Below are 72,089 nucleotides of genomic sequence, written 5' to 3' on the forward strand. Positions count from 1 at the left end.
TCCTCAAACTGCTTGCACTCCCTGGCTGGCATGGACAATCAGATGAAATCAGTTGCAGAAGAGATAAACACCCTACTTGGGTTTCAGAGGCCCATCCTTTCTAAGGATGTCTGGGGGAAAAATTTTGCAACCTCCATGACATGCAAAGTTAATTGGATATGCTTGAGAATTGGCAGGGGTTTGAGATGGATGTAATACAACCAAAAAAAATAAAATAAAACTCTCACTGCTCAATTTGGGCAATTCCAATCATATATATACTTGCGAAATTATAGTTTACCACTCAAAACTTTCACTCCATTTACAATGTCCCTCCAAACTATTAGTTTCCTCGATTGACACCAATTTGAAAGAATTGTATCAATGTGTCCCATGCCATCAAATTTGGGCATTAAATGAGACAGAAATTGGGTGTAATTACAAAATTACCCTCATGGGTTGCAATGAAAAACACCATTTCCTCTAATTGAAGTATGAACTTACGCATTTAGGGGGGGTATATTGATTACAATTCTCTAGAATAGGGGTGTCAATCAAGCAAATTGATTGTTTGGAGGGGACATTGTAAATAGGGTGGAAAAGTATAATTTACCCATAAAATACTTCCTCATTGAACCATCAAGGTTATTATTAGTTAATCATCTATGGAGTTAAGGAAAGAAAAGGCGAAGCAATCAGGCTTGAAGAATTAACTAGCACTTCCAAACAATTCAGATTTGAAAGTATTAATACAGATTTTAATCAGTAAAGTAAACCAGCCAGCAAATATATAGCATAGCAGTACCAACAAGAAGCATCTAATTAAAGTAGAAGTTCAAAACAAGGTTTAATCATTGAGTATAGGAAAAAAAGAAGAGGAACAGATTCAAAACAATGCTATCAGAAAATCTTTAACAACTGCTTAACAAAAAGGGATTAGAAAAAAAAATAATAATTTAAAAAAAAACTCATAAACCCTCCTCAATGGCAATGCTATCAGAATCAACCCTATAACCCAGGGGACAAAAAAAAATTTTCTTTCAACAAAACCCTAACAGGTTTCCAGACCAACTGGATGAACAAACAAATAAGTAGTAATAAATGAAAGAGCAAGCATTGCACAAGTGAAACATGCTTGAAATAAAAATAACAAGTATAACAACACGTGACATCTCATCAAACGATTTTGCCCAACACAATAAGCTCCTTCTACTCTAAAAATCCACGAATCCCACTAACCATCAATGACTCAATACATTCAAAGCAAAGTAAAAAAAACAAAACACCCATCAACATTACCTCAAAACAAACAGAAACATCACTCATCCACACATGATCTTGCCAAATGAAGCTATCAGGAAAAAAAATTAAAAGGTAAAAATAAAAACTATAAAAGGAAGGTTTTTTTTTTTAGAAAGTATTTTCAAAACAACTAGCATCACAAGCCAAAATTGGACATACTCAGAAATTGAAACATGAAAAACAATCAAAACCCACATAAAAAATAAAAATAAAAATAAACCCTCAAACCTAATAAATAAGAGGAGAGAGAGAGTGTACCTGCTCAGGAGAACTAGGAGAATTATCAGCCAAAAAGTTAGAAAGGTCAAGACCCTTGTCCTTGCTGAGCTTATAATGGTGATGTGGGTGGCGGCGCAGCCTAGAGTCAGCACCACCTCCACCACCATTACTAACACCTCGGTGCATTTTAGAGAGTGGAAAGTAGTGCTGAAACTCCCAAAGTGCTGCAGCAAGTTTTCTAGCAGAAGGAGAAGGAAGAGAGTGAGAGAAAGGAAAGTAATCCTTATTATTAATTATGGTATCATGGGCAGCAAGAGTTGAAGGAGGAAGAGGAGCCCAAAGTTTCCAAGAGTGCACTGGAGTACTTGGGCCCCCTCTTTTCCCTACCAATAATGCCCCTCTCCTCAACTTTTCTCCCAAATTTTCCTCCTTTTCTGCTTCCCCTTCCCCACTTTTCCCTTCTCTTTTCATTTTTTTTATTCTCTCTCTCTCTCTCTCTCTCTCTCTACACTTTAAAGGGTTCTTCTTCACTCTCTCTCATTCTTTTACCTTTTTTTTTTTTCTTTTTTTGGTTTTTTGGGATTTTTGATAGTTTGGTTGGTATGGATTTCGAGAGTGTGGTATTGGGTTCTTTTTTTTTTTTTGTTTCTTTGTTCCTTTTGCTCCAAGTTCAGGTTTTGATCACCATGGCTAAAGAGGTTTCATGATCAGAATTTTTGGTTGGATTACCTGTCGTGCATTTACTTAGGTAACCCGCCAAATACGTGGCTGTAATGTAGTGAAAAAAGGTTGAGACTTTCTTTTTTTTTTTTTTTTTTGGAGAATCGAAAAGGTTGAGACTTGAGAGAATGAGAATCACTGTATTTGGTATTTACTATTTACCCCTTGGAAAAAGGAAATAATCTTTGGTAAGCTGGAATTTTGTGTAACATTCAACATCTTCCATCACACTTTCACACACAAGCCTGGACCACATTCCCATCCTCACTCACGTGTGGGATAATTATTTACTACAATTCTTAACCCAAAATAATGAATCCTAATTGAAAATAATAATAATAATAATAATTTTGGACCACTTAGAAACACTTTTTTCACTTTGCTAAAAAAAAAAAAAAAAAAAACACTTTTTTCACCATTATTTTATGTAGTAAATTGTGACTATCTATTTATCATTTGTGTTTTACTAACATATACTCTTAGACATATGTTAGTAAAACATTTTTAAAAAATTTTATTGGGAATTGAAAAGCTGTCAAACATTTTTATAATTTTTTCAATTTTCAATAATAATAAAATTTGTAAAATGGATTGTTAATGTATGACCAAAGAACATATATTAGTTGGACCCCTTATTATTTTTATATAGACCTACTATTTTTTTACCACTCACAAAATGTCACATCAAAATTGTAACACAAAATGATATGATCCTAGATTTTTTTTTTTTTTTTTTTAAATCCTACTATCTTGGTGCAACATGTATTTCATGTGTCAATTTCATGCCCAATTTCACAACTTTTTGAAGTCTTCAATTATAAGTGGTAGAATAGAAAAATAACAATAATAATAATAATGTTAGGCTTATGTACAATAGATCACATCAATATATTGTAAATTTGGTGTAAGGTATGTCCTAAATTTATTTATTTCCGTCAATTTGCATGTGAATCAGTTGTCTGCTAAATTTGGTGGGTCTTGATTTCCAAACTTTGAATTTTGAGATGCAACAACTATATTATTTAAGGTTTCTTGTCATCTGAAATTATGACACTGAACAGGACAGAAGTTAAGTTATAGCTCAACCTACTTTACAGTGCCATTTAGTCATAAGATTAAAACCTTCATTGCACTAAAACAGAATTGTCACAACTGACCTACCCCTTATTCTAGTTTGAAAAATTCCAATTTCGGTGAATATGTTATGATTTATGAATATAGAATAGTCCTTGCTTTGCTAAGAGATTCCTTGAGTTCATGTGAATTTGACATGCAAGTTCATTACAAAGATTACCTTTACTCTTTTATAATGATTTTAATTTGATTTTTGTTCATGACCAATATCTAAACAGATCACAGAGACACAATTTCACGTTTATCACTATACTTCGAGTCCAACATTAAGTACCTTGCTCTAAATTGTCATTTTCACAATAATTTATGATTAAACCATGTTAAACTCTGTAATAGACATGATATATTTACTTTAGTCACTTCTTTTTAGACTATAAACAATAACAAACCTCGGTCTCCTGCCTTTCATACACCTCTTCTCGTCGAAGTTGAACATAGCCTATAGGCAGATAGTGCCACTTTTGGCGATTTGTGGAACGCATGGCATACCGACTAGTGTGAAAAGATTTGATCGAGACATTATGGTCAACATTGTGAAAGATTGCACTAAAAAAAAAGACCCATTGTCTGTTGTGCATCATCTAAAAGGCAGGTTAAGAAATAAGATGTATCTAATATTTAGTTGATTATTAATATTTTTATATGGGTTTTGATTATCACACCTATATTATTTCACATCTCTTTCTTCACAATTACTTTTAATGTGTTAAAATAAGGACATTTTCATATTAGTTGTAACTACTTGTAAATGTGTATGTAAAATAGTAGATATCAACGAGTGTGAAAGAATAATTAGCTTTTTTTTATATATTTAAAAAAATTAATTAAAATATGCATAAATATTTTAAAAAGAACATATATACTCACAATGCATTTATTGCGTAAATCAACATGATAAAACTTAAGTATAATTTCTAAGAAGTTGTACTTTAAATTCTCCAATTACATTTAATTGTGTCTATATTGATCAATGAATAACATTGTTTTTTTTTTTTTTTTTTTTTTTGGAGAAACAATGAATAACATTGTTGAGTTTAATTGTTAAAATATATAATATATATATATATATATAGTACCTACAGAAATGGAAAAACTTGGGTATAGACGTACATTATCATAATTGTTGTTATTTAAGTTCCTTACTTAAATTTTAACCACGTGGCTAATTAATTAATTCATCACAAATGGTATGAAACACTTTACTCCCTAAAATTTGGAGATATTTGGATTTTACACCTTAAAAATTTCAGAATTTAGGAGTATAAAATTCAAACACCCCCAAAGTTTAGAGAGTAAAATCCAAATTCGGAAATGTTAGGGTGTAAATTCCAAACATCCCCAAATTTCAAAGGGTAAAATCCAAATTGTGAAATTTCAGGATGTAAAATCTAAACTCTCCCAAAATTTAGGGGTGTAATTTGTAATTTACCCTAAAAGAATAAGATATCTAAGAGCAATCGCACCAATCCATGGAAAATAGAAAAAGTGATGAATTTTACACATTTTTGCTCAAAAACTACCCACATCAATGGGTTTATAACACTGTCCGTATGCAAAAATGCTACAATAATCATTTATATTTACACGGTTACTGTAGGTTTCTATTTGATTATTAAATCAATTTTTTCACTCTCCTCTCTCACCTTCATTCTCTCTCTTCCCTAATTCTCTTCAATCCCACCAAAAAAAGAAAAAAGAGGGAGGAAGAAAAAAAGAAGAGTCCTTCTAGTGCCACATAAAGTGGCACAGAAAAAGCCATAACTCGTCCATGTGGCGAGTTGTGGTTGGTGGAGGGGTGGTGGTGGGACACCCCTCCACCAACCACAACTCGCCACATGAGCAAGTTGTGGCTTTTTTGTGCCACTTTATGTGAAACAAGACTTTTCCGAAAAAGAAATCAACTCAAACAAATCTGAAAACTCATCACAAATCCAACGCAAAATCAACCCAAAATAAATCCAACAAAAAACCCATTAGAAAAACCAAATCAACCCAAAACCCACGCTGAAGCTGCTGTTGCTATTGCCATAGAAGCTTGGGTGGAGTACTCATCACTGCCATGAGAAAGAAGTGAAGATTCGGACCTTACCAATGCAAATTAGGTTTGTGATTGTTTGAGAATCGAGTTTGGACCGTTGCTTGTGGTGGTGCCACTAATCTTCATTGCCACTAGTGGTGGCAAAAGGCTTTGAGGCTCTCAACCTTGAACAAAGCTCAAGCAAGCTCTAGCTATGGAGGATCACGAGGGACAGAGAGTTTTAGAGATAGAGAGGAGATGGTTGAGAGAGAGAGAGAGTATTATTAGAAAAAATGAAAATAAATACAAGAGAAAAAACGTATGTGGTGGGTTGTGGGTAGGTAAAATAAAAAAATAGTAATAAAAAATAATTATTAAAAAAAAACAGAGTATATAATAGATAATTTGATATAAATATTTTTGTAATTTATTTGTGTAAAATATAAAAAGTAGATTTTTATATTAAAATAAGCAAAAAATTTTAGACAAATTGAAGCAAATACTCTACCACAATAATAATATTAATTACATGGCTTCAGTCAAAAAAATAATTGTAGGGACACGATTTTTAACGACCCAAGGATAACATTGGATTCGTATGTAATGGGCCCGAATAATATGATTTATAGAGAGTGGGTTTGAAAGGCGTGCCCTTGGTCGCCGGGCAGCAGTTTGGCCTGATTTTTATGAGAGCTCGCACAAAGGTGGGTTTGGCCTGAATAGCTAAGCCTTACATCGATGTTGTTTGAAAGGTTTGTCTCCTCGGAATTAGTCCGAGGAGCATCACATTCTCCCCATTCTTCTTTTTTGTAGGGTCTTTCGATCCCCCCCTCTTTTCCCAGCTCCCTTTCCCTTTTATACTAGTGTTTACTTCCCCCTTCTCCACCTACGTGTCAGTTTTTCCTTTTTTGGGGTAAGTACTCGTCCTATCAATCCATACGTCAGAGTGGTTGGGAGTGGTTGGGGAAAGTTGAATAGCAGGGTCTGGAGTGTGGGCTTGTCAGGTGCTGGGCTCCACATTACGGTGTGGGCAGCTTTCTCCCTTGTAAGGCTCTTGTACTGAGTTTGTCCTTTACTTCAGGCGTTTTGTGAGATGTTGAGCGTGAAATCGTCCTCGGCCACATCCTTGGGCCTTTAAGGGACTTTCATCATACGTCCTTGGTAGTAAGGCTCCTCGGCCTGGACTTTGGGCCCTTAATATAAGGTGGGCTGGGACCGCAGATTTTGGGCCCCACAATAATAATATATATATATATATTAATTAATTATTTATTTATTTATTTATTTATATAAAATTTGTCTAAATCTACCATGGTTCTTAAAAAAAATAAAAAAACACACACACACACAATGGTAGATTTAGTGTGCGTTTGACTCTAGCTTAAAAAGCTAGTTTATTTTACTATTTAACTTATTTATGTTACTATTCATAGTTCTACTGTACTTTTTAGTACTATTTATAAACTCGTTGTACTATTTCAACTAATTTTTACTTTTATCTACCGTACTTTTTGGATACTACTTATTTTGTTAAAACTAAAAACTTATTATTGAAAGTACTATAAATAAAGGTAAAAATTAGTTGAAATAGTACAGCGGACCCATGAATAGTACCAAAAAGTGCAGTGAGACCCATAAATAATAGCAAAAATAAACTAAATAATAAAATAATTTTAATTTTTCATTGGTATCCAAACACACACTTAGTACCCGTTTGGGTATATCTGAAACACAGTACGTCTACATTTTATGCTTTTTTTCATTGAAAAGCGCATTTCAGTGCTTTCTAGTGGGTCTCATGCACTGTTTGCAGGACTTACAAACCTCTTTTTTCAACATAACTTTCATTAAAAATGTGTCCCACGGCACTATTCACACATTTAAAATTTATTTTACTACAGTATTTTCAATTTTCAGTTTTTAATTTTTAACAAAATAAACTGCATCTAAACACATTAGGTCAAACTTTTTCTCTGCGAATTAAATGGGTATCATCGACATTCAGGCATTCACCACGTTGGGAATGTGGAGGTGGCAGATATAGAAATAAACTTGGAAACAGCAAGTTTGGAATTTTCTTTCACAGAAGAATTATAGGTACAGGTACAGCATTTGGTTTTAGCCTTTTAGGTAACTACTAGTACTAGGCCAGCCCTCTTGGCAGTTAACAGCTGGTGTTCTTCTTCCATAACTTTCCGTGCCGTGTTGGAGTTCTTCTGCCAATTACTGTAATAACTAGGCCCCTTCCACCTCAGTGTTGAATCGGGGACGGACTTAGAGGGGGGCCAAAGGGGCCCGGGCCCTCTGGGCCAAAGAAAAAAAAATAATTGGGCCCCCTTAGCCCAAAGAAAAAAAAAGAATTTTTTATAATGGTTATATTTTCTTTTATTTCTAACCTCACTTTTCCAAAAACTTAGACCCCTTCCCCCTTAATTAGCTTAGTCCAACTAGCAACTACCCAATTCAAAAATTTAACAAAAACAAAATTTTAAAATAAAAAATAAAAAAACTGCGTCAACCCAGTATTAGAATACTAGCATTAAGTGTTCTAAATACTAAATATTTAGTATTTAGAACACCAAATACCAAAAATACTACTGTACAAAACATTTCAAATACTATATTAAAGTAGCAAAAGTAAGTTTTGATTTATGAAAATAAATTTTTTTTTACAACTCTTAAGAAATAATATTATTTTGTGTTTTTTTTTTTTTTTTTTTTTTTTTTTTTTTTTTTTTTTTTTTTTTGTCTTTGTTGGTAGATGATTGCATCTTAATGTATTAAGAAACAATAATTTTGTGTATTGGTCTTGGTTGATGGTTTGTTAGTACTATATGAATACTTATTTGGTTTTTTTTTTCTTTTTCTTATACTTTGCCCCCACTAACTTGAAATCCTAGGTCCGCCCCTGACTTGAATATATAGACATCACACAAAAAAAAAAAAAAAAAAAAAAAATCCAAATACATGAAATTTTACAATTGCCTTCTATGAGGTTTTATATTTTGAAATTATTGCATGATATCTTCATTATCATCCTACAAGTTACATCTCTTTTAATATACATAGCCAAATATTTATTTATCCACTGATCTCCTATATGATTGATTTATTTCAATTTAAAAAAAATAATAATGGGATTCTTTTTATAAGGCTTAAGATAAATAAATTTATACCTTTATTGTTGAGCTTTTTCTTTATTATTGTTTAAGAGCATTCACATCAAAAGTACTAAAATAGCTAAAATGCTATTGTGGGGCCCAATAATTTATGGGTCAGGTCCACTTGCTCGTGGGAAGTCCCAAGGCCCAAGCCAAAGAAGACTACGGCCCAAGCTCAATAACATAAAGCCCAAATGACCCGGAGATGCTGCCGAGGACAGTTCAGTCCTCGGCAGACCCAAAATTCCACCGAGAAGAGGGGCAAAAGTGGTATAGGACCGGACTGGAAAGGAGACCTAAAATATCTCGGGAAAGCTGCCCTCATTACCCATCCCAGATAAGACTCTACATCCAGCAAAGCCGGATTCTTTGGCTTTATCAACCATCCCCAACAATTCTGGGATTAGACTGACGGGACAAATATCAGTCTTGTAAAAGTTGACCCTACACGTGGACGAAGGACAACAAACGTAGGCTAGTATAAAAGAGAAAGTAAGTAATCTGGATAGGGGGGCGGGGAACAATGGACAAAAACCAAGAACTCCCCTCCTACCTCGAGGGAAAAATCCCAGAGGCGAAAACCACTTAATGATGTATGCACACCACAGAAAGAAAAACCTTCGCCGGATAACCGGAGAAAGACCTGAATGATCCTCGGACTAAGTCCGAGGAGTCTAATCCCTATTTTCCTACATGGATTCTTCTAAAAACAGGACCGGACCATCGCCCCGTGATCAAAGGCAAGCCTTTCAAGCCCACTCTCTACAAATCATATTGTGAGGGATCTTTCATGTATGAGCCCAACATCACTATTGGGCCGTTAAAGAAATCGTGTCCCTACAATTGGTGCCGTCTGTGGGAAGGCTTGCGCGTTGGCACGAGTGGCGTTCGAGTCAACTCTCTAGCAAGCAGAGATTCGCGGGTTTTCCCCCATCTCTGGCGACATGCAGTTGTTATTCCGACATAAATTTGTGCCAGGGCTTACATCCTGTAGCGCCAACGGAAGGGGCAGCTCCAGGGGCTTCCGACCCCAAGTCAGCTCTCCCCGCCATGGTCAAGGGGCTGACCTGCGAAAAAGCAAATAAGTACAAAAAAGTACTCAAAAGTTTTGGACAGAACCAAGGCCTTGCATGGTCCTCGGACTCAAGCCTATGGGGAAACCAAGTACTCAAAAAGTTTTGGACAGAACCAAGGCCTTGCATGGTCCTCGGATTCAAGCCTATGGGGAAACCAAGTACTCAAAAAGTTTTGGACAGAATCAAGGCCTTGCATGGTCCTCGGACTCAATCCTATGGGGAAACCAAGTACAAAAAGTTTTGGACAGAACCAAGGCCTTGCATGGTCCTCGGATTCAAGCCTATGGGGAAACCAAGTACACCAAAAAGTTTTGGACAGAACCAAGGCCTTGCATGGTCCTCGGACTCAAGCCTATGGGGAAACCAAGTACTCCCAAAAGTTTTGGACAGAACCAAGGCCTTGCATGGTCCTCGGACCCAAGCCTCTGGGAAAACCAAGTACTCAAAAGAAAAACTATAAGTTTTGGGCAGAACCAAGGTCTTGCATGGTCCTCGGACTCAAGCCTATGGGGAAACCAAGTACTCAAAAGAAAAACTATAAGTTTTGGACAAAGCCAAGGCGTTGCGAAGTCCTCGGACTCAAGTCTATTGGGAAACCAACTACTCGGATAAGGAAGGTCCTCGGCTCAAATACTGTAAAAGGTTAAGGCAAGTAAGAGCGATAAGAAGATGACAAAACGCCCCGCTATTTGGTAGCCTAAGGGGGCTGTTCATTTTCGCGGGTGAAATGTCTTCGGATGACTACTTCCTACACTGCATAGAGCATCCAGTTCTAATCTCGGCATTGTTTCGGATAAATATTGTTATTCACAGGTACGCATTGCCATGTCAAATGATTCTATTAAAGTTATGGTGACATCTTTTTATTAGCAAGTATTTTGGCCTTAGTTGTTATTGATTCAAATGCTATATTATTATGCCGAGCAGTGCTTGTAAATTTGTAAAAACATAGAAACAAACATACGAAGTAAAATAACAACAATTTTTATTAATACGAAAAATTATTACAACGTACAAAGAGGGGCTTAAACAAGCCTATACAAAAGGTGAACTGCCGAAGCAGCGATAACATCCGCAATACAAATAAGTAAACAGTCAGGTGTCTTTTAAACTTGTCTTCAAAGTCTCTCCAATCTCTGCCTCAGTATTGCTCATGTTGAGAGAAGAACCTGCTTTAGAAAAAATAAAGGAGAAGGAAGAAGAATATGAAGGAGAAGGAAGAAGAGGATGGAGGAGATGAATGAGGAAGATGGAGGACATGAGTAAAAGAAGGAGGAGAAGAAGAGGGAAGAGATGAAAAGAAAGAGAAAGGAGCAAAAGAGGGAGAAGGAAAAGCACCAGGATGGACCTGGTGGTGGAAAGAAGAAGAAAGAGAGGTAAAGGGAGGCGCCAGTGAACGAAGAGAGGAAGAAGCAGGGGCACTTAGTCCCTGCCCCAGTCCTGACTCCTAACACACTGGTGCCGTGTTAGATATGCTCGTGAGAGAGCGGGTGGTACTGATGATGTGCTTCCTCGGCTCAGTCACGCCGAAAGTGTGACGTGACGAGTCCCTGCTTCGGATTTTGGCTAAAAGGAATGCGAGACAAATCTTGAGTCTCCGCCATCCTTGCCCTGACCGAGCCATTTCGAGCTTCGTTAGAACATGGTGTTTCTGGGAGGGGAATGGTTTTTTCATTGCTTATTACTACGGTGAGTGTATTTCAGGCTAAGACATAACCGGAGAGCAAAAGTAAACTCCGGAAGGAATCTAAGGATTTCAAATTTTGGGGGGATTAAAGAGATTCATCTGTGGGAGAAACAACTCTTGTTTCTTCTCTTTATATAGGGGACGAAGAGGAGAGTACTTAATGTGTGCAGATCTCCAAGGAGATCTGCAAACATGAATACGCCTGTTTCATTCCCCCACGCCATAAAAAACCGTTGAATCTGGGAGGTCTCGTAAAAGGAAGATATTAAAGACATGCTTCGGATAACCAAACGGCATAAACGCATCGTGCGTAAATTGAGGGAAACGTCTTGTAGACCGGCACATGCCCTGGGGAGGTGAAGAGTCGCCAGCGTCGGTCAAGGGCTGAATTAAATGAGCCATAATAAAGGCTCGGTATTACCAAAACCCCCATCTCCAACCATGAAGTCGGACAGCAGGGTTTTGAGGGGCTATTGTGGGGCCCAATAATTTATGGGTCAGGTCCACTTGCTCGTGGGAAGTCCTAAGGCCCAAGCCAAAGAAGACTACGGCCCAAGCTCAATAACATAAAGCCCAAATGGCCCGGAGATGCTGCCGAGGACAGTTCAGTCCTCGGCAGACCCAAAATTCCACCAAGAAGAGGGGCAAAAGCGGTATAGGACCGAACTGGAAAGGAGACCTAAGATATCTCGGGAAAGCTGCCCTCATTACCCATCCCAGATAAGACTCTACATCCAGCAAAGCCGGATTCTTCGTCTTTATCAACCATCCCCAACAATTCTGGGATTAGACTGACGGAACAAATATTAGTCTTGTAAAAGTTGACCCTACACGTGGACGAAGGACAACAAACGTAGGCTAGTATAAAAGAGAAAGTAAGTAATCTGGATAGGGGGGCGGGGAACAATGGACAAAAACCAAGGACTCCCCTCCTACCTCGAGGGAAAAATCCCAGAGGCGAAAACCACTTAATGATGTATGCACACCACAGAAAGAAAAACCTTCGCCGGATAACCGGAGAAAGACCTGAATGATCCTCGGACTAAGTCCGAGGAGTCCAATCCCTATTTTCCTACATGGATTCTTCAAAAAACAGGACCGGACCATCGCCCCGTGATCAAAGGCAAGCCTTTCAAGCCCACTCTCTACAAATCATATTGTGAGGGATCTTTCATGTATGAGCCCAACATCACTATTGGGCCGTTAAAGAAATCGTGTCCCTACAGCTATGTTATCACCCGAAACACTAAAAAACTCACTACATTAAATGTGCTAAACTTATAATTTTTTAACACTTAGCTACACTAAACTGCCAAATAACTGCCATTTTTGGCAATTTACTGTAACTAGATGGAAATTATAAAAAAAAAAAGAAAAAAAAAAAAAGAAGAAGAAGTTATTTGAGAGAGAGAGAGTTGGGTGGTAAAAGAAAGAATATTTAAATGAAGTAGTAAAAGAATAAAATATTTGATTTTAGGTGTATTATAAAGTGAGATATTAAAATAGATAAAGTAACTTTTTGAGTTGCTAAAAGCTAAAATTTAAGCATTTTTTGATGTGAATGCTCTTATTGGGCTTTTTTTTTTAAAAAAATATTTACAGTATAAAAATCCATGATATTATGAAGATGGTCATATTCAATCTTATTTCAACTGGGTTTTAAAAAAATTCAAAGTCAAGGGGTTCAAAATTTTATTTTAGAGATTCAAAAATTTTATAAAAAAATTATATGCTGTTATTGGGCTTTTTTTTTAGTTTAAAAAAGCAAAGATATTGTAAAGAATCATATTCAATCTTATTTCAAGTTTCAATGGGAGTTTAAAAAATATTCAGAGTCAAGGTGTTCAAATTTTTATTTTAATGAGTAAAACAAAATTAATTTTATATATAAGCCTTCAAGTGGAGCCACCCATGTGTGGCTTTAATGATGAGAGTAGTAGTGGAGGGAGGGCAAACATGGCGGCAAATGGATGGGGACAATGCAATAGAGGGTTAAGGACGTTTGCAAGGGCAATGGAGTGAGGGCCAATGTAACTCTCTCTCTCTCTCTCTCTCTCTCTCTCTCTCTCTCTCAAGCGGGAGAAAGCTACAGAAAAATAGAAAATTTGTGAATAAAACTTTAAAAAAAAAAGAAAAAAAATTATCATTTTAATAAAATGGTGGAAAAATAGAAAAGTAGTTGAAGGTGTGTTGGAAAAGTGGTTAAACAAGATAGAAAAGATCCATCTATTTTTTTTCATTTTTCTTTTTATCCTTCAAATTTGGGTGAAAATTTGAAAGGTCTGCTGGAAATACTTTTTAAGTATAGATAATTGCAAAGTTCTCCTTTGGTTTAAAGGGTAACAATTTCTCCCCCAAAATTATCATAATATACCCTTTATTCTCTTTGTTAATATTTTTCGTCTGTTTAACAAAAAAAAGTTGATCCACAATAATTTTTTTTAAATTTTTTTTTATACAAGATAGAAATTTTACTCTAGCCTAATCTAAATGTATATGTGTGTGAAACTCCCTCATAGAGACTTGAACCCCTGCATTTGCCTCATATACCCCACAAACACTTATATTTGTGGAATGATCATTATACCAAAGGTATGCGGTGGTAGACCTGTTAGTAATCATGGTAATTCCACTTCAGAGAAGCTAAAGGAAATTCCAAATAGCTGATTTGTATTTCAGTTCTCTGCATCATAGGCGCAAGGTTGAAGATGATTGAATTGGGGATGACCGTTGGTTTACATCCAGCTGCAACGCACCGTTTCACTAAAGTAATATAAGCTCAACGCACCGTTTTGTATATGTTTGTTATTTAAGCTTCAGCTGCTAGAAACGGTGTCGTCTAAAGCATGGAACAGATTTTAAATACAATGGCGCCAAACCTCTGTCAGTTAGAGTTCGTTAGCTCTCCTAAATTCACGGAGATTGATCCGGATGATCAGGATCAATTCTGTTACCCAATACCATAGGCAGATTACATTATATATATGTATGATTGTACTCTCAGTAATCAATCAAGAAAGAAAATTCATTTTCTCATTCTCTTCTCTCTCTCTCTCTCTCTCTCTCTTCTTCTTTCTTTTCTGTTACGCTTTTCTTTCTCTGAATATTTCTCTTCACACAAACAGATATAATCTCAGTTTAGATTACTCTTAATACTGAGATTGTACTTTACAATCCATTAAGAAAATCTTCATGGTATCAGAGCCTGAGATTCCTGTACAGAACTCAACAATGGCAGCCACAAATTCAACAGCTGCATCGTCTTCTTCCACAGGAGCAAGTTCATCAACATTTGCTGGTTCTTCAATAAATGTGATGAATCAACCACTTCTTCTGCTCTCGAATATGTCAAATATGATGACAGTTAAGTTGGATAATACCAACTATATCGTGTGGAAACATCAAATTACAATGATTCTAGAAACTTATTCTCTGTATGAAGTGCTTGAAGAGCCACAATTGGCTCCAGAGAAGTTTCTTAAGGATCTTAATGGAGTTTACACTGCATCTGTGAATCCAGAATTTACAATCTGGAGGTCTAAAGAGAAGGCTCTATTGACTTTCATCAGCTCCACTCTCTCACCTTCAATTTTGTCTCTCACTGTTGGTTGTACTTCTGCATTGGAAGTTTGGAAGGTTCTGGAAAATAGGTTCTCCTCAATCTCTAGGTCTCATGTGATGAACCTAAAGGGAGAGCTTCATAACCTCAAGAAGGGTGCTGATTCTGTGGATACTTTTCTGAGGAAAATCAAAGTTGTGAGGGATAAGCTACTGGCAGTTGGAGTTATTTTGGATGATGAGGAGTTACTTCATATAACACTCAAGGGATTACCAAAGGAATACAATGCTTTCAGGTCTGCAATAAGGACCAGGAGCACACCATTAAGCTTTGATGAATTGTCAACTATGCTCAATGGAGAGGAAGAAACACTGAATGAAGGGTTAGATACTAAAGATTCAATGTTTGCACTAGCTGCTACTGCTACTCCAAGGCCTGGTGGTAACTTCAATCAGTCAGGTGGCAATTTCAATCAGTTTGGTGGCAATTTCAATCAAAATAATAGAGGCAGAGGCAGAGGAAGTTATAACAATAGAGGTGGAAGAGGAGGAAGAAATGCAGGAAATCACTCACCTCACTATAATCAATTCACACCTTTTCAATCTCATCAGTCAAGCTCTTCTGCTCCAAGATCAGATAGGCCTATGTGCCAAATCTATCACAAACTTGGTCATACAGCTCTAGACTGTTATCACAGGATGGACTATGCCTATCAAGGCAAGCATCCCCCAACCAAACTTGCTGCTATGGCCACAGCATCTAATGCTTGTCTTGCACAAGAGCAGCCATGGCTTGCAGACAGTGCTGCAACTGATCATGTGACTGCCAATCTTAACCAACTCAGTTTTCCTCAGCCATATGGAGGTCAGGATCATCTCACAGTAGGTAATGGGCAGAACCTACCAATCACTCACATAGGTAAGTCTTTAATTCCTTCATCTTACTCCAATCTTCACCTACATAATGTTCTTAGAGTCCCTTCTATCTCCTCAAATCTTGCTTCTGTCCATAAAATCTGTCAAGATAACAATTGCTGGTGTTATTTTGACAAAAACATTCTGTCCATTCAGGCTTTGGCCACGGGGAAGGTCCTCTACCAAGGCAAGAGTGAAGATGGAGTTTACCCCATCTATCCTCATAGAGCTTCAAAACTTCATTTGTCTTCCAATCTCTGTAATCAAGGTTCCAAAGTTTGTAACTCTGTTTCTAAGTCTATTGCTTTCAATAAGTCACTGTGGCACATGAGACTTGGTCATCCACATGATCAAGTTCTCAAATATGTGTTTCCTGATGATAAGTCTGTCATTAATAAGTGTACAAATCTTGCTCAAACTTGTACTCATTGTTTGTATGGCAAAATGCACAATTTACCTTTTCCTAAGTCTCATTTTGTTGCCTTATCTCCTTTTGAACTTGTGCATTCTGATGTATGGGGTCCTGCCCCTGTCACTTCTGTCAATGGCTTCAGATATTATGTGATTTTTGTTGATCATTTTACACGATTCACATGGTTATATCCTCTTAAATACAAGTCTGAAGTGTTTTCCAAGTTTCTGCTATTCAAGGCTTTTGTTGAAACTCAATTCTCTACCAAAATAAAGACCTTCAGGTCTGATGGAGGTGGAGAATACACTTCCATTGAGTTTAAATCCTTTATGTCCCAACATGGCATCATCCACCAGCTATCTTGTCCATACACACCTCAACAGAATGGTCTTGTTGAAAGAAAACACAGGCACCTCATTGAAACCACAATCACTCTTCTATCTCAAGCTTCTATGTCTACTTCTTTTTGGTCTTATGCTCTACTTACTGCCACTTTCTTGATAAACTTACTTCCTACTTCTGTTCTTAACTTTGTGTCTCCCTGGTCTAAGTTGTACTCTACTTCCCCTAACCTAACACAGCTCAAGGTCTTTGGTTGTGCTTGCTATCCTCATCTTAGACCTTATTCCAGCCATAAACTTGATCACAGAACCAAGGAGTGCATTTTCATTGGTTATTCCATCCATTCTAAAGGATATTTGTGTCTTGATCCTTCCTCTAATCACATATATACTTCTAGGCATGTCCTATTTAATGAAGCAAAGTTTCCTTCATCTAAACCTACACCTGCCATTAGTCAATCTGCTTCCCCAGTTTCTGATATTTCAAATGCTCTCTGGTTGTCCAATCTTCTCTATCTCCATGCCTCTAATCAACCTTCACTCTTAGGTCCATATAATCCCCTTACAACTCCTACACCACATGCCCCCATTAGTTCTAATGCAACTGATGTTCTCCTTTCCCAATCATCTACTCCTATAGTCAACCCCAATTCTGACTCTATCATTTCCAATACCCTCACTTCTATTCCTCCATCCACTGATCCAGATATGCCTATCCCTGTCCCTTCCCCTAATCCATCTTCTCTCTCCCCTTTATCCACTGCTCCCACTGTTCCTGTCCCACATCCAATGCAGACAAGATCCAAAAGTGGCATTGTTAAGCCTAATCCTAAGCTTTGTTATAAAGCTGTGTTGGACTACACACATACTGAGCCTCCATCTTACAGAATTGCATCCAAGCATCAAGTTTGGTGTGAAGCTATGGATGCAGAATTTCAAGCCTTACAGAGGCAACAGACCTGGTCCTTGGTTCCTGCTCCCCCACATGCTAATCTGGTGGGTTGTAAGTGGGTGTTTAAGATCAAACTTCATAGTGATGGCTCCATTGCTCGGTACAAGGCAAGATTAGTTGCCAAAGGATTTCATCAACAAGCTGGTGTTGATTTCTCAGAGACCTTCAGTCCAGTGGTCAAACCAGCTACTGTGAGACTAGTTCTTGCCATTGCTGTCAGTTGTAATTGGCCATTAAAGCAGCTTGATGTCTCGAATGCTTTCCTCCATGGCCATCTCAAGGAAGATGTCTACATGCAGCAACCTCCAGGATACATTGATGCAGCTCATCCTACACATGTCTGCAAGTTGCACAAATCCCTTTATGGTCTTAAACAAGCACCAAGGGCTTGGTTTGAGAGGTTCACTTTTCACTTGGTTCATATGGGATTCCAGGCTTCCTTTGCTGACAGTTCATTGTTCATTTTTCAATCCAAGGATTCTATCATCTACCTCCTTCTTTATGTAGATGATATTATTCTCACAGGGAACAATTCCAGGCATGTTTCTTCCCTTGTTGCTGCCCTCAGTGCTGTCTTTGAGCTTAAGGATCTTGGGGATTTACACTATTTTTTGGGTGTCCAGATTTCTAGAACTTCAGGTGGTCTTCATCTTACACAGACCAAATATGCTTCTGACATTCTCCATCGTTTTCATATGGAGAATTCAAAACCTACAAAGACCCCTTGCTGCCCTTCTACAAGGTTACTTCCACATGATGGTGTTGCTCTCTCTGACCCCACTGAGTATAGAAGCCTGGTTGGAGCTCTTCAGTATCTGACTTTCACTCGCCCAGACCTTGCTTTCAGTGTGCACCAGCTATGTCAATTCATGTGCACACCTACTACTACTCATCTTGAGGCTGCTAAGAGGGTTCTCAGATACCTTCGTGGCACTCTGTATCATGGCATCTTCTTCTCCCCTGGACCTTTAACTCTCACAGCTTTCTCAGATGCAGACTGGGCTGGCGATCCTTATGATCGTCGTTCTACCACAGGCCTCCTGGTGTTTCTGGGTTCTTCTCCCATTTCTTGGTCATCCAAGAAACAGACCACTGTTGCTCGTTCTTCCACGGAGGCTGAGTATCGTGCCTTGGCTACTACTGCTGCAGAAATGTCTTGGCTGCGTATTCTCTTCAAAGAATTGAGAATTTTTCTCTCCCATGTTCCTGTCCTTTGGTGTGATAATGCTTCTGCCATTGCTCTCTCTGCCAATCCTGTTTTTCACTCACGCACCAAGCACATCGAAGTGGACTACCACTATGTTCGTGAGAAGGTGTTGCGTCGAGACTTGTGTGTGCGTTTTGTCTCTGGCAAGGACAACCTTGCTGACATTTTTACCAAACCATTACCGTCTCCTCCTTTTCTTCTTCAACGGCGCAAACTTCTGTTGGAAACTTCCCCCAAAAGTTTGAGGGGGGATGTTAGTAATCATGGTAATTCCACTTCAGAGAAGCTAAAGGAAATTCCAAATAGCTGATTTGTATTTCAGTTCTCTGCATCATAGGCGCAAGGTTGAAGATGATTGAATTGGGGATGACCGTTGGTTTACATCCAGCTGCAACGCACCGTTTCACTAAAGTAATATAAGCTCAACGCACCGTTTTGTATATGTTTGTTATTTAAGCTTCAGCTGCTAGAAACGGTGTCGTCTAAAGCATGGAACAGATTTTAAATACAATGGCGCCAAACCTCTGTCAGTTAGAGTTCGTTAGCTCTCCTAAATTCACGGAGATTGATCCGGATGATCAGGATCAATTCTGTTACCCAATACCATAGGCAGATTACATTATATATATGTATGATTGTACTCTCAGTAATCAATCAAGAAAGAAAATTCATTTTCTCATTCTCTTCTCTCTCTCTCTCTCTCTCTCTTCTTCTTTCTTTTCTGTTACGCTTTTCTTTCTCTGAATATTTCTCTTCACACAAACAGATATAATCTCAGTTTAGATTACTCTTAATACTGAGATTGTACTTTACAATCCATTAAGAAAATCTTCAAGACCCACAATAAATTAATCTTAATATCCTTGTTACATTGTTATAGTTAAGAGAATATTGCAACTATTGAATGCTTAATGCTGGAAAATTACAATCCATCATTTTATTGTTTCAATTTTATATTTTCTAGCTCTTATCTTTTCAACAATATAATTCCACTTCTTATATTGTTGGGGTTTTTTTTAATCATTATTCTTATTTAAATTGTACATTTTTCCGTAACACTATACCCAAAAAAAAAATTTGCCACAACACAATTCCATTATTTTTCATGTTGAAAAAAGCAATGATAGTGGAACTGTGCTGTGAAATTTTTTTACACAAATGGAAGCAGGAGTGGGGGCAATTATACGGGATGAGAAGGGATATAGTTGGTTTCTGCTTTGTGCTGAAAAATTAAGGCCCCTTCGGGTACTAGCGAGATAAAGGCTAAGGCCTTTGAAGTTGGTCTACAATTTGCTGGGGAGATGGGGATCCAAGAATTTGTCCTTGAGGGTGATTCTTTGATCATCTCCAGAGCTTTGTCTAACTAAGTTTCGACGCTTTCTTTTGTTGCTCTGGTTATCTGTGGTATAATGTTCTTTACGCATAAATTTCACCGAGTTGAAATATTTCATATAAGCAGGATGGTAATAGACGGTCTATTATAGACCTGCTCACTTGTTAGCTTAATATACTTTAGGCATTAACAATTTTTCTAATTGGGTTGAAGAAAATCCTTTTTTTATCTTGAAAAAGCTCTTCACATTGATGTAATTCCAGTTGTTTAAATTGAATGAAGTTCACAGTATTCCTCAACCCCCCCCCCCCCCCCCCCCCCCCAAAAAAAAAAGAAAGCGAAACTGTATTGTGACAATTTTTTATATTGTGTTATGGCAAAATGCACGGCTTAAACAAAAATAATAAAAAACCAATAATATAAAATAAATTGGTGGATTGTAACTTTCCACAATTATCTTTTTTTTTTTTGAAAACAACTTTCCACAATTATCTTAAGCCAATGATAAGGGCTAGAAAAAAAAATAATAACAAGATAAAGGAATGTAATTTGCCTTAATTAATTAAGTATTCAATAATTGCAATATCCCACTTAAAGCCTGATGGTGTCACAAATAATCCCGAGTCCATAATTCGTCCATATGTATCGTCCAACGACAGAAGCAACGACAAGCGTACCAGCGACCCTCGTCCATATATGGACGAGCTTAATATCTCTAAGATCTACTTGTCATTTATGAACGACAAGCCTTCCAAGATGATCTCGTCCGTCTTTCACTGAAGGTGGACGAGATCATCCTGGAGGTCTCGTCCATCCTTGCTATGGATGGACTAAAGGTGGACGAGCTCCTCATGAAGGTCTCGTCCATCCTTACTATGGATGGACGAGTTCATCGGCCCGTCCGACCTAAGTAACTTCCACAGCGGTTACTCTCAATTCTCCAGACTCCTCGACACTGGGAACGGTTACCAAATAGATAACCGTTCCACACACTATATAAGGCTTCTTCGATGAAGGAAAAAGGTATTCAGACACTTTCTTACTTTTAAGAGAATACTTCTTCGTTACAGAGAGTTCCAAGTAACTAACTTGATCATCGGAGGATTTTTGGCCGGTCATCACCGGTCCCCTCTGATTCTGTGTCTTTGATATTACAGGAGATAGCCCGAAGATCAACGTTTAAGTCTTATCAACCCACTGATAATCAAGGAATCATCAGTTGGCGCCGTCTGTGGGAACGATTGTTTTACAGTTTGTTTCTCCGTGACAAAGGGTTGATGGTTCGGACTAGATCAAGGGCTACTAGCCCAGGCCATCAGGGAAGCAGTAACCCGCTTCGCGATCGCCAGTCTGCGCCGGTCATGCAGTCATCTGCCCAACATGCACAATCTATGGCAGACGCTATGGCGGAGTTGACTCGCCAAAACCAAGAATTACGAATGGAGATTAATATGAGGAGGCAAACACAAGAAGAACGTGAAGGAAGACAAACAGATGGTCATGGTGGAAGAGAGAATACCGAAGTCGGAAGTCAGTTTAGAGGCACCACTTCGCGAACGGTACCATACTTGAAGGAAGAAATGGACCAAATGAAGAGAGTTATGGAGGAGATGAAAGAGAATATGAAAAGAGCGAATCCGATAGAAGACTTGGTTCACAGGACTGATTCTCCCTTTACGGCCTCCATCAACGGTCACCCACTACCATCAAAGTTCAAGTTGCCTTCTCTGGATTCATATGATGGAACACGTGACCCGTTTGATCACATAGCCACTTTCAAGACCACCATGCATCTTCAAGGAGTGCCTGATGAGATAATGTGTAGGGCCTTCCCAACCACCCTTAAGGGTTTGGCGCGAGTTTGGTTTAGTAAAATACCTCCAAATTCGGTGAGTTCTTTTGAAGAGTTGAGCAAGTTATTTGTTAACAATTTCATTGGAGGACAAAGGCACAAGCGTTCCTCGTCCAGTTTGTTGACGATAGAGCAGGGAGAGAACGAGAGCCTTCGGTCATTTATCACCCGTTTTAACAGGGAAGCTCTCAGTGTGGACGAGGCAGATGATAAGCTTCTACTGGCAGCCTTCCACAACGGGGTGAATTCAGATCTGTTTATACATAAGCTCTACGAGAAAGAGCCCCAGTCCATGGCCGAACTCGTCCATTCGGCTCAAAATTTTATGAATGCAGAGGATGCAATCATTGCTAAGAAGAGGAAGAGGTCCGAGAGAATGGACGCAAATCCCAGTCGTCAGCACGAGCAGGGTACTCGTCCAAAGAAGGGACGGATGGAGGAAAGGAGAGATCGAGAAAGTAAGAAGCCAGGCCCTCCAGTACGGAACCAGCAGTATACCCCTTTAAACGCCCCACTTGAGCAAGTCCTTATGCAAATCAAGGATGATCCTTCCCTGAAGTGGCCGGAGAAGATGAAGGGTGATCCCAACAAGCGCAACAGGAACAAGTACTGTCATTTCCATAGGGATCATGGTCATGACACGGACGAGTGTTTTGACTTGAAGCAACAAATTGAAAATCTCATAAGGCAAGGGAAGCTGAGGAGTTTCCTTGGACGAGACCAGAGAGACGAGAAACAGAAGGGAAAGATGGAAGATTCATCGCGACCACCACTCGGGGAGATAAGAGTCATCATTGGGGGAAGTACAACTGGCCAGTCGTCCAAGTCCAAGAAAGCTTACTTGAAGGTAGTACAAAGCGTCCAGCTTTCTGGACGGTCACCAATAGCAAGATCCACGGACGAGCGGGCAATTACTTTCACGGACGAGGACGCTGACAGAATTCATCACCCTCATGATGATGCCCTCGTCATCTCCTTACTAATTGCAAACTACACAACCAGAAGAGTGCTTGTGGACAATGGAAGCTCAGCAGACATTTTATATTATCCAGCTTTTCAGCAGATGAGATTAGGACGAGACCAGCTCCGTCCAGTGAACTCCCCCCTAGTAGGCTTTGGTGGGATGAAGGTGCAACCAGTGGGTACCATTTCCTTATCCGTGATAGTGGGGGCATATCCACGACAGATTACCAAGGATGTGAACTTCCTTGTGGTAGACTGTCCATCCTCTTACAATGCCATCATTGGGAGGCCAACTTTGAATAGTTGGAAAGCTGTTACCTCCACTTACCACTTATCAGTCAAGTTTCCAACAGAACACGGGGTAGGACAGGTACAAGGTGACCAACTGGCAGCAAGAGAGTGTTACTTGGCCATGCTGGCCATGGATGAACAAGTTTAAGCAATGAACATTGAAGAAAAGAGGGTTGTAGCAGAACCTACTGAAGCATTGGAAGATATTCCCTTGGATGAAAATAACCCTGAGAGGTGTACCAGGGTTGGAGCAGATTTAGAAGAGAAGATTAAGACGGACCTCGTCCAATTTTTGAAGAATAACATCGACGTGTTTGCGTGGAGTCATGATGATATGCCGGGTATAGACCCTAGTGTCATTACCCACCGTTTGAATGTATGTACTTCCTCCAAGCCTGTGCGGCAAAAGAAGAGGGTGTTTGCCCCAGAAAGAGATAGTGCAATCAAGGACGAGGTCCAAAAGCTGATGGTAGCAAAGTTCATTCGGGAAGTGTACTACCCGGATTGGTTGGCCAATGTAGTGATGGTCAAGAAAGCGAATGGAAAGTGGAGAATGTGCGTTGACTTCACTGATCTGAATAAGGCTTGCCCCAAGGACAGCTATCCGTTACCGCGCATTGACCAGTTAGTAGACTCAACTGCAGGCCACAAATTGCTTAGCTTCATGGATGCCTTTTCAGGATACAATCAGATAAGAATGGACGAGGCTGATCAAGAGAAGACATCTTTTGTCACCAGTCAAGGCTTATTCTGCTATAAGGTGATGCCGTTTGGTTTAAAGAATGCAGGGGCGACATATCAGAGGTTGGTCAACCACATGTTCCGTCCGCAGATTGGGCGGAATGTGGAAGTCTATGTAGATGACATGCTGGTGAAAAGTCAAGACGAAGGAAGACATCTAGACGACCTGCAGGAGACATTTGAGACATTGAGGCGGTATCACATGAAGCTGAATCCTAGCAAATGTGCTTTTGGAGTATCATCAGGGAAATTCCTTGGCTTTATGGTATCCCACAGGGGAATTGAAGCAAATCCAGATAAAATTCAAGCAATACTGGACATGAAGCCACCGCAAAATACTAAGGAAATCCAATCCCTCACTGGACGAGTCGCTGCGCTTAACAGGTTTGTTTCTAAAGCTACTGATAAATGTTTGCCATTTTTTAAGGTTCTCAAAAAAGCATTCGAATGGACCGACGAGTGTCAGAGAGCTTTCGAAGATTTGAAGGTATACCTTACCAGGGCACCGCTGCTAAGTCCATCAGTGGAAGGAGAGGAACTATATTTGTACCTAGCGGTAACCCCATATGCTGTGAGCTCAGCATTGATAAGAGAGGAAGATAAAGTTCAAAGACCTGTGTATTATACAAGCAAGGCATTGAAAGGAGCGGAAGGACGATATCCACAAATGGAGAAGTTGGCCTTCGCACTGATCACAGCTTCAAGGAAGCTGAGGCATTATTTCCAAGCACATGTCATTAATGTTATGACAGATCATCCTCTCAAAAAAGCAATGAATAGACTGGAAGCCGCAGGACGATTAATCCAGTGGGCTGTGGAGCTAAGTGAGTTCGATATCAGATATCAACCAAGGCATGCCATAAAAGCTCAAGCCCTAGCAGATTTTATCGCAGAGTTTACCCCAAGTCATAATGAGGCAGAGGACAGCAAGAGATGGATCGTCCATGTGGATGGTTCGTTTACACGGCATGCAGGAGGAATTGGTGTGGTCCTGCAGTCCCCAGAGGGAGACAAACTGAAACATAAAGTCCGTCTACAGTACCAGGCGACAAACAATGAAGTCGAATATGAAGCCCTCCTCAAAGGGCTAGAATTGGCGAAGTCCGTGGAAGCCAAGTCCATATGTGTTATGGGAGATTCCCAACTGATCATGGGGCAAGTGAATGGGATGTATGAAGCGAAGGAAGGACGAATGAAGAAATACCTTGGTAGGGTGATGCGCCTTGTGAAAAGGTTCGAAAAAGCTGATTTCGTTCAAATCCCCAGGGAGGAGAACGTGGAAGCTGATACTATAGCAAAAGAGGCCTCAGCAGATGAATCATTAGAGAAGTCAGATGAAGTTCAGTATATGCCGAGTATAGATGCCCAGGAAGTACAGCAGGTGGATAACAGAGAAAATTGGATGACTCCCATTATATTATATTTGAAAGACGGACGACTACCAGAAGAAAAGGACGAGGCCAGAAAGGTGAGGGTGAGATCAGCTAGATACGTCTTTATGAATGAAGTACTATACAAGAGAGGCTTCTCTCAACCTTACCTTAGGTGCCTAGCTCCGGACGAAGCGAACTACGTGCTGAGAGAAGTTCACGAAGGGGCATGTGGCAATCACTCAGGAGCCAGATCACTTGTCCACAAGGTCGTTCGTGCAGGATATTACTGGCCGAACATGCAAGCTGATGCAAAAGCATACGTTAAAGTCTGCGACCAGTGCCAGCGATTTAGCAATGTCCCCAGGCAACCGTCGGAATATCTCACCCCAATGGTAGCACCGTGGCCCTTCGCACAATGGGGATTGGACATTTTGGGTCCCTTCCCTATGGGAGTAAGGCAGATGAAGTTTTTAGTTGTGGGCATCGATTACTTCACCAAATGGGTGGAGGCAGAACCGTTGGCAAATATCACACAACAGAATGTTAAGAACTTCGTGTGGAAGAACATTGTCTGCAGATTTGGAGTGCCGAAGGTATTGGTGTCTGACAACAGACGGCAATTTGACAATGCACTCTTCAAGGACTTTTGCTTACACTTTGGAATTCAGAACCATTACTCCTCGCCTGCACACCCCCAAGCCAACGGCCAGACTGAAGTAGCAAACCGATCCTTGTTGAAAATCATCAAGACTCGGCTTGAGGGGGCAAAGGGAATATGGCCAGATGAATTACCAGGAGTTTTATGGGCATACAGGACCACTGTGAGGACCCCTACAGGGGAGACCCCTTTCAAGTTGGCCTATGGAAGTGATGCAGTCATACCTGCAGAAGTGCATATGGCTAATCACAGGGTGATGACGTATCAAGACAAGGATAATGAGGACCAGCTTCGTCTGAACCTCGATCTAATAGACGAGGTAAGGGCAAACGCAGAATATAGGGCAGCAAAGTATAAGAACCTCATGGCTAAGCAGTATGATGCGATGGTGAAGCCTAGGCGTTTCAATATAGGAGATCTCGTCCTGAGAAAGGTCTCTTTGTCAACCAAGAACCCAGCACATGGGAAGTTGGGCCCAAACTGGGAAGGACCCTATAGAGTAATCAACTGTAAAAGGCAAGGATCCTACTACCTGGAGGCCCTGGACGGGAGAAAATTGGAACATCCTTGGAATGTGGAGCACCTGAGGAGGTACTACCAGTAAGAGTGAACCTATGGACGAGACTTGGGTCTTATCTGTCTACTAGCGTACTATTATGAGTGATGCTGTTTGATACTACTATGTTTGGTATTGTTTGTGTGTGAAGTTTGAAACTATGATTTACTTTTTATAGTTGTGTTGTGGTTATGGACGAAGTCATGAAGTATGTATTTATTAAATAAAAAGGCATCAGTGTGCATGTGCCTTGTCTGTAAACAGTATTTATGTTATGTACAAAATGTTGTGTGAATTCTCCATGATATTGTCGTCCAATTCAATCCTCAAGAGGGTTGAAAGATCCAAGACGAACAAAATCTCTGGACGCAGAGATGTAACGTCTAAATTTTCTTGAATAAAAGAAACCACATCCATACTCGTCCAACTCATGGACGAGGTAAAGCCAACTGAAACAATCCAAATTCTGGACGAGACAAAAAGTTGGCAAAATAAGTAGACGGTATGTAAAATTAGTTTGCAAGTCTTAAGACGAATCAAGCTAATTAAAAATACTACCTGCTAAGACGAGTTAGACTACATGAAAAATATGTATTCTCGACATGGACGAGATAAGAGTAAAATAGCTTAGCAGCATCCGTCCATGCAAAGAAAATGAAATCACTCGTCCATTCAAAGAAAATGAAATCATTTATCCATGCAAAGAAAATAAAACTTCATTCAAAGGGTGGACATCCTACGTCCAAAAACCCTTGATTAGTTTGAAAAGCAGAACTAGTATACTTAAAAAACCCGTCCTAAAACCATGGACGAGTATAATGTATTCTTGTTACATAAAGAAGGTCCAAAAACAAAGGACCAAACATAAAAGTTACAAAAAGAAAGAAAAAGCAAAGCTACAAAGGTTAAAATCTCGTCCTAAGAAGGGGGAGCATTCACAGCAGGCTCGTCCTGAGGAGGCTGAGTACTGGCGTCGTCTTCCACGTTGACGTCATCAGAGCCAGTCTGGAGGAGAGAGCTTGTGGCAGCAGCAAGGTTAAGCTTGATTGTGCTGAAGTCAACTTCAGGAAAGTTTTCAACAGCGTCCATTCTGAAATCTTCAAAACCAGCTGCATAATTGCGATCCAAAGTGTCTGTATACTCTTTGGACGACTTGAACTCAGCCACAGCGTCCTCTCTTGCCTTGGAAAGACGAGCATTCAACTCATTGTTCACCTGTTGTAAGTGATCAATGCGCGTCTCCTTCTCCAATGCATCCGTCCTTAGCTCCTCAATCAACTTGTTATGCTCTTTGACCTCGTCCTTAGCTTTTTCAGCAAACCCAGCCCATTTCTTACAATCATCGTTCACCTCCTGAATCCTTGTCTCCAACAAGACTCTCGTCTTGTCCAGCTCCGTTGCCTGTCTAGACGCTGCTATAAACTTCGACATGGCCTGTGAATAGACAGAACAACATGAATGATTAGATGAGGAAAATTTAATAACTGAACAAGGACGAGGGATACTAGCATACCTTGAAGAGGTCATGGACGCCTGAATGTTCAAATTCCTTCAAGCCCATGTTGTAGCACATGTTTATATCCTCGTCCTTGACGGCTGTCTGGAAACGTTCCCAAGCCAGATCTTCGCTCTCAATAATGTTCGTAGAAGGCTGGGACGAGCCAGGCATAGTAAACTTGGCTAAAGGAGTTCTGGGCGGAGTCTTGGACGGAGTGGATTCAACTGGAGTGGACGAGTCCACGTCGACTATCTGGACGGCAGGCTGAGTCTGAGGAGGTTTTGACTTAACCACCTTGGACGAGCTCTGCTTAACCCTTTTGTCTCTACGATTGGGGAGCCCTTCCAAGTCAATACTCTTTGGCAAGAATTTTCTTTTGTCCCCAGCCGTTGGACGCGTCTGACCCTCAGGACGATCCTGGGCTATACCCTCAGGACGCTTCCCTTCTCCAGCAATTTCCTTCCCTTTGTTCTCTTTCATGGTTGACATTCCTAAGACGAGATGAACAAGTTAAGAAATGTATACAAAAAAAGAAAAGGGTATACAAAAAAGAAAAGGGAAAGGAAGTTTATCTAAAAACTTACTTTTTCGCACAGTAACCTCGTGAGCTATAGCTTCGTCTGAAGGCTCGGGACCTAAACCCCACTTGGCTAGACGTCTAAGCGTGACAAGAGAATGGAAGCTCCTATCTGCGTGTAGACGAGCCCTGTGGACGCGGTCACGGTGAAATTTGCTCAAGGACGGACGTTTGGCAGCTACAACACAATGAACAAATAAAGGTTAGAAATTGTAAATGTACCAAATAGGAGTAAGAATAAAAATAGACGAGGGGAAGGGACGTACCTTCTGGACGAAGGTTCCCCAAGTCCCCAGTGTAAGGAGGAAAGGGATCCCTGCCAACGTCCACAGGGTTCCTTGCCGAGAAGCCTGAAAGAAAAATGAACTCCGTCTTCCACTTCCTATCAGACGAAGCTAGGGACTTGATCAACCTACAATCATTCCCTCTAGCAGTAAACTGATAAAAACCTTCAGACTGACTTATGGCAGAAGGTTTGTAACAATAAAGGAACTCGTCCACTGTAAGAGGACGGTCCCCACCAAACACTTCCCTCCATAAAATTTGCATGGAGATAATTAACCTCCATGCATTGGGATTGAATTGACAAACACCTAAACCTAACTTGACTAGTAACTCCCTAGCAAAGGCATTTAAAGGAAACCTAAGGCCACCTAAGAAATAAGATTCATAGACGCCTATTCCAAAATGGGGCTCACAACACCACTCTCCACGGACGGGTAGCCTAGGGTTAAACTCGTCCGGGATTTGATACCAGGACCTAAGGTTACCTAACCTTTGTTCGTCCGTCTTAGAATGGACGCCTACAGCGCAACTAAAGACGGTCTCTACCTCGTCCGTAGGATTGGACGGAGAACCAGCTTGAGAGCCAGAAGCTCTCCTAAGCTGTTCTTGGACGACTTCAATAGGTAGCCCAGGGGCCCCAGAAGAGTAGTTCTCGTCCGTGCTTCCTCCACTCTCATCACGAGCACCGCTAGAGCTAGACCTATCACTAGTATCATCACAATACTCGTCTATAACCTTATTAAGGCTATCTGTAGACGAGGAAGCAACAAACATCCCTAACAAGAAACTTAAACCTAAAGACGAGAAAAAGAAGAGTACCTGGCTCTAGACGGAAGAAGACTCTAGACGCAGAGAACTCCTAGACGAGGCTCTAGACGATGGATGTCAAGGAAGAAAATTTCTGGAATGAGGAGGGTCAAGGGAGGCATTCCACCATTTATAGGATGCTGACCTGGGTAATCGAAACGACCCAACCAATACAGAAGCAACACGTGGCATCTACCTTGGAAAAATAAATCGACGGAATCAGTCTCTAATAAGAAAAGGACACGTGGCACATTAACTATTAACCAATTGTGTCCAAGAACGTTCAACCTTTTGGACGACTCACATGGACGAGGGGGCAACTGATGGTGTCACAAATAATCCCGAGTCCATAATTCGTCCATATGTATCGTCCAACGACAGAAGCAACGACAAGCGTACCAGCGACCCTCGTCCATATATGGACGAGCTTAATATCTCTAAGATCTACTTGTCATTTATGAACGACAAGCCTTCCAAGATGATCTCGTCCGTCTTTCACTGAAGGTGGACGAGATCATCCTGGAGGTCTCGTCCATCCTTGCTATGGATGGACTAAAGGTGGACGAGCTCCTCATGAAGGTCTCGTCCATCCTTACTATGGATGGACGAGTTCATCGGCCCGTCCGACCTAAGTAACTTCCACAGCGGTTACTCCCAATTCTCCGGACTCCTCGACACTGGGAACGGTTACCAAATAGATAACCGTTCCACACACTATATAAGGCTTCTTCGATGAAGGAAAAAGGTATTCAGACACTTTCTTACTTTTAAGAGAATACTTCTTCGTTACAGAGAGTTCCAAGTAACTAACTTGATCATCGGAGGATTTTTGGCCGGTCATCACCGGTCCCCTCTGATTCTGTGTCTTTGATATTACAGGAGATAGCCCGAAGATCAACGTTTAAGTCTTATCAACCCACTGATAATCAAGGAATCATCAAAGCCAATTTAGTGCGGGTTTGGACAATTTTCCATTTGGAGCATAGTACATATTATGAAAAATTAAAGGGGGAAACTGCTAGTGGGGTTTGCATCTCAGAATTAATATCACTTTAAAATGAGTTGTGAAAAAATTTATATGCTTAAATTTATTCATAGTATATTTCACAATTTTCCTCACTTTTTTTATTAAAAAAAAAAAAATGAGAATCAGAAGAGAGAGATCCATTATTATCACTTATCTACACCTTTTCATTTATTAATCACATATTATTATCTCTTGTAAAAATATTTGTAAAATTATAAATAAATTGTCTCTTTTGCAAATGTCAACATTACTTTATATTGCTTCAATATACACACACACCAGATCCAATTTCTTTGGCCTTTTACCTTCATAATAAATATCCTGTATAATTCTATCTTCATATCTTATGCAGTTAGTTTTCCATCTTCATTGATATATAATTTGGTGTGGGATTCAGTTAACTTAATTGGTAAAATTTTTTGTCATTGAACAAGAGATCTGAAATCCGAACCCTGCCTTAATAGGATTCTAACCCCACTTATACTAAAAACCAATTGGTGTCTTGGTAAAAAAAGCAATTATCATATGACATATGTTGCAATTAATAAATAAAAAACTTAAAGGAGGGAAAGTTTAGCAAATTACATTTTTTGAGAAATGTGACCAGCCTAGTCTCTCTAACATTTCTTTTTAGGTTAGCCATGATTAGAAATTAAAAAAGCTTAATATGCTCAAATCATAAGCTAATCAGTCAAAGCTATAGTCTATATGGTAAGTTTAAGTTAACTCAACTAATAAAATTTATTGATATAGAATAAGAGATTTGAGGATAGACTCCCGCTTACACTAAAAATCAATTGATGTTTTTAGTTGACGATAAATAACAATAATTATGGAGATGACGTCATAAGTTAAAATTCTATTGTATCTATAATATCAAAGAGGGAGTAGTTAAGCAAATTTCATTTTTTGAGAAATGTGAATCTTTCTAAATTTTCTTTTTCGCTTAGTCATTATTAGAAATTAGAAAAGCTTAATCTGCTCAAATCATAAGCAAATCAATCCAATCTATATGGTCAATCAGCTTAAAGTTGCTCCCTTTTTCTTAGGTAAAGATGATAATTAATATGAGCTTTTGATTAGGAATATAGCTTGAGTTGTGCTCCATTTACTAGACCCTATTTTCTACTTCCCCCCCCCCCCTCCCCTTCTTTTTTTTTTCTTCATAAAATGCTAGAACTACAAACTATTTACAATAATTTTTACAAATTATTGATGTGGTGAGTAGTTATTGGTAAGTAAAAAAGTAATGTTAATGGTAGACCGATATGAGAATCAATAAGAATTGCCTATATTAATAATTTGTAAAATTGTTGTAAAATAGTTTGTGTCCATAGTATTACTCTTTTTCCCCCCTTTTATGAGATTTACATTGTTGTTATTAATTTCAGTAAAGAGAAAGCACTGTCAAGAGCTTTTTTTTTTTTTTTTTTTTTTTTTTTTTTTTTTTTTTAATTTCAGAAGGAGAGCACTATGCCCCTTAATAAACTTATATGGACGGGCAAAATCAAGGCTATGTTAGGCAACTCTGCCTTCTAAAATTAATTTAGATGGAAGGAAGGTTATATTATAGAATGTTTTCGTGTGACTTGTGTTAGATAACTTTAGATTAAATGACATTTTTTATATATATAAAAAAAAGAGATTAAATTTACAATTTACAATTTATTTTTTTAAAGTTAAACTTTTGGAACAATTAGTATTAACTTAATTATAAATTTAAAAAAATTAGAAAAAAGGAGGTTTATATTGTAAATGTTAACCTGGCTTGAATTTAGGTGGTCTATAAGCGTCTTACATGATATGAGATTAAATCCCGTAGTTTGTCGAGTGGCACATTATCAACTTACTCTAAACAATTTTATTTTTTTGGAAAAATACGATATACTTTAAACTCATAGTATGCTTCATGATCATCGTTTTTTATCATCAAATAAAATAATTAATTAATTTTTAGTGTAAATGAGATTCAAACCCAAGACTTAATCAATTGAGCTACTAAAACCTACACTTTGGTCGAATATGAGTGGTATTTTGAATGTCACATTGTCGAATTTATTGGTCTCCTTTTTCTTATATGGAGAGAGTTCCTTAGCCAACTTGTCAGAATATCGGACCTTATTAACTATTTTTCAAGAGAATTCAAGCCACAATGTAAAGCTAATTTTGTTTTTGTTTTTGTTTTTGTTTTTTTTTTTTTTGTAAGAGAGTTTTTTGGATGTATTTAGGGACATGCTTTAATGTCACCATTACAATCTCTTTAATTTCTTAATGAAGTTTTTTCCTTGTGGCCGTCCACATTAAAGACCAAACCACATAAATCTTTGGTATTCTTCTATTGCGTATAGTTGTGTCTCTTTTTCCTTCTAAGTTTTTTTATTCCCATTCTTTGTTTATGAAATCTTTTGCAAGCTATAATAGTTCACAATCAATCTTGTGTGAGGGAACATAAAAAAATGTATGTTAGGGATGCGAACAAGCTAAAGAAACAATCATTCATACACTTCAGAGGTGGACAAAGCAAGAGAGGATTGGAAATTTTGCTTAATCAGATTCCAGGAAATACCTCTATAACAAGGATTTGTTATTACGGGCATGGAAAGTGGTTGAATACCAGCTGGGAAATGAATTGGAGATCCTTACGGTTTGAGGGGGAAGCAAAAAAGAGCCGAGTGCAATAATGGTTGAGTATCGAACAAGAAATTACAGAGCACAGTGGTTCAACACAATGCAACCAAAACAACCAATGCCAAATGGTCTCCTATACCGAAAATGCAGATGGATCAATTTTTCGAAACCTCAATGCATCAACACTCGGAATAAGGTTGCTCATAGTTTGATTAATTATTTAGCCCAACAATCACATATCTAATTTCATATTCTCCAAAAGGAACAACCTCGTCAAAGTTGGAAAGCAACACATGCAGCAATAAGAGGAACTCATTTCCCAAAAATGCATTCTATGAGTACATGTAAGATATCAAAAGAACTGCAATTGCTGCACAACATCAATACTCCAGACTAAAACTGCATTTTGTGCTTGCAGTATTTCTACATATACAAAAAGGGCCTTAAAAGTCATCAAGAGGTTGAACAGCAAAGTAATTAAAGATACAAGAGCCTGTCACAGATCCATACAGTGACTCCATGAGATACTTCCTCCTATCAAACACCATAAACTCGTAGCAAGTTAGGGGCAGCAGTGGGGGCCAGGGTCCCCACAAAAAACCTGCCCAGTTGTCATCCCTAAGGGTAAAAGTTCAAGCTTTGGCTCAAAGCAAAAACCAGTGAAACATTGAAGGGGCAACCGCTTTGAAACAGGACACTTTTTCGACCATTTCCATTTCTTCATTTTCATGTCAAACATAAGAAGAGATGGAGCCTCATAACTCTGTATGTATATAAGATCATCAAAACCACTGCTTGCAAAGACCTTATCAAAATTCCCCAATCCTTGAAAATAAATAGAAGGCATGAGTGCAAACTCTTCCCAATCCCTCCCCTTAAGAACCCAAACGCCAATCCCCTTAATAATGCTAGGCTGATCTTGTTCTCCAATTCCTCCAACCAGGACAAGCTTGTTCTTAAGGTTCATTAGCCGGCCACATGTAAGAGGGCAAGGTACTGGGATTAACCTATTGATTAGCACACAACAGAAAGATTGACTAGAAAGATTATAAGTGAGCAAACCATCAGGTTTTCCAGTCAAGTCCAATTCTGTGATAATGTAAATAAGGAAATATAAAACCCCATCACAGATCACACAATCGTCTCCCCCTCTACACCCCATCAAAGTTTCTGTCACAGGTGATACCCACATCTTTGCTTTGGAACAATAGATATGGATTGAGAGAATCCATTGACCAAAATCATGTGGGGCTCTCTTAGACATTACCATTGCTATAGTATAACTTTGTGATGACCTATCCACTGATATTGCAAGAGCATTATAGTCAGAAAATATCAAATATCTAGGAATCTCAAATATCTCAGAAATTTTAGGAATTGGATTGCAAACATATAGCCGACTTCTAGTGTCATTGTCCATGAAGCATACAAAGCCACACGACGAAGCAATAAAACAAATCGATGTTCCATGACACGGTAGCTCAAACCTGTACCATTTCTGAACCATGGGGTCATAGGCATACCCAATGAGGTCATAGCCATCGGCATTCCTAATGGGCTTATACGAGTTAGGGCTGCCGCTTGTGAACATAAAGTACCAAGGTTTCCTAGATAAGATGCTTGAGAGGTTCTTTGAAAACCTCCGAGAATGCACAATAGAATTCCACTTTTTACACACAGCACCTGCTCTGAAAATGCTTGCTATGGGAAGAAAAGCTAGAATTCGTTCAAATAGATCGTTAGGGAGGAATGTATCAATGGAAATAAAATTGTTTTCTTCAACATCTTCACCACTGAGCTCTGAATATGAAGCCAAAATTCCAGCTTCCCCTTTAATATCAACAACTATGTTATCAAACCAGAGTGTTTTCCGCTCCATAATCAAATTAAGAAAGAAGACCTGAGACACAACGAGTTCAATGTTATCACTGTAAGACCAATGAGTACTCACTAAACTAAAGTCCAGATACATTGGAAGATGACAATATAAAAGAACATAGATCACATAAATTCTTGATTGTCATAGTGGTGCCAGTGCATAATGTAGGATTTTAGAGTGATAGTAACATCTATTTTTGTGTAATTTGAAGATTGAATTTGTCACTCCAAATTCCATCAAGATATTTAATATCCACATTGACAAAATTATCTTTGAAATTAGTTTGAAAGAAAGTTTCTCCAACCAATTATATAACTATCATGCGATCATCCATATGTATTCAACTCATTTGACTAATTGAGTTATTCGAATAAAAGACAGGTGAATAATTGTGTGATCAGCATATATAGGTAAAATTATTCAATTTGCCATTATATTATACCTTCCCCTTATGTAAAAGTGGATCCTACAAATGAAGTTCATATATGGAACACATATTTATGTAAATGAACGGTGTAGTAATAAAGGATTGGAAGAAAACTTTATCCTTCTAACATTCACCAAGCTAAAGAAATTTGTATAATGGAAATTAAACAGAAGTAAAGTTTTTGCGATATAGAGTTTTAACTGAAAATCTTTTTAGTGTTTTAATAGTTTAACAAATTATAGTGAATAGTATTCTGAAATTCTTGATTTATAAAGCATGAACAATGAATTGTAGAGTTTATCTTCCCCTAAATTTTCCAAATTTCAAGCTTTCCTAAAAGACCATAAAAGAGTAATGGACTTAAAAACTATTTTTAGTGAAGCTACCTACCAAACACAATTTTTCCCCTTCCAAGAAGAGCTTGAGAGCTCTTGAAAACTCTTTTGTCTTTTGTGATAGTGCATTACGAGCTTAAATAGTTGAGGGAGAATAAATAAATGTTGATTTTGAATGTTGTCCTTGGATTGATGCACCATACAATTACCATTTTCATGTGAGATGTAAAAGTTGATGGTGTATAATTTTTTTAAGCTTTTTTAAAACTTTTTTTTAACCTTTTATTTTTTACCCTTTTTAACTTTTTACATGGTCATTTCGTGCTATCCAAATAAGTTGTCTTTTGGATTTCATAACTTGCTCCAGATAAACAGAATGTTTTGCACTATGATCAACTGAATGGAAAAGTCCAATTTGTCATTCCTAAATCCCAACAAATAAGACTTTTATGACCCTTGTTTCTTGTCTGAGAATCTAAAATGTCACATATAGAAAGTTATCAGTTACATTATTCCAAAGCAATCGTCTGAAAGAGATTTAATCCTAATTATAAAAATGAAGAAACCAAATAGTAAATAGTAAAAGCATATGACAAGAGACATGAAGTTGGGAAAAAAAAAAAAAAAAAAAAAAACGAATTTAAAGCTCTGCAAAGCCTAAGCAGAAGACTTCCCTATGTTTAGCAAAAGAGACCCATCATGAGCGTACCTTTAGATTAAGAAGAAGTGAGGCTTCTTGTTGCCTTCCCCCAGCAGAGTCCTGTGTTTAGCAAAAGCCTTCTCTGTATCTAGAGGGCAAAATGATGATGTAAATGCTTGTGAGATTTGAGGTTGTGGATCATGACTCACGTGTGTGGATTAAGAGGTGAATGCTCAGAGAAAGTGACATACAAAAGCTGGTTGCGTGTGGTATGTGGTATGGGTAAGAGGGTTTGACTTTTAGAATTAGGACTATGTTGAATTAGTCGTTTAGGAATGAAGTATGTGCACTTACAGTCAAGAGATAGAAACGATGTCCTTTTATTGCTTACTTAATGGCCAAATGAATCATTGTGACGGACAAAAATATAATTTTGAAAATAAAATAAAACTTTGTGGATCAAAATGAAAAATCTCAAATTCCAAAAGTTAAAAAATAAAGAGAGAAAAAAAAAAAAAAAAAACCCTCAAATTTAATTGTTTAAAGTGTAATTTAGTCCCCTCTCTCTCTCTCTCTCTCTCTCTCAACAGCAATATCAGCCACGGAGATGATGTAAAGACCATCTTGAAAACAAAAATAAACTTGGCAGACCAAAATAAATATTCTCAAACTTAAAAGAGTCAAAAGGAAAATAGCCCTAAAATTTAAGAACCAATGGTGTAATTTTGATCTTCTTCTATTTTATTACAATTGAGAGGGTAGATTTAAATCCAGATTTATTGAATTCGATCAAACCGCATCACTAAGCCATGACTCTTAACCAATTTTTTGTTTAATTAAAACATAGGTCCAAAAGAAAATGAGTTAAACCTATAAAGCTTGTTGATGTAAGGTAATTGCATGGTCAATAATACCTGCAAAACGAGGTCAATTTTATTGGAAGGTAATGGTGTTATGTCGATCTATGCTTCTCCGATACATACTTAAGTCAATAGTCACTTATTTTCTAATGCAAACAATAGATATATATATTTTAGTGTTTTACTAATACCCGTTTCTAGTTTGGATTTCCCAACATATATATATATATATATATATATAAGCATGTTGCTGTGTTTCCCTTAATTTTAGTCATTTTCTTTATTATGGACATAATTAGCCACTGAAGAGAAGCATAACAGACTCAATTATGGGCCAAAGTTTCAGGCATGTACCGTTGCTTCTCATAATGGGGAGTAATTGTCTCTTTAGACTCTCTGCTCCTGCTCGATACTTGTCCACAGTAATCTTCCTCGAAACACTTGTCCCCGGCACTGGTCCTAGGTTTGCTTAGGTCGTTTTCTAAGTAGACCAAAATTTTTAAAATGTCCAGTGGCTTAGACTGTACACAATGTATGTTGAATCATTTCATCAAAAGACTATTTCCCCAAAACAATTTTATTTTGCCAAATAATATTGAAAAAAAAAGAAGAAGAAAGTATTATTACATAGTAATAGGACTTGGAGAAAAAAGAAAAGAAAATAGTAGTAGGAAAGTTGCGTCCAGCTGGAAATCTTTTCAACTAAAATCAAACGGCTAGTCACATATCCCTGAAACATTTGCAATGGCAGCACAAACATGAATCATCGTTTAAGTCATCTACAATTCTACTTTATATTTCTACAACACAGCTTTATATTTCCTTACTTCGTGACTACAACAGTCAACAGCATTCAGTGCTTACAATAAGTTAGAAACCCTCTACATTTCCAAAGCCTTTACAAAAGGGGGGCCATAATAGCCAAGACAAAAAGTAAACATGCAGCTGACAACAAGAAAATTACAAACACCTATCTCCCATTCTGCAATGAATATTAAAGGATCTAATCTTTGCAACAATTGAAGGATCAATTTTGAAATAGCCGAAAGTGAAATTTATGAATTACTATTTCATAATAATGTAACTTTGATTGCTCAAACACTTCCTTTGAACTTTCCCAAAAAGTTGAACACCAAAGTATTTGAAGATACAACACAAACATACAAGAGTATGGGACAAACCTATGAAGTATAAACACCACCTAAGGGAATAATAAACTGTGAAAGCAATCAATTAGGGAGAAACATCAATCCTTGGCTCAAAGCTAAAACCAGTGAAAAGTTGAAGGGGGAACCTCTTTAAGATAGGACATTTTTGTGACCACTTCCACTCCCTCATTTTCATGTCAAACATAAGAAGACATGGAGCACCATAACTCTGTATGTATACAAGATCATCAAAACCACTACTTGCAAAGACATCGTCAAACTCCCCAAATCCTTGGAAGTACTTATGAGGCATTCGTGCAACCTCTTCCCAATCCCTCCCCTTAAGAATCCAGATGCCAATCCCCTTAATAATGCCAGGCTGATCTTGTTTTCCAATTCCTCCAACCAGGACAAGCTTGTTCTTAAGGTTCATCAGCCGGCCACATGTAAGAGGGCAAGGTACTGGGATGAAACTATCAATAAGCATACCACTAGAAGACCGGCTAGAAAGATTATAACTGAGCAGACCATGTCGGTTTCCTCTAAAACCCAATCCTCTGGTTGAGTAAATAAGGAAATAGAAAACCCCATCACAGACCACACAACTATCTCCTCCTCTCCACCCTGTCAGAGTTTCTGTCACAGGTGATAGCCACATCATTGCTTCAGAACAATAAATATGGATCGAGAGAATCCATTGAACAAAATCATCTGGGGTATCCTTAGATATTACAACTGCTACAGTATAGTTGCGTGATGATCTATCCACTGAGACTGCAAGACCGCTGTAATCAAATTCTCTTGAACATCGAGGCATCTCAACTTTCTCAGAAACTTTAGTAATTGGATTGCAAACATATAGCTGACTTCTAGTGTTATGATCCATGAAGCACACTAAGCCACATGATGAAGCAATAAACCATCTTGATGTTCTATCACAGCGGAGTTCAATGCTGTACCATTTCCGAATCATGGGGTCATAGGCAAACCCAATGGAATCATCAGCACTGGGGAACATAAAGTACCAAGGTTTCTGAGATAAGGTTGAGATGTTCTGTAAAAACCTATGAGAATGCACAATCTCATTCCATTTTTTACACACAGAACTTGCTCTGAAAATGCTTGCTATGGGAAGATAGGCTAGAATTCGTTCCAACAGTTCGTCAGGGAGGACTGACTCAATGGAAATAATATTGTTTTCTTTAACATCTTCATCACTGAGCTCTGAATAAGAAGCTGAAATTCCAGCTTCCCCTTTAATATCAATAACTTTGTCATCAACCCAGGGTGTTTCCCAATCCATTATCAAATTAAGAAATAAAACCTGAGGCACAGCAAGTGTAACAAAATGACAGTTGGATTGAGACTCTTCACTAACATAGAATCTAGAAACCATCGAAAATGACAATATAAAAGCGCACACAATACAAAGTTGGCATAGTGGTGCTAGAGCATGGTGTAGGATTTGGTGGAAGTGGCACTAACAAATAACAATTAGTAATAAAAGGAAAATTTACAGAAAAATGTATACAATCCTTCAAAGACACAAATTTGATCTCCAAATTTCTCACTCAAAAGTAACCTTAAAAAATTGATGAAAGAAAGAAACAAGAAGTTTTGACACCCCTTATATCCTGCCAGATGTAGCATATAGAAATTAGAAAGCAAGATTATATCCAAGCAAGCCTCTGAAAGAGTGCATTTGGACTTGGGAGACATTATACTATTAAAGAGATTTCACCACAATTTATATTTGAAAAGCATATTTTCAGGTAGAAGAAAACAAGAAAGGACTTTTCTCTATCCGGTATAAATAGGAAATGCATCAAAAGAAAATACAAAAACATGGGCTACACTCTACACTACACTAAAGTATCTCCCACAAAGGTAACAACCAAATCCATTAATTTTCTCTACAATGCCCACAGGTGAAATAAAACGCCATCATATTACTAATCTTCAAAACAAAAACAAACAAAAAGTATTGCGTGAAACTTACTCCCAAGGATGAAATCTACCATGAAACAAATGAACTAAACTTATTGATAACTTTAAGAAAATAAAAATCAAAACTTTGAACATAAAAAGCTCATATGGGATAACTTGAGTAGATCTAAAATGTTGTGTAAGTACAAGAAATCAAGATTGTAGCATGATAAAAAGAGACCCATCTCAAGAACGTACCTTGGGAAAGAGTGAGGGTTTGTTGTTTGCGTTTTCCTTAAGTTCTCTTGAGCATAATGGGTCTAGATTTAAAGGGGAAAATGGTGGTTTGAGGATCTGTGGAAAACTGGATATCCAATATTCCAACTCACACAAACACACGCACAGAGACACAGTTGAGAGTTGAGTGTAAGAAGTGACAAATTATTGGTTGTAGTAGGTTAAGTGGGATCCAGGTTTTAATGAGTGGCGGAGATAGTACATACAAACAGTGAGCTGTCCAGTCCAGTGGGCCGAGGCTTTTATGGCTTGGCCAACAACAGTAAAACATGGACCTTTTCCAATAATGATGTACTTCACGCTGCTCTGCACACTATTCCACACTTTAGGCTACGCGTGGTAGTCATATCAGCCCATAAATGCGATGGACTACACAACATATGTACGGAAAGTCACGGGAAAATAAAACTAACTAAATTTCATTTGTCATACTATAACTTATTAATTTATATCGGTAAATCCTACAGTAAATATGTGAAGAGAAGGGTAATTGCACAGTGTGTAATTTTGTAATTGCACCCTAGATTTTGTTATAAATAATATTAATGAGTGTACTAAAATGAAAAAAAAAATTATCAAAATATTGATTTTTTTTTTTCATAGAAATTTTTTTTAATTGAATTATAAATGATTAACAAGTACTTGTTAACATCTCCCTTTCGTTATTTGATTTTAAATAAAATTTAACAGATACCTAATAACTTGGGAGGAGTCGGAGTTCAAGTGTTGATCAGCACTCAAAGCTCCCATCCACTCGGTACTTGAACCCACAATCCGCCCCTTTTCTTCTGTTTTGAGTTTTAACGGTTTTCTACTCTTTTGGATGGATTTTTAGAGCTAAAGGATATTGAATTCATAATCTTCCAGAAAATCTTCCTGTTTCATTGATCAAGTTGGTAATAGAATTTTATACTCCTAAAAAATAATGAATGTAGACACACTGTTTTGCAATCACTGTTTAACCTCCCAGCAAAGGCAAAATAGTCATTTTATTATATAAGGACAAAATTATACTAATTTTGACAGTTCAGATCTTTTTTTTTTGAGAAAGACACAGGGTTAAAACACACACAGAGGAAAGTGGGAACCTGGGTCTAGAATTTAGATCTTCTACTGCATCATACCACCGGATCAAAAAGTTGTAGTTGGATAAAGTGTTAATGGCACTATAAAAAAATTTAGTCTACCGCTGCGTTTTTTAAACACGGTTGTAGTTCCTAATAGCACGGGAATAAGTCCATTTGAACTATACTTGTATTTTTTATAGTCGCATTTTGTAGCGTGACCTTCTCATATATCTTTAATCTATAGCTGCGTTTTCAAAGACTAAATTCAGACTTTTAAGTCAAATAAAGCTCTAAAAATCCATCAAAAAGAGTCAAAAATGATCGAAACTGGGAATAGAAGAAAAGGAGTGGAATAGGCACAAGTGCTGGACCATCAAGGTTTTTGGGTTTTTGCCATGGTGATTCATGCGGTAAAGCTTTTTCCTTCCTCTGTGAACTAAGTATTATTTCTTAAATACTAATGTGAACTGAAAAAAATGGTTTTTAGTGAGATTTTACGTAGACAAGCTTGACCACTATATCAAATAAAGAAGAAGAAAAAACCAATGATCCTTCTGAAGGAACCTTTACTTTGTCACAATAATGATGCATTAGCACACCACACAAGTATGTAACATATCTAATTTCATGAACTGCATCAGAAGTCCACTAGCGTGCACTCATTTTGTCGGTTTTTTCATATCATCGTTATCATTGTCTAAAAAATTCGTCTCCTTTGAGAATCCAAAATCGTGAGAGATTAATTAATTATTGCTTTTTTTTGCTGTCAATGTGTCTTGCATTTAGTATGGAATTTTTAGAGTCGAATCTTGCATTTAGTATGGAATTTTTAGAGTCGAAAGGATATTCCACTACTGCGTGCACTGCACTGACTAAAATAATTAATGTGATAATGCATGCATTGCATTCCTCTCAAAGGGTGTTTGATTCGCTGTGAATTGTAATGTGCTCTTGATATAATGTACATTACGATGATGTGATATTAAAATTGTTGGTTTATTTTATTTTTTCTAGTATTACTATAATTTAAAATTCTAAAATATATCATATCATCTTAATCTCAATACATTCCTAAAAAATTTAATATTGTATTCTTATATTGAAATTACATTAATGTAAGATTATAATAACGTAACATTATGCAGTAACGTAACATTACGGCAAACTAAATGCCTCATTAATTTGTTTTAGTAATGTAACATCACGATGAATTAAATGCCCCTTAATTAATTTATTTTAATACCAAGGAAAGCTGTAGCCTATAACATGCCGCGATTTCTCTTAAATAAGATATTAAATAAAAACCCATCCAAAAAAAAAAGATATTAAATAAAAAAGAAAAAGAAAAAAAAAAAGAAAAAGAAAGAAGAAGATGATAGAAACTGTATTGCTTTCACGTTTGTACGAAAAGATTACAACTTTTTTGGACTTGCTGAGTTGGTAACACTTCATGGGAAGGAAAGCACGCTAGAGTACACGTATACTACTTCGCCCTCGTGGTCTATATTTTAATTTCTTTTAGTCTATAATTCTTTCTTTGATGAGATTTATCTTTTGCACATACATAGGATTTCTTAGTCCATAATGTAGTCCCTCAAGCAACCTTTTTGTAATTGGGATGAACTTCTTATTATACACTCTAGCTCTCTCTCTGAGTTTTTTTCTCCCATGTGGATGGAGATGGGTCGGGGCCTCCTCCCCTCTTTCTTTTTCATAAATTATTCTTAATTACTTTTCAAAAAAAACATAAAAGAAGAAAATCTAACATGCATGCATGTCATCTTATGGAATTGCAAAGCAGGAAGCTAGGTTCCTTATGAATGAGGTAGTGTTCTCCTAACCTTATGATTGGAACCTCTTTTATTTGATTGTGTCAAAGTTCTAAAGCATCAGCAAGTTCTGTTACATGTGCATCAAGTGCCTCAGGTGCCACACTGATGCAGTCCAAGCTGCATCATAGTGCAGCAGACAATGTATCAACAGAGCATCAGTGTACATCAGATCAAGCAAGACCCTTTGATGATGTAGCAGCAAGTGCCAAAGTAACAAATGTGAAGATTGAAGAGCTAACTAATTGTTTAACTAGTGAATCTGATATAGCACAGTTGAAGAGAATTAAGAGTTGTATAAATATGCCTAAACTACAGAATAAGGATGTAGTATAGTTGGTTTTGTGTTGTAAGCTACTTGTAGTTTTGTACCTAACTAAAGGTAGGCTAATGACTCACGTGTGATAGTTAGATAAATTGTTAGAATGTGTTCACATGTGCATAGCAGTTTATTTAGGCAGTTACATGCTCCGTTTGGGTATATAAGTGTACAGATCATTCCATTAATAACAGATTATTCATTTCAATCACAAATTTAGTTTCTTATATGGTATCAGAGCAAAACCCATAGAATTTCTCTTCTCTTTTCTAGGGTTTCTTAGTTCAATTTTGGGGATTTTCTCATCCGCCATTGTCATCTTCCTCGAAGCTTTCTTCATTCACCATTGTTGTGTTCTATAAGCTCTTTCAATGACAGAAACAGCAGCGGGCAATACTTCCACTACAGAGGCTTCATCTTCTTCGCAAGATTCATACAATCTTAGTGATCCTCTGTTCTTGCATCCTGGAGAAAATCCAGGAGCAATTCTCACTTCTCAACCATTAATTGGAGGAGAAAACTATCCTGCTTGGGCGAAATCAGTGAGGAAATCTCTAATTGCCAAGAAAAAGCTTGGATTTATTGATGGATCTTTAACCATCTCTTCACCATTGGTGAATACACTAGTAGCTGCTCAAGCTTGGATACCTGCAAACAATATGGTAGGTACTTGGATTATCAATTCTGTATCACCAAAGCTCCAAGGTAGCATCATTTACAGAGACACTGCTTTGGAGATTTGGACTGATCTTCGAGATACTTTCTGTCAAGGAAATGGGACCAAAGTCTTCAACATCCAGAAACAGATTGCTGAGATTCATCAGGGAGAGCAATCACTCACTGATTACTTCACTCAACTCAAGGTTTTATGGGATCAGTTGCAGAATTTGAGTCCATTTCCTCAATGTATCTATGGTCAATGTGTGTGTGGCATCAATCAAAGGCTGAAGAGTCTTCAAGCTAAGGAATCCACCATGCAGTTTCTTATGGGGGTAAACAATGCTTTCTCTCAAGTCAGAACTCAGATATTGTTGATGGATCCTTTGCCTTCTGTCAATAGGGCACACTCCTTGTTCATTCAAGAAGAAATGCAAAGATCTGTGACCAATCCTGTTAGAGTTGAATCAACTGTTTTGGCTACCAAAAGCTCAGGCAACAATTTCAAAGGGAAAGAGAGACCTGTATGTACTCATTGTGGGAAAATGGGTTATACCGTGGACAAGTGTTACAAGTTGCATGGTTTCCCACCAGGGTTTAAGTTCAAGAACAACAAGAATGCCACTGCTCATCAAGTCTCATCTAATCTTGAGTTGATTCAAGGCAATCAGTGCAATGGAGTTCATGAATTTACTTCAAACATGCTTGTTTCTCAAACTCCTTCATTCACTCAAGATCAGTATCAGCAGCTCCTAACCTTGATTGGTTCTTGTTCTACTTCAGCAGCCCCTCATGTAGCCAATGCTGTGACTTACACATCCAATGCTGTTGCAGGTAACCTCACTAACTTTAAGCACTCAGTCTTCTCTGCTAAGACAGTAAATAGGAGAACTTATAACTTTAACACATGGGTTATAGACACTGGTGCTAGTGATCACATAGTCTGCTCTATAAAATTGTTGACTTCTTATACTGACATTTCACATTCCATGGTTGAATTGCCTAATGGGGAGGCTGCTGTTGTCACACACGTTGGAACCATACACCTTTCCTCTCACATTACCCTTACCAATGTGCTTTGTGTGCCTTCTTTCACCTTTAACCTACTATTTGTCAGTGCTTTAACTAAAACTCAACCCATATGCCTTGTTTTTCTATCCAAATTTTGTTTTATACAGGACCTTACCTGTTGGAGCACGATTGGAATGGACCAAATGCATGATGGCCTGTATATGTTGCAAGATTCCAGCTTGGATCAAGCCACCACTTGTCTTGTTGATTTTCTGTCAAAGCAGTCTTTCAAATATTTTTCTGCTGCTTGCTCATCTACTCTTTCTAGCAATTTGTTTTCCCTTTGGCATTCAAGGCTTGGACATCCCTCTGATGTGAAGGTTCAGTCCCTAAGCCATGTTTTTCCTTTTCTCAAGAACTGTTGTAATAAAACTTGTACTGTTTTCCCTTTAGCAAAACAGAAAAGAATTCCTTTTCCCTTCAATAATAATAAATGTTCTCATCCTTTTGATCTTGTTCATATGGATGTTTAGGGCCCTTTTTCTATTTTAACTTCTAATGGTCATAAATACTTCCTCACTATTGTTGATGATGCATCTAGAGCTACTTGGATTTTCTTACTCAAAGCAAAATCTGATGTTAGACCATTAATTGTTTCCTTTTACAACATGATTCTCACACAATTTGGAACCAAAATTAAGGCCATTAGATCTGACAATGCCTTAGAGTTTAGCATTTCAGACTTCTATAATTCCAATGGAATCATTCATCAAATGAGTTGTGTTTATACTCCACAACAGAATTCAGTTGTGGAGAGAAAACATCAACACATTCTTTCTACTGCTAGGGCATTGCAAATTCAATCTAGTGTTCCTTTATCCTTTTGGGGTGATTGTGTTCTCACTGCAGCCTACTTGATTAATAGGCTCCCTTCTCCAATCCTTGATCATAAAACACCTTTTGAGATCCTATTCAACAAACCACCTTCTTATTCTCACCTTAGGACTTTTGGATGCTTATGTTTTGCTACTAATCTCACTCCTCATAAGCATAAATTCACTCCTAGAGCTAGAAGATGTGTTTTTCTAGGATACCCTTTTAATGTCAAAGGTTATAAACTTCTTAATCTTGATTCTCATACCACTTTCCTCTCTAGGGATGTTATTTTTCATGAATCACATTTTCCTTTCTCTTCTAATACTAATTCTCAGTCTCTTAATCTCATTCCTTTGCCCATTTTCTCTTCTAATTCTACCCAATCTTCTGTTTTCACTGCTTTTCCTTCTTCCAATCCTTTCTATTCTTCTTTGCCCATATCTGATGATACTATAGTCCAAATCCATCATGATTTTGATGAGGACATTCAGGAGTTTCCTGATGTATCTGATTCATCTCATGTCCATGATTTGTCCAATCAGCCACCTGTTAAACAGCCACATGTTGATCAGCCACCTATTGCCCTTAGAAGGTCTAATAGACCTACTAAGACTCCTTCCTATCTTGCAGCTTACCATTGTAATCAGGTTACATCTGCAGCCCTTCCAATTTCCTCCATTTTAGGTACCTCACACCCCCTTCAATCTTGTATTTCTTATACTAACCTTTCCCATTCATACAAGTCATTTTGCTGTGCCATTTCCTCAATCACAGAACCTACTTTTTACCACCAAGCAATAGGTAATCCCAAATGGCAAGATGCTATGGATGCTAAAATTAAGGCATTAGAAGCTAACAATACTTGGACTATTACTTCATTGCCACCAGGAAAGAAACCTATTGGATGTAAGTGGGTCTATAGGGTCAAATACAAATCAGATGGTTCCATTGAGAGGTATAAAGCAAGACTTGTTGCTAAGGGTTTCACCCAAAAGGAAGGACTTGACTACATTGACACATTCTCACCTGTTGCTAAGATGGTATCTGTGAAGTGTGTGCTTGCTATTGCTGCTGTGAAAGGCTGGTTTCTCAGCCAACTTGATGTTAACAATGCATTTCTCCATGGAGATTTGCATGAGGAAGTATATATGTCCCTTCCACTAGGATTTCACAGCAAGGGGGTGCAATGCAGTAAGGGGGAGCAATCATAGCTGGTATGTAAACTCAACAAATCTCTATATGGCCTAAAACAGGCATCTAGAATGTGGTTTTCCAAGTTTTCCACTGCTTTGGTTGAGTTTGGCTTTGTTCAATCTAAGGCAGACTATTCCTTATTCACTAGATAACAAGGTGAGTCATTCATTGTGTTGTTAGTGTATGTGGATGATGTTTTAATTGCAAGTAATGATCAAAAAGGGGTTGAAGATTTCAAGGTGTTGTTAGATCAGAAGTTCAAGTTAAAGGACTTGGGAGAATTAAGGTATTTTCTTGGATTGGAGGTTGCTAGAATAGATAAAGGAATCTCCTTATGCCAAAGAAAATATGTATTAGAGATATTGGAAGATGCTGGTTTGCTAGGATGTAAGCCTTCTAAGGTTCCTATGGATCAAACCTTGAAGCTTAGTAAGTTTGATGGTGAGTTACTTGATGATTCGAGCCAATATAGGAGACTGGTTGGGAGGCTCTTGTATTTAACCATAACCAGACCTGATATTACCTTTGCAGTCCACAAGCTAAGCCAATTCATGGCAAGGCCATGAAAACCCCATTATGCAGCTGCTCTTAAAGTCCTACATTACCTCAAGAATGAACCAGGTAGAGGGGTTTTCTTTTCTGCTAGCTCAGAGCTTCATGTAAAGGGCTTTTGTGATGCTGATTGGGCTTCTTGTCCAGACCCAAGGAGGTCTATAACAGGGTATTGTATCTTCCTTGGAGATTCTTTAATTTCTTGGAAATCAAAGAAGCAAGCTACTATATCAAGATCTTCAGCTGAGGCAGAGTATAGAGCAATGGCTGTGAGCACTTGTGAGATTGTATGGATTCTCTACTTGCTAAAGGATTTACATGTCAAGCATGATAGAGAAGCACTTCTATTCTGTGATAGTCAGTCTGCTTTGCACATAGGATCAAATCCAGTTTTCCATGAAAGGACAAAACACATAGAAATTGATTGTCATATTGTGAGGGATAAGGTGTTGGCTAGAGTGATCAAGCTGAATCATGTAAGGACTCATTGCCAGTTAGCAGATTTGTTGACCAAAGCTTTGGGGTATAAGCAATTTTCTGAGTTAATGTCCAAGATGGGACTGATAAACATTTACTCTCCCTCAGTCCATCTTGAGGGGGCGTGTCAAAGTTCTAAAGCATCAGCAAGTTTTGTTACATGTGCATCAGGTGCCTCAAGTGCCACACTGATGCAGCCCAAGCTGCATCATAGTGCAGCAGACAATGTATCAACAGAGCATCAGTGTACATCAGATCAAGCAAGACCCTTTGATGATGTAGCAGCAAGTGCCAAAGTAACAAATGTGAAGATTGAAGAGCTAACTAATTGTTTAACTAGTGAATCTGATATAGCACAGTTGAAGAGAATTAAGAGTTGTATAAATATGCCTAAACTACAGAATAAGGATGTAGTATAGTTGGTTTTGTGTTGTAAGCTACTTGTAGTTTTGTACCTAACTAAAGGTAGGCTAATGACTCACGTGTGGTAGTTAGATAAATTGTTAGAATGTGTTCACACGTGCATAGCAGTTTATTTAGGCAGTTACATGCTCCGTTTGGGTATATAAGTGTACAGATCATTCCATTAATAACAGATTATTCATTTCAATCACAAATTTAGTTTCTTATAGATTGTAGGAACCTTCTAAACACATATTTTCAGAGAAGTTAACCCAATCCTTAGACGTTGTTATTTTTTACTTGTAGTAGGACCTTTGCTAGCTTTTGACAAAATCGAACTATTTTGTAAAAATAGAATTTGGCTCCCCAGTAAATACATACTTGATCTTGACTCGACCTTTACGACTCTAACGTGTAGGTTCATGCAACTAAGAAAAGTATGATTTCTCTCATAGTGAACTCGTTAGCTCCCTACAAAAATAATGGTGGACTAATAATGATTAGAGAATCCATATCAATTTAAATGATGCCAGTACATGGCAGTATCCCTTCTCCCACACGACTATTTTCCTTAATTCCTCCTACCTAAAAAGTAGTGTTTAGATTTTTTTTTTTTTTTGGATGAAGTAGTGTTTAGATTTATTTGGTACTATTTATAGGTGATGTTAATGAGTGCCGTTAGGGCATTGGTTAAGAATCCATTTTAGAAAAGTTTTGACATCACTTTTATGAGAAATGAAAAAAACTGTCAAAATATTAATTGTTTTTTTTTCTTTTCCAATAAAAACTTTCTTTAATTGGATTCTTAACCAATGCCTTACAACACTCGTTAACATGATCCACTATTTATTATGGCGTATGGATAAGTACGTGCCAAGCCAAGCCAAGCCAAGCCAAGCAAGGCTTTGCAACTTAAGTTTATAGAATTCGCTTCCTTAAATGCTCAATGAGTAACATTTGAACGTGTTTTAAAGGTACTTGCACAAGCATCCGCATTCAAAACTTATGGTTTCCAGCCCTAATAATTAATCAACTAAATTATTTATGAATAATAATTTGAGCTTAGCTTGGAAAATTTTTTGTTTGTGATAGCTTATTTTACAAACAAACTGATTTGAAACCAAGTTTAAGTTTAACTATCAAACTAGCCAGGATTAAAATATAATAATTTTTTTGTAAACAAGCTCACCGCCATGGAGATCAATTTAAGTATATATAATTTATATGGTTATATTTATTAGAGTAATGCTAAAACCACAAACTATTTTTACAACATTTTTATAAAATGTTGATGTGGCCAATCTAATATTGGAGAAATTATAACGTCTACATGGTGGACAAGTGACGTGGTCCACTATTCCACTAAAAGACTTCCACCTGTTTAAAATTGCTGAATTAGAAATTTTTTAAAACAAAAACTAATTACTGATTCAGCAATTTTAAACAAGTGGGAGTCTTTTAGTGAAATAGTAAACAAGTGACGTAGTCCACCAGAGGACTGTATAATTTCTCTAATATTATTTTTCATCTAGGCCCACCATTAATATCATTTTTTTCATTTACCAATAATCACTCACCACATCAACAGTTTATAAATTTTTTTTGTAAAATTGTTTGTATCTTTAGTATTATTCTATTTATTATGGATATGAAAATATACTTTATAAACTTAAGATTGCGTCATGGGAGTTTGTAAATAAATTCATACCATATCAAATTATTTTTGACAATTTATTGATAATATAAATAGTCAATTTCATAGTAAAAATATGGCTAAAATGCAAAACTCACCCTCAAAGTTTCACAAGAATTTATTTTAGCCGTCTAACTTTACTTTTTTTCATTTTAGTTTTCCAAGTTTAAACTTTAAAGTTTATTCAATTAAGGCCTCTCCATCAAAATAGTCTCTCTCTAACCGTTTAAATATATTGTTTTAATCCTAAAAGTATGAGGCGGCAAATTGAGAAATTAACATAATGCATCTATGCTAACTAGATGCCACGTAACAATTATGAAAAAAAAAAAAAAACCACTCAGCGTAGCACCTGAGGTTGAGGGGATGAAATTGGGATTTGAAATCCCAAACTTCAAACAAGGGCTCAATGCAAAACCAGGTCTTCTCTTTAAGACATTAGGGTTGCTCACTGGGTAATTAACCAAAATCACTACTATGGTTCAGCGTCAGTGAGCAACATTAATTGAAAGCTTCTCCCAGTTGAAAAGAGATGGAAAAACAATACAAGAAGAAGAAGAGAAATACAAAGAAAAACAAATGGAGAAAATGAAAGAGTTCTTGATGAAATTCAGTTCTAGATTCTTCATTGATTAGCACTGATTACAAACTCCAATATATATTCAATAACCAATTCTGTAGAATGTGGAACCACTCTAACAACTCTAGCAGAAAATCCTCTGATGCTAACATGTGGACAATTTCATAAGATGCTGACACTTGGACTCACATCAATAACAGACTCAACTAACTTAGATTACCTGTAGTTTATAAAACAATTATAACTCTACGACAGGACGTTTAGACTCTGCCTTAGTCTCTGAGTGCCTTTACATCCCCTTCAAACTGAAGGGAGGAACTCCCATTAGTTTGGAAGCAAGGTCCAGAAACTTTGGGGAAGCAAGTGCTTTGGTGAAAATGTCAGCTAACTGATCTAGAGTGGTAATGAAATTGACCTTCAACTCCTTAGAAAGAACCTTCTCCCTGGTGTAATGATAATCAACCTCTATATGCTTGGTTTGAGCCTGAAAAACTGGGTTGGAAGCCAATGCCAGAGCAGACACATTATCACACCATAACATGGGAGGCATAGACAAATAAACCCCCAAGTCTTTAAGAATCTGCCTAATCCAACACATCTCTGTTGTTGTAGTAGCCAAGACCTTATACTCTGCCTCAGTAGATGATCTAGCTACTGTCAACTACTTCTTAGCAAACCAAATAACAGGTGAGTTGCCCAAAAATACAACCATGCTTGTGCTAAACTTTCTGTCAAGAGGATCACCAGCCCAGTCAGAATCACAGTAAGCTGAAAGTGCCAAAGAACTAGGCTAGAAATGTATGCCATTATCCAAAGTACCCTTAAGATACCTAAGAATTCTCTTAGCTACCATCAAATGGTCTTGAGTAGACTTACTCATGAATTGACATGCTTGCTAAACAGAATATGATAAATCAGGCCTGGTGAAAGTCAGATACTACAATGCACCAACCATACTCCTGTAGGTAGTAGGATCAGAAAGGAAAGGACTGGTCTGAGAGTTAACATGTACAGTAGGTGAACAAGGAGTGAGATAAGGCTTGCAACCCAACATGTTGAATTTGGTGAGCAAATCCAAAATCTACTTAAACTGATGCACAAATAGTCCCTGAGATGTGTACTCAATCTAAAGCCCAAGAAAGAATGTAAGAGGACCAAGGTCCTTCAAATCAAAGGCAGCACTAAGTCTGGAAATAAGATGATCAATGAATGGAGGACTATTCCTAGTGATAATGATATCATCAACATAGAGAAGAAGATAAAACACAAAGGAACCATGATGCAAAATAAAAAGATTACTATCAGCAGAAGAGGCATGAAAACCAATGTGGAACAGCTGAGAAGTAAAGCTTTCAAACCATGCTCTAGAGGCTTGTTTAAGTCCATAAATGGCTTTATGAAGGAGGCAAACATGAGTTCGATGTGTAGGATCAACATAGCCAGGAGGTTGAGACATAAAGACCTCCTCACGAAGCACCCCATGAAGAAAACCATATAGCCAAGGCCTTGTGGTGGGCATTTTTACGTCTTAGGCTAGATTGCTCCTGCCGTACTATGGCCCTATAATTCTAGGATAGGAGGGTTAGGACTGGCCTAATTGAAACAAACATTAGGCCAGTTTGTGCACTAGCAAGAAAAACATAATACAACAGGATAACTAAAACACTTTAACTAAAATATTTTCTACTAACAATGATAATACTTGAATAGTTCCACAAAGAAGAAGTATGATAATGTGATTATAGCAGGAATAAATTAATAGCAAAAGGAAGTAACGTTAGTTTTTAATTAGCCATGGCAAGGGAAAAGAAGATTAATCTGCTAAAGGAATGGGCTCGAGTCTTCAGTAGATTCAAGTCCAAAAAAAAGGGAACCAATCTCCAATGTGGGTAACCTCAAAGGGAAATCTTGCTATAGAAGTTACTCACTTTGGAGAATGGACCTAAGTGGGAGAAAAGTGGGTAGCCTAGTGGTGCATGCTTTTACTCCTATCACTCATATTTTTCTTCCTCACTCTCAGTTTCCTTGTTTTCTTTGTTTTCTTACTTTTTTTCCTTGTTTTCTTTCTTTTTCATGTGTTCCCTTTCCCCCTCTGTTTTCGTTCCTCTTATTGTGCACGTCTATGGCCTTTTATATAGCCTGCCATGACAAGATTTACCATTTTTACTCTTTAACTACTTTTGGCTTGCTGTGGGTGTCCTTCCAGGACTGCCCACTGGTCTATCGGCTGCCCAGCCACCACCACTACACTGTGTTGGCCGTGCCATGCCTTATTCCCAGACAAAAGTAGTTTTGTTTTGTTTTTTACTTCCCTTGGCACTCTCATTCGGATAAGGGCTGGGCTTCTCTCTTACCAACCTCTATAGCATGCACCTAGTGATTTCAGCTCATGTTTGCCCCTTTCCCCCTCTGTTTTCGTTCCTCTTTACTGTGCACATCTATGGCCTTTTATATAGCCTACCGTGACAAGATTTACCATTTTTACTCTTTAACTACTTTTGGCTTGCTATGGGTGTCCTTCCAAGACTGTCCACTGGTCTGCTAGCTGCCCAGCCACCACCACTACACTGTGTTGGCTGTGCCATGCCTTATTCCCAGACAAAAGTAGTTTTATTTTGTTTTTTACTTCCCTTGGCACTCTCATTCGAATAAGGGCTGGGCTTCTCTCTGACCAACCTCTATAGCATGCACCTAGTGATTCCAGCTCATGTTTGCCTCTTTTAGGTGGGATGTCATCCCAGCAGGCATTTCCCCCAAAAGAGCTTGAGCAAGAACCCCAAAATAGGCTCCTTTTTCTCCCTACCACCATACCATACCCTGTCTTACCTCTGACCCATGGCCCACCTCCCATGTATTGGTTGGATACAGGTAGGTGGTGCCTGAGCCTTGTGTGCGTGCTCCACTTCCATATGAGTTCATTTCTTTTCTGGCATTCACCTGTTTGCCATTGCCTACAGGTTTGTCTGACTCTACTGCAAGCTCTAGTGCTTGTTTAACTCTTTTGGCGTGGATGAGTTCTTGGGTCTTCATTCTTTGCATCTCATTTCTTCTTCGGGCTGAGCACTGCTTAGGTGTGGGCTTTCTCTTTTTTAATTCAGCCTATGTCTCCTTTCATCGCTTGTCTGTGGGCCGATTGGCGCTCCTGCCAAGACACTGCATTGTTCCTATTATGATATTATTTACCCTTGTTTACTTTACTACTTCTGGGCTTGTGGGCTAAAGCGCCTACCATGCCAGTTTCAAATGTTATTCCTTCATTTAGTTTTTACTGTCCAGCATTCCTGTTGAGCGAATTCATATAACATCTCGGGCTTCCCCGACCCATTTTATTCCTAAGGCATCCTTAGCTCGTTTCATTCTTTGGACATTCTTGGCTCATTTCATTCTTTCCTACTTCTTACATTCACATGGACTTTTGTTAAATCTTTTTGGCTTCCCTGGCCCAATTACCACATCCTTTGCCTTTTAGTTTATTGACCTTTGAACCAATCTCATTTACCAATTCCTTTCTTTGGGATCCTCCGGCCCGTTTTTGCTTTCTTTCTATTTCTTATGATTCCCATGGGCTTACTACTTCATTCTTTGGGGCTTCCTTGGGCCTGTTTGCTTTCTTTAGGGCCACTTTACTATTTTGTAAGTCTGTGGACCATTATTCCTACCATTCTGGTCTAATGGTCTTTACTTTGCTATTTTCTTTCTCCACCTTTTTCATATTGTTAGGCTTCTTCTACCATTGGGCCCTTTTATCGAAAATGGGCATCAACAATCCTCACAGTTGCTGGTTTCACAACAGGACTAAAGGTCTCCTTATAGTCCAATCCATATTGTTGCAAAAACCCTTTGGCTACCAATCTTGCCTTATACCTAGCAATAGCTCCATCACTGCCCCTTTTAATTTTATATACCCATTTGCAAGAAACTACATTCTTACTGACTGGAAGCGGTACCAAAGACCAAGTATGTTGTTTCAAAAGAGAGGCATACTTAGAATCCATAGCTTCAATCCATTGTGGATGCTAAGAAGCAACATTGAAATTAGGTGGTTCCACTTGAGAATAATCCCTCATAACTGCATAAGCTTTTGGCTTGAAAATACCATGTTTGGATCTAGTAAGAATAGGATGGGTATTAGAAATAGAAGGTGGCACAAACTAACTAATAAGAAGAGTGGACTAAGATATAGGGTCAGAAGTAGCAAGTTATGTGGAAACAATAGCACTGGAGGAAGAGAAAGGACTAGGGGAAGAAAAAGAAATAGCATTAGAAGACTCACCAGGCACAGAAACAGATGTATTAAGGGAAGGAAAGACAGCAGATAAAGGATCAGAGTGGACAGCCAATGATCAAAGGAGGGACTAGCAGTCCTAGAATTGTTGGAAGAAGCAAATACAGTAGCAGGTAAAGCTAGAAAGTTAGTTTCATGAAAAATGACATGAGATGTGATGTAAACTTTTTGTGTCTGAGGGTTAAGACAGATATAACCTTTGGTTAATGGAGGGTACCCTAGGAAAATACACTGAGCAGACCTAGGTTGAAGCTTAGGCCTTGTTGGGATTTTATTTTTTCATCACTCATCACTCCTCACTTAATTTCCATCACTCGTTACTCGTCATTCATCACTCATCACTTATCACTCATCACTCAAAATATCCAAACTCCCTACACCCAACCCGTTTGGCACTATCACTCACTTGTCATCACTCAATATTTTTCAACTGTTTGTGGGCCCCATACCTATAACTTGGTCAGAGCAAAGCTATTAGCCTACCCGCCCATCAATTTGTCATCTCTCTCACAAACGCAACCAACCCACACAACCACCATCATCAAGCAACCACCATCATCAACTCAACCTCTGGCCTTCCATTGAGCAACAAGATCGACACCAGCATCCAAAAAAAAAAAAATAAATAAAAATAAAAAAACCCAAAGAACAGATCGACGATCACCAGAAATAGCCTACCACAACCTCAATCACTATCATGACGACCCACACCCATCATCACTCATCACGGTAGAAAAACCCAGAAAAAAAAATAAGAACAGATTGGCACAATCACTACCTTGGTAGAAAAAACCAGAAAAAGAAAAGAACAAATTTGCGACCCAGTCTCTGATCGCCGTGTCTAACACCAGATCGGCAGCCTTAAACTCAACCAAAAAACTAGATCGGATCGGCAACCCACACCCATCATCACTCATCACGAAAAAAAAAAAAAAAAAAAAAACAGATCGGCACAATCACTACTGTGGTAGAAAAACACAGAAAAAGAAAAGAACAGAAGCTCAACCCAGTTTCTGATCGCCATGTCTAAGACTAGATCTTACGCCATTGTTGGAATTGAGAGAAGCTTTTTAGATTTCAATTTCTGAAATCTCTTCTATTCCTCGTTTCTTTTAGATTGAGTTTTTGTGTCATTGCAAGGAATAAAACTAGATCGGTGATGGGGCTTGACTCGACGAGAGTGAGTTGATTTGATGAAATGTGAGAGAGTTTATCGGTGAAAGTGAGGTGAGAGAGGGAGAGGCAGAGCGTGTCTTCATTCAAGGAAGAGGGAGAGAGAGAAGTCAGTATATTGCTCTGATTGTAGGACCCATTATGTAGTTTTAATTACAAAAATGCGATTGAAAATAGAGTTATGGAAACTGAAAATAGCTGAAATGTGTTTTCGGTTTCCATAACTCATCACTCAAAAATTAGAGAATTAAGTGATGGAAACAAAAACTGAAAACAGAGTTATTGAAATCCAAACAAGCTTTTGAGTCATGGGTCCCATCATTTTTGAGTTATGAGTTATGGAAACTAGAAATCCAAACACCCCCTTATTATCAGAATATGGCCTAAGGAGAGGAAAACAAGCACAACCAAAGGTTTTCAAGGATTGTAAAGAAGGTGGAGTGTAATATAACTTTTCCCAAGGAGATTTGAACTGAAGAACAGAAGAGGGAATTCTATTGACCAAATATGTGGCAGTGCTAAATGCATAACACCAATAGGAAGATGGAAGCTTAGACTAATGGAGCATAGAAAGACCACTCTCAACTATTTGTTTGTGTTTCCTCTCGGTAACTCCATTCTGCTGAGGTGTGTAAGGACAAGACAACTGATATTGAATACCATTATCCAAACAAAAGGACTTAAAATGGTTACTAGTGTACTCACCCCCACCATTAGTTCTAAGAGTTTTGATTTTAGACCCAAACTGATTTTCAACAAGAGCTTTAAAGTGCATAAAAACTGTAAACACTTCAGATTTATGTTTAAGAAGAAATAACCAGGTAAATCTAATGAAATCATAAACAAAAATGACATAGAATCTATAGCCAAGTACAGAAGTCATGGGGGCAAGGCCCCAAACATCACTGTGAACATGCTGTAAAGGAAAAGTACTTGACATAACATTTTTTTGGAAAAGGAAGTTTGTGCATTTTAGCCCTTATGCAGTATTTACATTGAGAACAAATGTCATCGTTTAAAGAAACTTTAACGTTGCTAGGAAAAGAAGCCAAGGCAGATTGAAGAAGCTTGGAACAAGGGTGTCCAAGTCTTTGATGCCACAACATTGCTTGACTGGAGACAACATGATTGACTGAAGATTTGAAAGCAAGGGATGAAGGAAAGCCAGGATCAGCTGAGAGTTGAGAAGAAAGAGGGATTGGGTAGACACCATCCTTACTCAGGCCTTGATAAAGATCCTTCCTCATAGGTAAATCCACAATTAAGAACTGAATGGCATCAAAATAACAAAAGGCATTGTTTTGTAAATAAAGTTTATGGACAGACAATAAGTTGGAAGCTAAATCAAGAACCCTAAGGATATTATGTAAATGAAAATTATGAGAAGGGGTGAGAAGATTACCATTTCCAACATGAGTCACAGGCAATTCTTGCCCATTGCCAACAAAAATAGTCTCATTACTTGTAGTAGCTTGAGAATGCAATGAAAGTTAAGACAGATCAGGGGTCACATGATCAGAACAACCTGTATTAGTGAGCCAATTAGTGGTAGATGCTGAAGCAGAATTAGCAGTTGCTACCATTGAACTAGCTGCCATAGAAGCTAACTTAACTGGAGCATGTCCACCTTGATAAGTAAAATTCATGTGGTGATAGCAATCCAAGGCAATGTGACCATTCTTGCCACAAATATGATAGGTAGGCCTTGAATTGTGAAAATTTTGCCCTTGAAATTGACTTAAGTGAGTACCAGAACCATTCTTGGCTTGAGGATTAGATTAAAGTCTAGGAAATTGAGTAGGATTATTGGCATTTCTAAAGAAATGACCATTATTGAACCCAAAATTAGGACCAAAATTGTTGAATCCTCTGCCATGACCTCTCTGATTACCATTTCTGCCTCTACCTCTATTATTGTATTGATTAAACCTACTCTAAAGAATCATAACCATAGCTGTAGCCCTAGGCTCATATTTCTTCTTAATAGCTCTTTCTTTATCATTCAATAAGGTATTTAATTCTTCTATGGTAAACACATCATTATGAGTCCTTATTGCAGAGCAAATTCATGAGGTAAAGCTTTTAAAACTAAATGTATAAGTTCTTCTTCATCAATGAAAATAGCAATAGAACTCAGTTTTTCCCTAACTTCTTTAAATCTTTGAATGAAAGTATCAATGTTTTCAGGACCTTTCTTAATACTTAGCAATTCATTTCTTAGACTCAAAACATGAGATCAAGATACAGAAGCAAACTTCGTTTTGAGCACTTTCCAGACTCCCTTCATAGATTTCTGACCCATAGTGATGGCTAGGACTGAGGGAGATAGGGTGGAGTTGATGAAGGTGAACAATGCCTGCTCTTTGTTCTTCCAATTGACAAACTTAGGGTTTAGCTCCCTAGTGAAACTTCTAGAACTATCTTTTAGGAATGGATAGGAGCTTCACATGAATCATCAACAAAACCAATCATGGAGTAAGCTTCTAGAATTACTACAATCTAATGCTTCCACACCATATAATTGATAAAATCTAGTTTAACCATCATCATACTCGCCATGTTCAACAGAAGCAACAACGATGGATTCACTATAGGAGTGGTGGTAGTAGTTGTAGTGGAAGGGGTTGCTGAAGAACTAGAGCTCGGAGTAGAAGCCATTAATGGAGCTCTGATACCATGAAAAGAAATGGAAAAACAATAAAAGAAGAAGAGAAATACAGAGAAAAACAAATGGAGAAAATGAAAGAGTTCTTCATGAAATTCAGCTCTAGATTCTTCATTGATTAACACTAATTACAAACTCCAATATATATACAATAACCAATTTCATAGAATGTGGAACCACTCTAACAACTCTAGCAAAAACTCCGCTGATGCTAACACATGGACAATTTCATAAGATGCTGACATTTGGACTCACATCAGTAACAGACTCAACTAACTTAGACTACCCGTAGTTTAGAAAACAATTATAACTCTAAGATAGGTCGTTTAGACTCTGCCTTTACACTAGTTACCCCAACCTAAGTGATAATTTTTATGACTTTTTCAATTTCTATTCATTCCTCGGTGATGATAGTACATATAGTGAAAGAAAATCAAAATTTGATACCATGTGAGAATGATTAAGTCAATTTCTTGCTGTAGCTTATAATTTGACCCTATCCCGCTTTGTTGCATCCATATTGATTGTTGTCATCTTTTACTTGGTTTGATATTAATTAATTTATTTTTTTAAAAAAAATAATAAGTTGGATAAAACTAAAAGTATAATTATGTCTAGGCGATTTTCTAAAAAAAATTGTTTATAAGTAAATAAGAAAGGGTTAAAAAAAATGTTGGGAAATTTAGACCTGGATTGATAAAATTAACAAGTTTTATAACCAAGTTGTTAATTAAATCTATTATGAATAATCCTTGTTCAAACAAACAAACATCAATATAATGTCAATATCATGCACAATGGAATAATAAATAAGACAAGATATGATGATCCAAGAAAACTAATAAAACAAACTAGTTTCACAGTAAAAAACATGATGGGAAACCTTCCCAAAAAGCAATCCACTATAATAAAGAGAAGTTTCATATTTAATGCAAAACCTTTATCCCTAGACTTTACAAACCTAGCAGATGAACTTACAGCAAAAATCTTCTATCGCTTTAGAACCTCTAAACTCTCCAATATATGAACACTCCACCCACAATCACAATTGGAATCTCCAATTGACTTCAAGAACCTCTTGAAGGTTTTCTTCACTGTAGCAGGTCTGCAATGGTTGTTATGATTTCAGCTTCTTCACCAATGGAATCTTCAGATTTACTTTGAAACTCTTTGGTATGGTGTAATAGAGAAAACTTCGTTACAAAACTCTAGCCACATAAACGGAGTGTTTCTCTATCTAAAAAGCCTTCTAATAGATGGCTTATAATGTCCTTTAAATACCGGTTCAAATGGATCTTAATTTGGGCTTCAAACAAATAAGTTATAGGCTTTTTTGCGTTGCTAATTTTTATTGATCCGCGATGCTCGATCAATTGAGCTTGTGCCAAGACTTCTATCAAGAAGGCAGTAAGTTTCAAGCTTCTGAGAGGTGTCGAGCTGCTATCAAGGTACATGCTGAAAAAGTACCGAAAATGTATTTTTCCTGAGTTTTTTTTTTTTGAACAAACTTTGTGTCTTCAACTTGGTCTTCAATTACAACTTTAAGACACATTAAAACTCAGTAAAAGACACATAATTTCACATGGTTTGACAATACCAAAACACATGACCCTAACAAAAAAAAAAATACTTTTTGACTAATTAAAACCAAGGTTTTGAAACCCGAACCGGACTGTACGGTCTGACTAGGAAAACCGTGAACCTCTCACAATCATGGTTCTTTAAGCTTAAGAACTGGTCTATGCCAAAAAAGCAAGGAACCATTCGAACCGTGGTTCAACCGCACAGTTCTAAGAACCATGATCAGACCACTTCTCACAGTTCCCTTTGAATCTGAACCTTAAAAAAAAAAAAAAAAAAAAAAAAAAAAAAACATAGAAAAACAAAAGAAAAAGAAACACAACTGCTGGGAAGAACAAGCCGATCTGACTTTGCTTCACTCTAAAAAAAGTCTCAAATAATCCAAACACAAAACACAAAACAAAATCCAATTCTTACAATAAAGTTGAATCAAAACAAGCAAATATGAAAAAAAAAAAAAAAAAAAAAAAAGGAAAAAAATGAAGAACAAGCCGATTTGACCCAGTTTGGTGGTGGGGAGGAGGACGAACGGTGGTGGGGCAGCGAACGAGGTAGTGCTGGTGAACGCCGATCTCCACCGGCGCTTTAGATTCTCCTCTCTCTCTTCTCTTTTCTCTGATGTGAACTGAATATGTGAATGTGATAAATGATAACTGCGAAGTATATGTGAGGTTGAGAGTTGAGTAATAAATTGGATCCGTATGAAAATGTGTGGTGGTTTTTATCCCTTTTTTTTTTTTTTTTTTTTTTTTTTTTTTTTTTTATTTATTCAAATGTGTGGTATTTAATATTAAGAAATGGCAATAAAGAAATACTACCACAATATTTTCACAATAAATTTTAAGTAATAGATTGTTATTAGCTAATATTGGTGAGTAAAAAAATAATTTCAGTAGTGGGTTCAAATTAAAACCAATAACAATTTTCCACATAAGATTTTGATGTGATTCTTGTAAAAATATTGCGAAAAATATTGTGGATATAACATCACAATTCTTTCTTCATCTGCTTTTGTTTGTATTGCTTTTTAATCTCTTCCTTTAATTTCATTCACTTTTATTTCTAGTGCTTTTTTAGGTTTGTGAATGTGAGCTGTACAGCTGGTCACGTGAGCATTGGGAAATGGAACTTGGAAAGACAATCTTATGCTTTTAATTTTCTTTTTATAAAAAAATGGTTATTATTATTATTGGATAGATATTTCATATTTGGGCTATAGATGGATATATTAGACATAGTTAAAATATGGATTTATAGTTTTAATTGGACTATTTTAGTTAATTTTTCTATTTTTTACTAATTTAATATTTTTATATATATTTAAAATAATTATTAAATTAATTATGATGTCATCACGGTTCGACCTCGGTTCGACCTCAAAAATCTTGAACCTCTCCTTTTTACAGTTCAATGAACAGTCTGGGTCTAAAAACTTTGATTGAAACCCATTATAAGGTCCTCATAAGTCATAGGTCTAGTGACTCTAGTCTTTTTGCGTAATATGATATTCATGACTAATAATAACCATTGAATGGTGCCAACATTTAATACAAGCGTGAAGATTTAGTTGAGGTTTACCTATTTACTAAAAAACCATTTCATGACAATTATAAGTTGGATTTTGACTACATATATATTATTATAGATGCTATAGAATTTCATAATGCGATCATTGTTTGTGACCATACTATGATGCTAATTAAATTTTGGTGTAGATAAAATTCAGACCTCATATCTCTTATTTAATTATGAAAGAATTGAAACATGGTTTGTTAAAATATATAAAATAAAATACTAACTAATAAATACTATAAAATGCGATCATTTTATCATATTTCTAACATTAGCATACCATTTAGTATTCACATCACATGAGTGTATTTTTTGTTTGTTCTAATCGATTTTAAGTATTATATAGATCAATAGACATGTGTGTGCATTGTACTTGTACCCATGTAAAATGTGTGTGTTGTAAATTACCCCTCGCTCCCTAATAGAATCTTGGGTCCTGATAATGTCGTAAAAATCACCAGTGAGCTACACGATCCTCGCATGCTTGAAATAGCGACCTGCAAGAAGAAAGAAGTGACCTAATAGAGGGCACCGGTGTGGTGTCAGCCAAATACCCTCCGAAGGTCAAGTTAGAACTATTCTCAACTCTAGAGTGCTAGAGAGGAGTAAATTATGCGTACCTTGATTTGTGAGGATATTGGAGCTTTTATAGAAGTAGAAGGTTGGCCTCTCTTCCTTGATGTAAAAGTCTTTTCTTTATAGGAATCCTTTTGAATAATCCCAAACGTGATGGACAAGACTTTTCCTTGTAGAGAAGGTCTTCATTAACACGCATATCTTCCGGAATTCTTCTTGTGCTAGGATTCCTATTTCCTTTGGGATTCTACGAGGATTCAGGCGTGTGTAGCAAGTATTTCAAGTCATGGTTTCTGCTATGCCTTGGGCTTACCCACTGTCGGCCCATGGGATAGAATCCATCAGGCCCAACATAATGAAGGTCTGCCATGCCAATTTGTACCCCTTCAGTTGCCCCTTTCACCCTATGGTCCGTCATGCCTGAGTGGATGGACTAATAAGGTGACGGTTTAAGGTTCTTGGGATTGACGATTCTCAAAGAGGACGACACGAATTGCGATCATTGTTGATAGGTTGTCAAGCAATTATGAGGTATGACACATGTCGCTTTTTGATTGGATTTTCCCCCAGATCGAAGCGTCGCTTCGTCTTCTGTGCATTTCATATATATATATATATATATATCACACTTCTCCTCTTTCATTTCTCTACTTTTCAACTAAAACATATTGTCAGAGTGCCATCGTCAACCTTGTCAGAGAGCAATCCGTCAAATAGCTATACCCATCATTGATACAACTGTCAACCTTCACTTATTCAGACTTGGTGAGTATTTTCTTTTCATAAGTCCTGCAAATGCATATTTTATTTTCTTAGACCTTTTTTACACACCTGTCATCACTTCTAGATCCGTCAGTCTTAGGTTTTGTCGTCACGTGTAGGCAATGTCTAGTACGTCAAGTAATCAGTCAGTCGTTTGTGACGGGGAGGATTACAAGGAAGTATACCCATCTGGTCATAAAGACCAAGAGAGTCCAGGTGAAGAGAGGAGTCTGTCCGCCTCTTCCTCGTCCTCAACAAATGAGGATATGGAGATGCCTGAACCAGAAGATATTTTTGATGACGGCGAGGATCAATCATTGAGATCCATCATTGGTGCTGATGGACTTAGGGAGTTCATCATGCTACTAGAGTGGACGGTGCATAACTTCACATCCGTCATCAAGGAGAAACACTTCAACACATTTAGGGCTAATTTTCAAATTCCAAATAACATTCCAATCTATCTACCCTATGTATCAGAGAAATGTTATTACAAGAGGGTAGAAAGTGTCGGAGTGTACGAACAGATGCTGAAGGCGGGACTTAGGTTTCCACTAAGTACCCTGCATAGAGAGCTTCTAAAGTATTTGGGTTTTTCCATCACCCAAATATCCCCAAATGCCTGGAGGGTCTTCATAGCAATGGAGATTCTTTATGGTGTTATGACAGATGACGCTAGGAGGCTGACGGTGAGTGAATTCCTTCATTGCTACCGTCCAGATGAAATAGACAGGTCAAGGGGGATGTATAGTTTTGCTAGTAGGAGTCCGTTGTTGAAGGTCATATTCGAAACACCCAACTCAAATAGAGACTGGAATAGTAGTTACTTCTTCTTAGAGGGTGACGAGTGGATGGGTCGTCCAGGGGAGACGGAATATATGCCCGTCGACACAACCTGGGGAGTATTAAATCCGTCCTAATTTGTAGATTCTTTTTATATTTGTTCAGTTATAATTTCTCCAACTATTTTAACCGTCCATTTCTTTTGCAGTTAGACAGCGTCCATAAGTTAGTATTGAGGAGTTTAGTTTTCTTGAGAAGATTTTTTCAAAGACCAAGCCGGAGGAAAGGACTTGGGCAAAGTTAGTAAATTCGGACACCATCCACTGGTATTGTGACGGTCCTGAACCCACAGCAGAAGCCGTCAAATATAACGCAAAAACTCACCGACGTAAGTCCGTCAACCTTATTTTGCATTAATGTCTTTTGGCTTTTTGAGTTAATAACTTTATCCGTCCTTGTTTTCAGAGATGGACGATGCCAAGAGGAGGGCAATGATTAAAACATAGGCTACAAAGAGAAAGGAGTCCAGCGATGTGGCTCCTAAGGGGACGATTCCGTCCATTAAAAGGAACTAGCAACCGACCAAAGGGGACCGTCCCCTTAAACAACAAAAAGTCCTATTGGAGCCCGTCGTAGGGTTGATGGCTGAAGGTGCAAAGATGGTCACCCCAGCAAAGCACGAGTCTGGAAAGGGTTTTATGAAGGCCCCGTCCACTAGCCAGGAGAAGCCACCTCCCTTCCTCCATGACGACTCCAAATATGCCTTGGAGAAACTCTCATCTATCATCACGTCTAAGGACTACGAGGATTTAGGCAACCACTCCACTGAGGCAATGGGGGAGACGGGGCTTTTTGCGATTGCATAGGTAACCCTTGTCTGTCAGCTTACATCCGTCCATTCCACTTTGTTTTTATCTAACCCCACTAACTTTTTGTTTCAGTCCATGATTATGATGAAGGGGCTTATGGATCGGTGCATCAACTGTGAGACGGCTTTGGACTGTGTGCGAGCAAGGGCAGAGCAGATGGAGGATGAGTTGGGTCAACTTAATAAATGGAAGTCCACTATGGAGAAAAAGTTTGAGCTTTCAGAGTAGGTGAGGAAGGAGCTTGAGCAAAAGACAGATGAGGCGAGGAAGGCCTTGGAGGTCAAAGATAAAGAGATCCAAGACCTGAAGGAAAAGCTCTGTCAAGCTAAGGAGGTAGCGGTCCGAGAATACCATGATTCCGATGCCTTATTGGCCGAGTTGGGAGACTCATTCCTTCAAGGTTTTGATGACGCACTTCGTCAATTTAAGAAAGCCTACTTTGCTCTGGACGTGTCCATGATAAACGTTGACGATCAAGCCCAGACATTTGTTATGCCCGTCGCCTCAGAGAATACAAATGAACTTTTTGCTGAGGAAGAATGTTCAAGATGTCGACCCTAAAGAGTAGATAGTGTTTTTTTTTTTTTTTTTTTTTTTTTGTATATTTGAGAACAATCCGTCATTAATTTTGTGTATTGAACAATTGCCCTTTGAGGGTTTTATCCGTCAATGTTGCTTTATTTCACAACTTTATGCCTGCTTTATCTATCTTTATTATTTGAATGAGATGTACAAATCTTCGTCCTCTCTAGTTGTCCATTATATGGAGAACCGGCCATCTTTATGGACTTGTGTATAATTTTAGTTTGTGGACGAACTGTCCTCCTCAAATACTAGGTAGTTTATCCCGTCCTTCCTTGTGGACTTGGAATTTTCACCTTATGGGATGATCCGTGCAGTTGATGGGCTTGTATCCGTCCACTTATGAACTTAGAACTTGTCGTTATCCGTCCATTTTATGGACTTGTTGTCATCCGTCTGGATTGCTCTGTCCAACTGGTGGACTTCGTATATTAATCGCCATTTTTACGGTCTTAGGGGTTTCACCCGTCTAGGACTACCCGTCCAGTTTGTGGATTTTGTACTAACCATCCGTTTTTATTGACTTAAGGAGTTTTCACCCGTCAGGGATGATTCGCCTACTTAGTATACTTTATTTGTCATCCGTCCACTTTTATGGACTTCGAATATCACCCATCTAGGATGATTCGTCCATCTTTGTGGACTTTGTGTAACCGTCCATTTTTATGGACTTTTTAGGAACTTCATCCTTTTTTGGATGATCCATTCGGCTAGTGGACTTTAATAATAGTTTGCAACCTATAGACGGTCCGTCCACTTTGTGGGATTGATAATGAATTCACCCCATGGGTGATCCATCCACTTTGTGGACTTGATAATAATTTTGGACTTTGTGTAACCGTCCATTTTTATGGACTTTTTAGGAACTTCATCCTTTTTTGGATGATCTGTTCGGCTAGTGGACTTTAATAATAGTTTGCAACCTATAGACGGTCCGTCCACTTTGTGGGATTGATAATGAATTCGCCCCATGGGTGATCCGTCCACTTTGTGGACTTGATAATAATTTCCACTCTATGGGTGGTCCGTCCACTTTTTGGACGTTGTTTTCTCTTGTTCACTTTTGAACTTTGTGAGAATTCAAGTAGAAAAATACGGTTGTGTCTGAATATTCCTCTTTAAAAATAAAAATACGTTTGTAGAAAAAAGTACTTGCCCCCTTGGGCTTAAAAAGGCACAAAATATTGTAGCAAAAATTGTCAAAGAAAAACTAGTAATTGTAGCTAAAATTAAATAAACTGGGAAATTAGGGATCGTCGTTGTTCTTCATATTATCTCTACTGGTAGTATTTTCGTAGATGCTCCGTGTTCCATGGGTGCGGCAGCTTTTGTCCATCCAGCGTCTCAAGGTGGTAGGTGCCATTCCTTTACCATGATGCGATCTTGTAGGGTCCTTCCCAATTGGGGCCGAGCTTTCCTTGCGAAGGATCTCTAGTGGCACCCATTACCTTCCGTAGTACAAGATCACCGACCTGAAAGTCCCTATGCCTCACTTTGGAGTTGTAGTGTTTTGCCATGAGATTCTAATAACGCGCCAACCTCTGCTCTGCTGCCACTCTGACTTCGTCCACTAGGTCGAGCTGAAGGCGCATGGCTTCTTCGTTCTTATCCTTGTCGTAGTTCTCCACCCGGTAGCTTATGAGCCCCACTTCTGCGAGAATGATGGCTTCACTCCCGTATGCTAGTCGAAATGGCATTTCTCCAGTAGGTGTTCTTGCTGTAGTCCGCTATGCCCACAGAACGCTTGGTAATTCGTTCGGCCAGATACCCTTTGCCCCCTCAAGTCGGGTCTTGATTATCTTGAGCAAGGATAGGTTCGTGACTTTGACTTGCCCATTAGCCTGTAGGTGTGCAGGCGACGAGTAGTGGTTCTTGATCCCTAACTCCAAGCAGAAGTCTCTAAATGCGTTTTTGTCGAATTGCTTACCGTTGTCAAAGACCAGCACTCTGGGTATCCCGTATCTGCATATGATATTTCTCCAGACAAAACTTCGAATGTTCTTCTTCATGATGCAGGCTAAGGCCTCTGCTTCTACCCACTTAGTGAAATAGTCTATGCCAACTACCAGAAACTTTAGCTGCCTGACCGCCGTCGGGAACGGGCCCATGATATCTAGTCCCCATTGTGTGAACGGCCAAGGTGCCGTCATGGGGGTCAGTTCTTCAAACGGTTGCCGGATGAAATTGCTGAACCTCTGACACTTGTCGCACAACTTAACATAAGCTTGTGCGTCTTTCAGCATTGTAGGCCAATAGTATCCTGCTCGGATCAACTTATGTACTAATGACCTTGCCCCTGAGTGGTTTCCGCAGATACCTTCGTGGATTTCTCTCATTACGTAACTTGCTTCTTCGTGGCCTAAAAACCTCAGGTATGGTTGAGAGAAACCTCTTTTTTATAAGACATCTTTTATCAGTACAAATCGTGATGTCTGGACCTTCAATTTTCTTGCGGCGTCCTTCCTGTTTGGTAACGCACCGATTTTCAGATAGGATATCAATGGCGTGGTCCAATTGCATTTAGAATCTACTTCCTGCATATTCGTTCCGTCGTTAATAAGTGAGGAGACTTGAACAAATGATAATACTTGTTCGGAGACAAGTATAAATTCGGCTGAGGCAGCTTTTGCTAGATGGTCGGCACATTCGTTTTCTTCCCTTGGGATTTGAATGAATTTGACTTCGAGGTCACCGATTCGGTACTTCACTTCTTCTAGATACCTTTTTATCCTTTCATTCTTACACTCATAGCCGCCATCAATCTGACTCGTTACTACCTATGAATCATAATGTACGACTATGTTTTCCGCACCTGTAGCCTTTGCAAGGTCCAACCCTGCCACCAAGGCTTCATATTTTGCCTCGTTGGTTGTGGGGAAATCTAGTTGGATTATACATTGGATCTTATCTCCCTCTGGGGTTTGGATCACTACGCCGGCACCTTCGGCTCGTCTATTCAAAGATCCGTCAGTATAAATATTCCACTGTTTTTTCTTCTCTACCCCCTGGCCCTCTCCGAGGGTGAATTCGGCGATAAAGTCAGCCACTACCTGCCCTTTTACAACTGTTCGCGGACGGTACTGGATGTCAAACTCGCTAAGCTCTACTGCCCATAAAGCCATTCTTCTTGCTGCCTCTGGACTACTCATAGCTTTTCTCAAGGGCTTGTCCATCAAAACAATGATGGTATGTGCTTGGAAGTATGGTTTGAGTCTTCGCGTTGCGATTATCAACTCGAAAGCCAACTTCTCCATATGAGGGTACCTCTCTTCTGCCCCTCGGAGCGCTCAGCTCGTGAAGTAGACAGGTCTCTGCAATCCATCTTCCTCTCTTACCAAAGCTGCACTTATAGCGGCATGTGAGACGGCTAAATACAGGTAAAGCACTTCTCCTGGCTTGGATGGACTGAGCAACGATGGAAAGGAAAGATATGCCTTTAAGTTGTCAAATGCCGTCTGGCATTCGTCCGTCCACTCGAATGTTTTTCTGAGAGTGCGAAAAAAGGGTAGACATCTGTCCGTTGCTCTCGAGACGAGCTTATTCAAGGCTGCGATTTTTCCATTCAATCTCTAGACCTCCTTAACCATCCTCGGTGGTTCCAACTCCATTATGGCCCGTATCTTCTCCGGGTTGACCTCTATTCCTCTTTGGGATACCATGAAGCCCAGGAATTTCCCGCCGTCACTCCGAACGCACACTTGTTTGGATTGAGCTTCATTTTGTATGACTTGAGTGTGTCAAAGGTCTCCCTGAGGTCGTCTAGGTGATCATCTTCTTGCAGACTCTTTACTAACATGTCGTTAACATAAACTTGTACGTTCCTCCCAATCTGGTGCGCAAACATTTTGTTCATTAACCTCTAGTATGTTGCCCCAGTATTTTTGAGTCCGAATGGCATCACCTTGTAGCAGAATAGTCCTTGGCTTGTAACAAAGGAGGTTTTCTCTTGATTAGATTCTTCCATTTTAATCTGGTTGTAGCCTGAGAAGGCGTCCATGAAACTTAAGAGCTGGAGTCTTGCAGTTGAATCTACCAAGGTATCTATTCGTGGGAGTGGGTAGCTATCTTTAGGGCAAGCTTTGTTGAGGTCCGTGAAATCTACACACATCCTCCATTTTCTGTTGGCCTTTTTAACCATGATGATATTTGCCAACCAGTCAGAGTAGTATACTTCTCAGATGAAATTTGCCTCTAGTAATTTTCGAACTTCCTCTGCTATGGCCTTGTCCCACTCCTAGGCGAACACTCGTTTCTTTTGTCGAATTGGAGGGAATGAGGGCGACACATTTAACTTGTGGACCATGACTGAGGGGTCAATTTCTAGCATGTCTTCGTGACTCCAGGCGAATACATCTTGGTTATCTCTGAGGAAAGTCGTGAGCGTTTGGTGCACCGGCCAACTAGCTAGTGTGCCAATTCTAGTCGTCCGTTCTGGCCGTGTGTCACCAAGGCTCACCTCTTCCAGTTCCTCAACTGGCTCTGCTAGTGCTCGTTGTTCTCCGATACACATCATTTGCTGTTGATCCTCCATCTCTAACATGACAATATAGCATTCCCGTGCTGCTACTTGATTTCCTCACAGTTCTTCTACCCCGTACTCTGTCGGGAATTTAATCATCAAGTGGTATGTTGAAGTCACCTCCTTCCAGGAATTGAGAGTGGGCTATCTGAGAATGGCATTATAGGCGAACGAACAGTCGACTACGAGAAACGTTACCTCCCTAGTGATCTGCTGAGGATAGTCACCTGCCGTCACAGATAGTGTAATTGCGCCCAAGGGGAACACCTTCGTTCCTCCAAATCCCACGAGAAGGGCATTCGTTGGTGTTAACAGTTCCCTGTCAATATTCATTTGCTGGAACGCCGGGTAGTATAGTATGTCCGCTGAACTACCGTTGTCGACAAAGACCCGATGCATGTTATAATCTCCTATTTGCAAGCTGACCACAAGTGCGTCGTCATGCGGATGGTGAAGTCTCCGAGCATCATCTTCTGAAAATCTGATGATGGGGTTGTTTATTTGTGGCATTTTAGGTACAAATCCTGTAAGTTGGATGCTATGGACCATTCTGAGGTAGGTTTTGTGGGCTTTTTTGGAAGATCCGGCCACGATAGTGCCCCTTACGATCATCCTTATGTCCCCTATAGGTGGTCTAGGGTGCTCGTTCTCCCGTCGTGGGGCCTGCTCCTGGGGCAGATCAGTTCTTTCCTTGTTGACAAACCTTTGTAGCTTCCCTTGTCTAATAAGAGCCTTAATCTGCTGTTTCAGATCGTAGCAGTTAGCTGTGTCGTGCCCGTGGTCACGATGGAAGTGACAATACTTATCCCTTGGCCTCTTGCTAGGATCTCCTTTTAGCTTTCTAGGGAACGTCAGGGCTCCTTCGTCTTTGATCTGCATTAAGACTTGATCTATCGGGACAGTTAATGGTGTGAAGCTCGTGAACTTCCCAGCGGGGGGTCTAGAGTGTCTTTCATCTCGTCGATCTCTGCTTCTGGCCATCTTTCGCCCCCTATCCTTTCATGTGTCCTCCTGCCTTTCCTTCTTTCTGGGCTTCTCCTCGCGGGCCAACAATGCATCTTCCGCGTTCATGTATTTGGTAGCTCTGTAGAGCACGTCTGACATGGTTTTTGGGTCATTTTTGTATAAAGAAAACTAAAACTTACCCTTCCATAACCCGTTAGTGAATGCTGCTACGAGTATCTTATCATTCGCTTTGTCAATTAAAAGGGCCTCCTTGTTAAAACGTGTTATGTAGGATCTCAGCATCTCGTCTTCTCGTTACTTGATGCTCATCAAGCACGC

At 38.5% G+C, this 72,089-nt stretch overlaps 6 protein-coding genes across 8 annotated transcripts in view; 2 read left to right on the forward strand and 4 right to left on the reverse strand.

Annotated features, from left to right (window-relative positions):
* The window catches only part of LOC126713389 (uncharacterized protein At5g41620), a 4,571-nt gene extending 2,379 nt beyond the window's left edge, over positions 1-2,192 (reverse strand). The window contains exons 1-2 of the mRNA XM_050413135.1: positions 1,540-2,192; positions 1-25 (exon numbers count right to left, since the gene is read on the reverse strand). The exon at positions 1-25 is cut by the window's left edge and continues 101 nt beyond it. Of these exons, the coding sequence (XP_050269092.1) occupies positions 1-25; positions 1,540-1,971 (457 nt within the window). The 5' untranslated portion in view covers positions 1,972-2,192. The remainder of the gene's footprint in view (positions 26-1,539) is intronic.
* Positions 2,193-22,241: 20,049 nt separating this feature from the next.
* LOC126697722 (uncharacterized) lies at positions 22,242-23,267 on the forward strand. The gene has a single exon (XM_050394809.1). It carries the CDS (start codon positions 22,242-22,244, stop codon positions 23,265-23,267), a length of 1,026 nt encoding a protein of 341 aa, XP_050250766.1.
* A 3-nt stretch (positions 23,268-23,270) lies between these two features.
* LOC126697729 (uncharacterized) lies at positions 23,271-25,840 on the forward strand. The gene is made up of 3 exons (XM_050394821.1): positions 23,271-23,636; positions 24,288-25,736; positions 25,811-25,840. The coding sequence occupies exons 1-3, from the start codon at positions 23,271-23,273 to the stop codon at positions 25,838-25,840; spliced, it is 1,845 nt and encodes a 614-aa protein (XP_050250778.1).
* A 7,723-nt stretch (positions 25,841-33,563) lies between these two features.
* On the reverse strand, positions 33,564-40,889 carry LOC126713390 (F-box/kelch-repeat protein At3g61590-like). Of its 3 annotated transcripts, XM_050413136.1 has the most exons (5): positions 40,743-40,873; positions 38,038-38,140; positions 37,765-37,931; positions 36,620-36,698; positions 33,564-35,169 (listed from the first exon to the last, which is right to left on the reverse strand). In XM_050413136.1, the coding sequence occupies exon 5, from the start codon at positions 35,146-35,148 to the stop codon at positions 33,832-33,834; it is 1,317 nt and encodes a 438-aa protein (XP_050269093.1). In that variant the 5' UTR covers positions 35,149-35,169; positions 36,620-36,698; positions 37,765-37,931; positions 38,038-38,140; positions 40,743-40,873; the 3' UTR covers positions 33,564-33,831. The 3 variants fall into 3 exon arrangements, with proteins under 3 accessions (XP_050269093.1, XP_050269094.1, XP_050269095.1); XM_050413137.1 differs by lacking the exon at positions 38,038-38,140 and having other exon boundaries at positions 40,743-40,859; XM_050413138.1 differs by lacking the exons at positions 37,765-37,931; positions 38,038-38,140 and having other exon boundaries at positions 40,743-40,889.
* On the reverse strand, positions 38,456-40,885 carry LOC126713391 (F-box/kelch-repeat protein At3g61590-like). Its single transcript, XM_050413139.1, has 2 exons — positions 40,743-40,885; positions 38,456-39,882 (listed from the first exon to the last, which is right to left on the reverse strand). Exon 2 carries the CDS (start codon positions 39,859-39,861, stop codon positions 38,644-38,646), a length of 1,218 nt encoding a protein of 405 aa, XP_050269096.1. The 5' UTR covers positions 39,862-39,882; positions 40,743-40,885; the 3' UTR covers positions 38,456-38,643.
* Positions 40,890-70,949: 30,060 nt separating the features above from the next.
* LOC126697746 (uncharacterized) overlaps positions 70,950-72,089 on the reverse strand; it is a 1,830-nt gene continuing 690 nt past the window's right edge. The window contains exon 2 of the mRNA XM_050394844.1: positions 70,950-71,678. Coding sequence (XP_050250801.1) covers positions 70,950-71,678 — 729 coding nt within the window. The remainder of the gene's footprint in view (positions 71,679-72,089) is intronic.

Source organism: Quercus robur, chromosome 2, assembly GCF_932294415.1.
Source record: "Quercus robur chromosome 2, dhQueRobu3.1, whole genome shotgun sequence".
NCBI classification, from domain to species: Eukaryota; Viridiplantae; Streptophyta; class Magnoliopsida; order Fagales; family Fagaceae; genus Quercus; species Quercus robur.

Bases quoted from the DNA above. Each gene is read 5' to 3' on its own strand.
- LOC126697729 (XM_050394821.1), top strand. From the start codon at position 23,271: ATGAACATTGAAGAAAAGAGGGTTGTAGCAGAACCTACTGAAGCATTG. The intron at 23,637-24,287 runs GTAGTGATGGTC...CCATTTTTTAAG, and splicing joins ACCCGGATTGGTTGGCCAAT to GTTCTCAAAAAAGCATTCGA. The intron at 25,737-25,810 runs GTGGAGGCAGAA...CATTGTCTGCAG, and splicing joins TCGATTACTTCACCAAATGG to ATTTGGAGTGCCGAAGGTAT.
- LOC126713391 (XM_050413139.1), bottom strand. From the start codon at position 39,861: ATGGATTGGGAAACACCCTGGGTTGATGACAAAGTTATTGATATTAAA.
- LOC126697722 (XM_050394809.1), top strand. From the start codon at position 22,242: ATGGACGCAAATCCCAGTCGTCAGCACGAGCAGGGTACTCGTCCAAAG.
- LOC126713390 (XM_050413138.1), bottom strand. From the start codon at position 35,148: ATGGAGCGGAAAACACTCTGGTTTGATAACATAGTTGTTGATATTAAA.